This window comes from Lithobates pipiens, unplaced genomic scaffold (assembly GCF_037356315.1).
Source record: "Lithobates pipiens isolate NorthernLeopardFrog02 unplaced genomic scaffold, aLitPip1_a1.2 Scaffold_18, whole genome shotgun sequence".
Lineage (NCBI taxonomy): Eukaryota > Metazoa > Chordata > Amphibia > Anura > Ranidae > Lithobates > Lithobates pipiens.
This window is the reverse complement of record NW_027507758.1, coordinates 18,028,806-18,100,894: the sequence shown is the minus strand read 5'-3', so window position 1 is coordinate 18,100,894 and position 72,089 is coordinate 18,028,806. Positions and strand designations below refer to the sequence as shown.

The window sequence follows — 72,089 nt, the reverse complement described above, 5'->3', positions numbered from 1 at the left end:
CGTGCAAGGGGTCGATCCCGACCCCTTATCACGTGATCAGCTGTCAGCCAATGACAGCTGATCATGTGATACAATCATGTGATACGATCATGTGATACAATGGAGCCGGTAATCGGCTATTATTCCTCCTCGCGCTGTTAGCGCGAGGAGAAAAAAAAAAGCCGATCACCGGCGGCCGTGATCGGGACATCAGTCCCGATCACGGCCAGCCCTGCCAGTGCCCACCTGCCCCCTGCCAGTGCCCACCTTCCCCTCATAACTATACATAATAAAAAATTAGTGCCCCCTGTCAGTGCACCCAGCAGTGCCCACAGTGCCACCCAGCAGTGCCCACAGTGCCACCCAGCAGTGCCCACAATCTGCCTCAACAAAGGTGCTGCACCCCAGTGCCACATATCCGTGCCCATCAGTGTCATCTACCAGTGCCCATCAGTGCCCAGCAGTGCCGCCCATCAATGCCCAGCAGTGCCACCTATCAGTGCCACCTATCAGTGCCCATCAGTCCCATTTATCAGTGGTACCTATCAGTGTCCATTCGTGCCACCCATCCGTGCCACCCATCTGTGCCACCCATCCGTGCCCATCTTTGCCCATCAGTGCTGCCTTATCTGTGCCCATCGGTGCCGCCTTATCTGTGCCTATTAGTGCCGCCTTAACTATGCCTATCAGTGCCCACCAGTGCAGCCTATCAGTGCCCACCAATGCAGCCCATCAGTGCCCACCAGGAAAGGAAAATTACGGTAAGTTTTTGATACAATTTTCCTTTTTCCTTACCCCACTAAACACTGCAGGCCACACCACCATTCCAACAGCTGATACCAGAGACATATTGGATTGATTCTCAGTCTGACTTCCTTGTTGGTCTCTTCCACCAACATCACTCTCCAACTCTGTACATGCGTGGCAATGAATAGCTTCACAAGTGAAACATGGTAGACTGGGAGCAGCAAGGGCATCACCAGAACACAATCCCAGATAGGTGCTCCAAAGGATTCAAGCACTGGTGAGATTTCGACAATGTGGCAGACCGTATGTATGTACTAGTGACAACATAAAGTGAAAACAAAGAAGGGATACATTTTAATGACCTGACATCTATCCATGGATACCATTATATAGTATTTTATGTCCATTTTCAGATGGAACACGGTTTTATTGGTAAGTTTAATTCTATTGTTGCATCCTTCCTAGAAACGGTTCAAGCAAATTTCGTTTCTGGCTCCTCTGTAAACAGTGGAGCAGTGTTTGATTCGTTTTGGCTGCTCTGGGTCTTAGGCTGCAGGCTCAGCTACTTCCCCCTGTATTATAGTAGGTTCCAGAATATGGTGGGCTGGAAGAGGCTTAACCTGGGCTTGAATATTTATGACTTCCCAGCCAGTCCCTGGGGGGGAAGTGCTTAGTAGGTAGCTGAGAGGGAATCAATAGAATGAGCCAGAGAACGGCAGGGTTCTTATCCTGCAGGAGGACATCCCAGCCTGAAGGGCTGCTGCCCCTATGGGCAAGTCAGCTGAATCCTGCAGAGAATTCATTGAGGTCCCAGCTATACTAGAGTTGGGGAGACGTATTTTCTTAGAAGCAGCTTAGAGCCAAGTAAAAGGGTGAACTGAGGATCTGACCCGGAGATTCATGGTACAGTGTCTAGCTAGTATTGGACAGGAGGTACCTAAGTGTCTACAGCGAGTAGAGGCCTGGAAGTGGGATCCTAGTGACTATTTGCTGTTAACCCATTGTGTCACTGCGTCAGTGCTGCCCGAGTGGGATTTGTCCAGCTGGGAGTCCCAGAAGTGCTTGTGTCTCTAGTCTCTAGGCTGCCTGGGGACCCAGAATGGAATAGAACCTGGGACAGATCAGCAGGACCAGTCAGAGGGTTTTCTCTACACCATTTTAGATAGGAAATCACTCGAGCTGTCCATGAAACCATTCCTGGCATGGCATGCACAGTGGCTTAGTGATTAGCACTTCTGCATTGCAGCACTGGGGTCCTCCTCAGTCCAAATCCTGGTCAGGATTCTAGCTACATGGGGTTTGCATGTTCCCCATGTGCTTGGGTGGGTTTCCTCCTACATTCCAAAGACATGCTGGTAGACTAATTGGCCTCAGGTGACCTGACATGGTTAAATTTGCCTGTCTCAAAGTGGGACATTCTGTAAAACCACCAGCAGTGAGCCTGTTTCCCCTCTAGTACTCAGCCTGGACACTGTGTCACTGAATGCAGAGCAGGCAGAGACCAAAGCTGAGAGCAAGGGATCAAGGGATATGTTGTCCGAGGAGCCAGGATTTGCATTGGAACCAGACTCCTGCAGACTACATGTTCCAGCCGACTGGGAGAGAGAGAAGAATGTTGGATTTTGGACATAAATAGCCCAGTCCGGGAAGAGTCTTTCTCTTGAGACTACGGCCTTCAGCTGAAAGCAGGGGACCGGCCGCTCCGGGGGATGCGAGGAGGCTCCACGGCCTAGGCTGTGTGGAGAGTCTCCAGCAAGTGAGCGATCAGATCCACCATTGCCAGCTTCCCACTCCTGGGAAATGATGACAGACATCTCCCAGGAGCACTAGCGAGCAGAAGGAAATGACGTCAGGCGCCTTGCAGAGGAAGAGGCAGATTAGGAGGGACCCCCTAGCAACAGACCTGAAAATTTGAGTAAAAAATTTTTTTTTCCCAAAGGTTATTTACATTTAAAGTGTTTGTAAACCCATTACAACCACTTTAACCTACAGGTAAGCCTTAAGGCTTACCTGTAGGTGCAAGAAATATCTCCCAAACCTACACGGTTTAGGAGATATTTGCAGAAATAGCGGCACCGATGTCTACGGAGCATATGCCGTAGACATCGGGCGCAAGCGCAGAGCGTGCCGTTTCTAACGGCGATCATGCTGTTAGTGGCGGCACCAGCTTGCATGCGCGGGAGTGACATCATCGCGGCTCCGGTCAGTCACAGCGCCGGAGCCACCATACCCGGAAGTCACTCCGGGATAGATGGCGGCTTCTGAGGAGGCAAATGAGGGCCGATACGGGGGCTTCGATATCAGGTAAGTAATTCATAATGAGCTAGTTTGCTATGCATACTAGCTCATTATGGCTTTGTCTTGCAGGGTGTATTTTTTTTTTTTTCAGAGGCTTTATTTCCTCTTTAATGCAGCTTAATAATGTAAAAAAAAAAATAATTATGACTGGAACTCCGCTTTAAGTAAAATACAGTGGAACCTTGGTTTACGAGTAACGGGGTTAATGAGCATTTTGAAAGACGAGCAACTTTTTAAAGAAAATACTGACTCGGTTTACGAGTGTTGTCTCCCAAAGCGAGCAGGATTCAAGCCAATGGGGTGTGCAGTACCGCATTTGGCCAGAGGTGCGGGGGCGCCAGTGACACTCGGAATGGTTCAGGGCCGTTCTGAGCCGATTGGAAATACTTGGATATACTCCATTCCCGAGTGTTTCCGAGCCTTTCCGAAGGGTTTCCGAGTTCAGCTGAGCTGTCCCCAAGTATTTCCAAGGCTCTCTGGTGCCCCCCCCCCACCTCTGGCCACATGCGGTATTGCATGCAATAAAAGTCAATGCGGAACAAATTATCTTCGTTTCCATTGACTTCTATGGGGAAACTCGCTTTGATATGCGAGTGCTTTGGATTAAAAGCATTCTCCTGGAACGGAATATACTCGTAATCCAAGGTTCCGCTGTACTTGTTTACTTTGCTATAGTCTGGTGTCTCTGTAATTGAATTATCACTTTGAAACATGTCCAAACCCAGGGTGTCAGAGGTGTCGGAAGGCTTGGGTCAGGGCAACTCTCTAGGTCGGTCATCTTCCAGCGACCCTCACGGGGGGCGGCGCTACATATAGATGTGAGATAGTGACTTTAGTCTGTCTGTAAGCTCCTCGAGGGCGGAGCCTGATGAAAACGTACAGCCTGCCTCTGCGCTATATAAATACCTGTAATAAATAATAATCAATAAAGAGTTCAGAGTCCGGCTGTGTTTGTGAACCGTCTGTGACTTTATTACACAGATGTCATTTACAATCTTCAATATTGCAACCAAAAGGCAACATTGTGGTAAAAGCTATATATATATATATATATATATATATATATATATATATATATATATATATATATATATATATATATATAATAAGAGAAGTAAAGAAAACACATAAAAAAATTGTCACAAAACATTGTAAATCTGGATGTGCAGTGCAGAGACTACGGTGCCAACCCTCGCTGAATGGTTTAAGTCACATGATACTGAGAATGACGGAGGTGGGGGTGATATGTAATGATGGTACTGGCCTTCTGAAGGCATGGTATGGTGGTCACCATTACTGGGTCCCTCAATCCAAATACATACAGGAGAAGGTCAGCTCAGGGTGTCAACTCCCAACTGCCAGAGGAAGGTGTCATGGGGATGCTCGGTAAGTCCTCATTCGCCCTGGAATCATCTGAATGAAGAAGCCTGTGAATGAGCCCGGCACTCAGATTCTTGTGTACAGCACATAATCCCCCTATTAAAGAGTCACTCCCCCCCCCCCCCCCCAACCTGATATGTTATTGTTAGTTATATCTATGATCGATAATCCTCCTATCTTTCAGGGTCTCTATTGGTGAGTTCCTTGCTCTGTACACCTGCTGTGCCCATTTTGAGGGGTTCCCATCATCCCTGTGCTGAGTTCCCAGGTCTGTATACCTGCTGTGCCCATTATGAAAGATTCCCGCCATGCCTTACCTAATTCCTGGGTCTGTACACCCGCTGTGCCCAATATGAGGGGTTCCCACCATCCCTGTACTGAGTTCCCAGGTCTGTTCACCTGCTGTGCCCATTTTGAAGGATTCCCACCATCCCTATGCTGAGTTATTGGGTCTGCACACCTGCTGTGGCCATTATGAGGCATATCCATCATCCTGTGCTGAGTTCCCATGTTTGCCATGCCATTATGTGGGATTTTCTCCGTTCCCACCATCCCTGTGCTGAGTTCCCAGATCTGTACATCTGTTGTGCCCATTATGAAGGGTTCCCACTATCCCTATGCTGAGTTCCCAGGTCTGTACACCTGCTGTGCCCATTATGAGGGGTTCTCACCATCCCTATGCTGAGTTCCTATATCTCAACATCTGCTGTGCCCATTATGAGGGGTTCCCACCATCTCTGTGCTGAGTTCCTGGGTCTGTATACCCATTGTGCCCATTATGAGGGGTTCCCACCATGCCTGTGCTGAGTTCCTGGGTCTGTATACCCACTGTGCCCATTATGAGGGGTTCCCACCATCCCTGTGCTGAGTTCCCAGATCTGTACATCTGCTGTGCCCATTATGAAGGGTTCCCACCATCCCTGTGCTGAGTTCCTGGGTCTGTACACCTGCTGTGCCCATTATGAGGGGTTCCCACCATCCTTGCCAGAAGAAAGATGTAAACAGAAGAGTAGGAACACCTCAAGCTGGCCAGAAACCAAACCAGGAACTGGGCTGGGGAGATCTCACCTCTCGCAAAAAAAAAAACAGCTAGGGAGTGATTGGACCCATTAGGCTTTGCTTGCAACTGAAATATCAGTCAGTGAACTGGCCCTTTAATACAGTTTTATGGCGGCACTCCTCCCTGGATCGGGAGTGGCGCGGCTCCTGTTGGATCGTAGAGGTTTTCGCTCAGACATCACTTTATTACCATCTGCAATACGTTTTGTAAAGAAATTCAGTGGCGCTCCGAAGTCATGGCGGTGATGCCATTTCCCACCAGTGACCTGAAACTTCAGTTCGCGCTCCACCCGACGGACGCACCGTTCCCCATTCACACACTGCTCAGCTCTAAGCGATAAGTCACAGCGCTCGTTCCCCATCCATAAATACTACAACGGGGTCACCAGGACCGTCTACAGCAGACTCGACTTTCTGGGACAGAACCTTTTCCATATACATCTGGAACTGTGGGGAAAAAAAATCCATTAACGCTTCCTTCACGCCTCAGCGCTCTGGTTCATGGCGGTAATGACAACATGCATTATCCTGCATTGGATTAAGGAAGCTCATTCATCTTGAATGGGCCGCCAACAGACCACAAAGCAGGAATAAGAATCACAGCTTATGTTTATTACAAGGCTTGGTATGAGCAATGCAGCGTCAGCTCCTACAGAGTGGTGTGCGCTGCCATGGGATTGGTAGATGTGCAGTACAATGCCTTGTATACGGTGCCTTAAAGCGGAGGTCCACCCTAAAGTGGACCTTCCACTCATCGGAACCCTCCCCCCCTCCGGTGCCACAATTGGCACCTTTCAGGGGGGAGGGGGGTGCAGATACCTGTACAGTACAGGTATTCTGCACCCACTTCCGGGATAGCTCTCTGCGGAAAGGGGCGTAGATTACGCCCCTTTCCGCAAGTGCCCGCCCCTTTCCGCAAGTGCCCCGCTGCCTGCTGGGAAACACACAGATCCCAGAGGCAGCAGGGACCGTCCTTATTGAAATGTCCGTGAAATGAAGCCGAAAGGCTCCATTTCCTGATTCCCATACCCAAGATGGCGGCGGCAGCACCCGACAAGACGATCTAGAGATCGGCTTCGGGTGCCGACATCGCGGGCGCGCTGGACAGGTAAGTGTCACTATTTTAAAAGTCAGCAGCTGCAGTATTTGTAGCTGCTGGCTTTTAAAAAAAAAAAAAAAAACGCGGAGTCCCGGCGGACTCCCGCTTTAAAGTGGTGGCAAACCCTTCCATATACCCAGTGAAGTGAGCGCGGCCCACAGGTGATACACAGAGATTAAACAAATCCTCCTACATACGTTGTACCTGTTTATCTACAGCTTTATTTCTGCTACATCTGGTGGTACATTTTGGGGGGGGGGTTGGCAAACAATCCACCCCCCCCAGTCAGTCACAGGTAGCAACCCCCCCCCCTCGGTCAGTCACCAGCTCTGCACTAAGGGCCGGTTCACACAGCGAGGCGCGGCGAGGCGTCTCCGACTTACCTCGCCGCGACCTGCGGGGAGCTCAGCGGCGACTTGCAGAGGACTTCTGTATAGAAGTCAATGCAAGTCGCCCCCGAAGTCGCCCCGAAGTAGTACAGGAACCTTTTTTCTGAGTCGGAGCGACTCGAGTCGCTCCTCTCAGAACGGTTCCATTGTACAGAACGGGGGCGACTTGCGGGAGCGAGGCGAGGCGAGCCGTGTCGCCTCGCCTCGCCTCGCTGTGTGAACCGGCCCTTACCCATCTGGGTCGCAGGGCACTTCCTCTGTTCTGCGAGCGGCGTCTCCTCCTCCAGGTGTTTCACGGCTGCTTCCCCTGCGTCTCCTCCCTCCTTGGTGGCCAATAGACTCGCTTCTCCTCTTGGCCAATCGGGTGATGGGTCTCAGGACCCGCTTCCTGATTGGCCGGCAGGCGAATCAGGAAGTCAATAGGGAATATTAAATGCTATTTGCTATTGTCACACAAGTGGGTGGGCTCGGAGCGCAGTGCTCTGCCCACCCTTTTTGGAAGCCTATTGGAGCCTCTGGCTCAAATCACGTGCTTAAAAAAAAAAAAAAACATTGGAATCCATGCGTCCGGCGCCCTGTATGTAGATTAGGGGCCGAACGCATGGATTAGGGGGGTGGTCGCCACTGATCTCTTAGCTCTGAAAAGCAGGGGGCGGAGAGTTACATCAGTGAGGAGAGCTCTGAGCATTGATTGGAGGGAGCTGATCCCCCCTCCCCCCTTTCCACACAGCTCACAGGAACAGAGTTGAGGCTGTCAATCGGCTGGAGGTCCCTCCCCTGTCACCATGTTTTTCTTGGTGTCAGGAAAACTTGTGAGAAGTGACTCGTTTTGATAGCAGAGGAAGAAAGCAGCAGACAGAATTGACGCTTAGTGCTCTGGACTGAGACAAGTACAAACTATAGAGGGATATGCTTTGTTCATTTTTCATGCCTGAGGTTTACAATGCGTAGGTAGGTAGGTAGGTAGGAAGGCAGCTTAAAGGAAACCTTCCCGGAGAGACACTTGGGAGCTGCCACTGTGCACCCCTTTTTGAAGATGCTGCATGCCTGGCTACTACACTGACCAGCTACGTTTAAACCTCAACCATCCTTATCTGCATGCTTATTACAGGTAAGGGACACAAAGTATTGAAGGCAGTAGGTAAGACTGGTAGGAAACCAGCATTGCAGCGTAGCAATGGCTACCTTCCATGTCTTTCTTGTATGTATAGCCAAAACTTTTATTTTTTATTTTTGCATTAAAGCTGAAATCCGGGTACAAAAACCTTTCGCTTAACTATATGCCACAAAAAATGTTAATCCACTGTGTTATCAAATGCCTTTGCAAACCCAGCTATTGCCTTGTAAAAGTAACAGTGACATCATCCGTGGGCTGCGCATAGCCTGTGCAGAGAAAAGAGTTGTGGGAGGGGCCCAGTAGGCTCCTTAATGGCGTCTTGCACCAGGGCCCTGAAGGTTCTAGCTATGCCTCTTCGTCTGGTAAAATGCACAAACCACATCAAGATTCAAAGAAGAATACACATGGCTCTTGTGTTTGGAGAATATTTTCTTAAACTGGAGTTCAGCTCTAAGTAGCGGAGGGCTATAAAACCTCTCTGTTTAAATTTTGTGTCCCATTGGGGAGATTTTGCTTTACTTCCTGTACCAGAGACGCAACAGGAAGTGAGAGGGAATTTTTACAAAATGAGAAGAGTTCCCCTCTCTGGCACAGGTGTCCACACTGAAAGATTTACCATCACCTTCCGTTCTGGTAAAATTTTGTATTCCTTAACCTTTTTTTTTTTTTATGTCCCGAAATCAATGGTTTTTCAGGACAAAAGGAGGGGGTGAATCTCCCCAACAGGGGCACAGACAGCAATAAAAAATATACAGTTTGAAGAATATTTTGGGATTTAAGGGTGCACAATTACAACAAAGTCATTTTTAGAAAAATAGAAATTTATTAAAGCGGGGTTCCACCCTAAAGTGGAACTTCCGCTGATCGGAACCCTCCCCCCCCCTCCGGTGTCACAATTGGCATCGCTGGACCCCGGGACAGGTGAGTGTCCATTTATTAAAAGTCAGCAGCTGTAGTATTTATAGCTGCTGGCTTTTAATATTTTTTTCCCCAGTACAGTCCCGCTTTAAGAAGGTATTGAAAACAAACATCCAAAGATGATTATTGATATTACAGTACTTTTACAAGTGCAAACTGATTTCATCTCTACATGTTTCGCCTTGATTATTGGCTTCTTCAGGAGATTTTATTGATATCAGACACAGTAAACACTGGAAATAGAAAGAGTTTTTAAGAAAAAAAATGACATGATAAACAATCACAATACATCATAAGTATATAACAAACAAAAGCTCCAATAGGTCATGTGAGTAACCTGTATATTGAAAGCTCATATAAATAGCTTTTTGAATATACAGGTAACCCACGTGACCTATTGGAGCTTTGGCGCCATGCATTTTGCCAATTCATTAATGTTTATATCTGTATTTGTTTGTTATATACTTATGATGTATTGTGATTGTTTATCGTGTCATTTTTTCTTAAAAACTCTTTCTATTTTCAGTGTTTACTGTGCCTGATATCAATAAATTCCCCTGAAGAAGCCAATAACCAAGGCGAAACATGTAGAGATGAAATCAGTTTGCACTTGTAAAAGTACTGTAATATCAATACTCATCTTTGGATGTTTGTTTTTAATACCTTCCTAATACATTTCTATTTTTGTAAAAATGTCTTTGTCGTAAATGTGCACCCTAAAAATCCCCAAATATTCTTCGAACTGTATACTTATCTATTAAGGGATGTGGTGTAGAATCTATGCTAGATGATAAGCAAAAATCTTTTCTCCTTAGCAATAAAAATATGACAACAGTTCTAATCTTCCAAAACGTTAACCAAAATTACAATAAAAGCTTTGGCTGTACATATACTTTAATGACCTTTGGTCCATATTTCCCTCATGCTCACTTCTATCCCATACAGTGAAATGACCATCAGATCTCTCGTTTTGCTCCAGAGCCCCTAAAATTAGTTAGCTTCAGGATATCAGGCCAGTATTGGGGGACCATCAGAATCCATGCTAGAGCACCCCAACATCCCTCTTTCCAGGCTCCATTACTTCTTTGGTACTGAATGTTTAAATGTTGGTCCCCATGCCATGACATCAGATCACGAGGGACCCCAATCTGAGCACTCCAACACTACTACGGTGGCACACCTCCTGACATATCATACTCAATACATTGTCTAATAAAAGCACGTAATAACAGATAATCCCTCTGTGTCGGGACAGGGATTTTATAAAACATTCAGTAGTAATCTCACATACTACGTGATATATAATAACCAGAATTCCCAATAATCTACAGGGATCCAAGGTCACATAAATGATAAACTGGAACACATTACTGCATCAGTCTGTATACCCTATCCATCGCCTGACCTGGATCCTGGTATCCACCAAAATGCCCATACCCAGAGTGCTTTGCTGTGTCACCATATAGAGTTCCTTTAGGAGGATAAACTATGGAGCTATACTCACTGCGACCGATGTGTTGTATCCTTAATTCCCTTATACTGGTTGATATTGTGGCATACGTTTCTGGGTACTGACCCCCGGAGGCCCCCACAGGTAGCCCTCCTATGGGTCATATATGGGTCATGGAGACTGCGTAGAAGTAATAAGGACACCTTCACCTTGAGACTCCCAACTCACTGACCAGCCAACGCAAGACTCCCACTCCAATGACCAGCAAACTCAAGATTTCTAATCCAATGACTGGCAAACTCAAGACTCCTAATCCACAGACCTGCCACCTTAAATTCTTAGTTTATTGATCTGCCAATTTAAGACTCCCAACCTGCTGACCTGACACATTAAAACTTCCTACATGAGGATGCGCCACCTTGAGACAACCAGGTCACTGATCTGTCACCTCGAGACTCCCAACCCACCGGCTTGCTACTTTAAGATTCCTAACTTACTGATTTGCCATCTCACAAATTCCCACCCACTGAGTTACTAGTTCGAGACTCCCAACCTGATGACCTGCCACTTCAAGACATCAAACCCATTGAATCACCACCTCAAGACTCTCAAGTCAATAACCTGCCATCTCAAGATTTCTAACCCGCTGCCACCAGCTCAAATTCCTGGTCCGCTGATCTAACACTTTAAGACTCCCAGCCTGCTTTCTCCCAACTTGCAACCTGCTGACCTGACACTTTGAGATTTCCTACCTGATGACCAAACACGTCGAATCACCAAACTCACTGATGTGCCACCTCGAGACTTCCAACCCACTGACCCACCACCTCAAGTTTCCTAGTTTGCTGATTTGCCATCTTGAGAATCCCATCCAGCTGAGTTCCCATTTTGAGACTCCCAACTTGATGACCCACCACTTCAAGACATCCAATCCACTGACCCACCACCTCAAGACTCTCAACTCGATAACCTGCCACCTCAATATTCCTAACCTACTGAGCTGCCACCTCAAGACTCCCAGCCCACAGACTGGCCACCTTGAGCCTCCAAACGCACTGACCTGCCACCTAAAGACTGTCAAGCTGCTGACCCACCACCTCTATATTCCCAGCCACTGGCATGCTTCCTTGAGACTCCCAACATGATGACCCAACACTTCGAGACTCCAAAGCTACTGATCTGCTACCTCGATATTCCCAGTCACTGACCTGCTACCCCAAGACACCCAACCCACTGGCCCCCCAGAAAGTTAGCCCCCATTTGGTTGGCATACACAGAAACTTCTGTGTTTGTTTTAATACACTTTCTGTAACTGTTACATGTTGTAGAACTAGAGGAAGGGTCTCCCAGTCTGACCACCAATGACCAATCTGCAAATCATGTTCTAGATAACCAGGCAGGGACCACATTCATACATATCACTCCTCTGCAATACAAACTGAAAGGACGTAGTTTTTGGGCACGCAGTTGCAGTCAATGTGTACATTGGTCGCTGGCCAGACTTAAAGGGTGACTATTGACTTTTTTATTTTTGGATACACATCGGAATTTAATAAGCCTAAATGTCCATAATCCTATCCATCTGTGTTAATGTACCAAGAACTGTGCTTCTGTGCCTACAGTGCCATTCATATTGTTTTTCTTTTTATATATATGCAGCATTTGCTTCCTGCCTATTGCACAGAGATTGCGCTTTACTGTTCCTCCCTGTGATCTAATTATATGAATACAATTTCTCAGCACTGATTGATCAGGGAGGATGATTTCAGAGAAATACCAGCTGGATCATCTCCATATCTGAGTTTATAGTACAGTAATGGAAATGTGGCATAGTAAATGTAAAGATTTAGCTTAGAAATTATATAGTATGTTCTCACTGAAAATATTGTTTCCCTTGAAACACTGAGTATAATATGCAAGGTTGGGGGTCCCAGAGAGACGCCGCCCGGCGGCGGGGCCGTGCCGGGCGTAGGACTCCGGTTCTAATTTGGTTGGTTTTTTGAACTGCTGTACATCGGGCAGTGCAGTCTGCATTATGCTAGACCCAAGGGGACAAGAATGAGAGATAGGGTACAACACAGAAAGATCTTAATACTAAGTGAAATATTTCTGCAGGCAGTGATAGGGATCCATATAAAATGGCTACACCTCCCATAGTAAATAAATGGAGATGGTATCTAAATGGGATTGCTGAGTCCTCCAGCACGAGGGACCTCTATATGGTGTGATTAAGTCATCTACAATGTCGTATTTCAAGGGCCCATTCCATCAACCATCCCCATATTCCTATTACATCTACTATATATACACACACAGGAAAAAAATATAAATTTCCCAACAAAAACATTCATTTGAGTCTTTATTGACATTTCATTATCTGTCTACTCAGGAGGGAAGTGAGCCACCTGCACGAGAGGCCAGTAGGGCCTGGGTGGAGGCCACTGGAGGGGCTGATGGAACTTGAGCAGAGGCCACTGGATGGGCTAATGGGACCTGTGAAGAGGCCACTGAGGGGGGATGTAAGACCTGTTAGGAAGCTGCTGGATGGGGGTGATGGGACTGAGTCAAAGGCCATCAGAGGGGGTGATGGGACCCAGTAAGAGTTTATGAAGGGGCTGTAGGACCAGTAAAGAAGCTGCTGGACGGAGCTGATCAGACCCGGACAGAGAACACTGGAGGGGCTGATGGGACCTAGGGAAAATTGATGGGGCGGCTGTAGGACCAGTGAAGTAAGTCTTTATTGACATTTTATTATCTCTCCACACAGGAGTGAAGTGCGCCACCTGCACCTCTAGAGGCCAATGGCGGGGGGGGGGGGGCTGTAAGACTTGTGAGGAAGCTGCTGGATGGAGGTGATGGGACCAGGGTGGAGGTAGCTGATGGGACTGACTGGACCTGGGTGGAGGTCACTAGAGGGGCTGATGGGACCTGGGCAAAGGCCACTGGAAGGGCTGGTGGGACCTGGGTGGAGGTTGCAGATGGAACTGAATGAATCTAGGTGGAGGCCACTGGAGGAGCTGATAGGACCAGGACGGAAGCCACTGGAGGAGCTAGTGGAGCCTAGGACAAAGTTGATGGAGGGGCTGTAGGACCAGTGAAAAAGCTGCTGGATGGAGCTGATCAGACTTGGACAGAGGTCATTGGAGGCGCTAATAGGATCTAGGTGGAAGTTGGGAAATGTAAATTATACTGTATGTGTATGGTGGGGGTTCCAACTCAGAATCTGTAAAGTGAATCAGCCATGACAGAATTATGAGCTACTGCCACTGCGGACTTCTTTTGAGAAGTGCAAGCTTTGGAGCTGTCATCCTCATCCTTCTTTCATTACTTGATAGTTACAGCAACAGCATGTCAGACGTCCCGACAATTCACTGGCCGCATGCTTGTTCCAGGTGATCCACTCACTGACTAATTAGGCGAGGATGACAGACCTGGACCTCATGTCCCTGACTGTTGGAGGCAAGGATGAAGACAACAGACCTGGACCGCACGTTACTGACTAGTGCAGCAAGGATGATGATGACAGACCTGCAGTTGCAGCAATGACAACCCCCATTTTCTAGCCTGATAAAATATGTGGACCCGAAAATTACTATAGAAGGTCCTTGCCTTCTATAGTAGGATGTATAAAATGTCTAATCAGCATTTTCTAGGTCTGAGATGTCGCCAAGGGTAGATCTCAGTGTAGAAGAGGTAAGGGATCCCCTTACAGGTTAGGGTTGGTCTTAGCCCTTGTACACACGGTCGGAGAATCCGTCGGAATGTGTCCTATCGGACCGTGTCGTCGGATAATCCGACTGTGTGTGGTATGCATCGGACTGATTCCGTCGGAATATCCGTCGGACCCAATTTTCCAACTTGTTGGAAATATTTTCCGACCAACTGGTCCGATCGGACATACTCCGATCATGTGTAGAGAATTTTGATCGGACCAAGTGCCACGCATGCTCAGATCAAATTCCTACATCAAAGCTATTGGCTACTAGCCTGAATGTAGTCCCATCGTAACGAAATTACGTCATCATGTTCTGAACGATCGGATTTTTCGACAACTCTGTCCGACCGTGTGTATGCAACAGTTTCGGACAAGATCCGACGGACAAAATCCGACGGATTTGGTTGTCGAAATCTCCGACCGTGTGTACAGGGGCTTAGGTGTCCTAGTTGGGGTTACAAGGGGAAAAAGTTAGGGTTAAAGCTCAACCCCAGGCAAAGATTAAAAACAAAACAAACAAAAAACAACACAATTTATTCCAGTTATGTATTCATTGAATACACACTACTGGAATTTGTAGCTGAATCCGTCTTGACATCAGCCTGCTGTAATCCTCTGCACAGCTGAGATCGGGAGAGAGCGGGTACTCTCAGCCAATCAGAGCTTTGTTGCTTTGCATAGTAATGTCAGTCTAACTCTTATAGGAGGGGTGAGCACTTGGTTGACCCCATCAGGCATGTTGCTGCTTCTTCCTTGTCCAATAATAGGCTGTGGGTGGAGGGCAGACTATGGAAGTAGCAGTGAAGCAACCAATTTTTTCCTGTAGTCACCCATAGGTTTTCGGTGTGGGGGGGGAGGGGGTATTGAAGTGTGCACACAGAGGATAGTCGCAGCTATAAAAGTGAGGTAGGGCATATAACTGAGAACCTGAGATTATGTTTTTGCCTGGAGTTGATAGGGGAAGTATTGGGGGTTAGGTTGGGGTGAAGCCTTACTTTTAGGGTTTCAGGTTTGGTTATTTTTTTTTACACATGATCACCAAAAATCACCAACCTACAGCTGTATTCTTTTTTTTTTATAGGTCATCAATAAACATGTAATCGTCCCATTGATCTTATAGGTTGTGATTGGATGGACAGACACTTGGAGTGGTCACATGGTGGTGGTGGGGGGGTCTCGGTGTTAGAGACTTGGAGTGTGCACGGGGCTTGACATGTGCAATTAGTTTTGTTCCCAATTTGTTTTTTTTTACGAATTTCGACAAATTCGTTAGTTCGAAAATATTAGAATTTTGGGAATTTTTCTGAATATTTTAAATTTCAGAAATTCGAAAATTCGAAATTCGAAATTTGGAAAATTTGAAAACTTGGAAATTCTAAAAAAAAAATAAGAATGAAAATCTGAAAATTCAAAAGAACAAAAATCCGAAAATAAGAACAAAAACCTGAAAATTCGAAAACCCAAAAATCTGAAATAATTTGGCTGTTAGTGAACGTAAAGAATACAGATTTATCAGAAAGTTACGAATTAGCCCAAATAATGAATGCCGTATCTAAACGAATGGAACGTAACAAATTAATGATAAAAAATAATAATAATAATAATAATATTAGTAAAAACTTTTTATTATTACTATTATTTATTATTATTATTTTGATTCCATTTGTTTAGATGCACCATTTGTTATTTTGGATAATTCGTAACTTCAGATAAGTTCGTATTTGTTACGTTCACTAACAGCCAAATTTGAAAGGAAATTCCAATACCTATAATTTAATAGTTAGTTATTATTAGTTAGATAGCTATTATTTGGCATTTTTGGATTTTCGTCATTTCAAATCTTCGGATTTTCTTTCTTATTTTCGGATTTTATCATTTCTGAACTTTTAAATTTTCAGATTTTTCAAATTTTCAGATTTTCGGATTTTAGAATTTACGAATGTTTGAATTTCCGAATCTTCGAATTCAGAATTTTCGGATTTACGAATTTTTTGATTTTTTCATTTATGGAATTTCAGATTTACGAATTTTAGAATTTCCGAATTCTGAATTTGTGAATTTATGAATTCCGAATTTTAGAATTTACCGTAAAAAATGAAAAAACAAATGAAACTAATACAAACAAATTTTTCGGCAGTGTACATGTCTACACAAGCCTCCTTCTGTTCACTCCTCTTAAAGCTGAACTCTGGGCACAACAAACTTTATTTAAATACATTCCTCAACTGCCGCACAGGCTATATATATATATATATATATATATATATATATATATATATATATATATATATATATATATATATATATATATATATATATATATATATATATATATATGTCCACTTTCTGTGCACTAATTGCCTTAGGGAACCCAGTTATAACCTTGTAAAAGTAGCAATGACATCACTGTTCTGTAAAATCAGCCTGTGCAGGAAGCAGAACCATGGGAGGGGCCCAGCAGGCTCCACCCACTACAGAAAACGACAGGAGGGGGGCGGCGACAAGACCAGTCTCCCTGCACAAGGAGAGAGAGAGAGCAGAGCAGTGGGAGGGGCCCAGCAGGCCCCACCCACTAAAGGCTGACTGCAGTAAATGACATGAGGGGGCGGAGACAAGACCAGTCCCCCTGCCCAAGGAGAGAGAGCAGCAGTGGGCGGTCTTTATTACAGGAAGTCTCACACTGGATTACTGCACAGATCTGGAAAAAATTCACAAAAGTTCACAGAGATCCAAGGGAGGATACACAGGACTCTTGTATTTAGACAATATCTAATAATCCCCTAGTTCAGTTTTAGGCTGGGTTCACAGTGTGTGCGGACGCGGCAGGGGTTCTCTGTTTCAGGGATGAATCAGGCCTGAATTTTTCCAGTCTATTTTTATTTATTTTTTTATTCGGACCTGAAACAGAGCCAAAAACGCACAGGACCCCTGTGCAACGTGCTCCGCGGCCACCCCCGGAGATGTGTGAACTGGCTCTACTGACAGCCAATCACAGTCTCCCGTCATGGGAATTGGGGGAAACCCACATTCAATTTGCATCATTGTGAACCCAGCCTTAAGGCGGGTCCTACCCGCTGCGGGCGCCGCCATTAAGGTGAACTTGTTGCTTTACTCATCACTTTAGTTTAAGGACACGACCACCATGATTTTTTTTAGCTAAATATCACAGCAGATATGGATATGGAGCTGATGATCCTAAGTCATATTGATGGGACTGCAGGAATGACCCCAGCAAGTCCCTTTAATAGCTGCACAGGTCAGTCGTAAAGATGGTGGAGGTCAGTGGCAGGTAATTACAAAACAACACTGAATTGCATCATTGGGACAGAAGTTAGAACGGAGCACAGGGTCACTCAGCACTCCTGCATGTCAGAAATTGACCAGAAGAGCCAGTATGGTCAATGCAGAACCATGACCAATGCAGAACCATGGGCAATGCAGAACCATGGTCAATGCAGAACCATGGTCAATGCAGAACCATTACCAATGCAGAACCATGGCAAATGTAGAACCATGACCAATGCAGAACCATGGGCAATGCAGAACCATGGTCAATGCAGAACCATGACCAATGCAGAACCATGGTCAATGCAGAACCATGACCAATGCAGAACCATGGTCAATGCAGTACCATGGCAAATGCAGAACCATGGTCAATGCAGAACCAAGGCCAATGCAGAACCATGGGCGATGCAGAACCAAGGCCAATGCAGAACCTTGGTCAATGCAGAACCATGGTCAATGCAGAACCAAGGCCAATGCAGAACCATGAGCAATGCAGAACCAAGGCCAATGCAGAACCTTGGTCAATGCAGAACCATGGCCAATGCAGAACCTTGGTCAATGCAGAACCATGGCCAATGCAGAACCATGGCCAATGCAGACAAACTGCAAGAACCAGTGTGGCCAATGCTGGGAGACTACAAGACCTAAAGCAGGGTTAGGCAACCTGGGGCCCTCCAGCTGATGTGGAACTACATTTCCCATGAGGCACTGCAAGGCTAGCAGTTATAATTACTCCCAGAGGCATGACGGGACTTGTAGTTCTGCAACAGCTGGAGGGCCCCCAGGTTGCCTACCCCTGACCTAAATGATGAAAAATTTGCTTCAAATTGCGCACACTTCTAATTCTGTCCCCTCTGGCTGTGTATGACCTCATCAGTTGAATTATTTGCTGAAATAAATCATAAGCCAGTCCCAACTTACCACCCAGAACTGCAAGAATCAGCATGTCCACTGCAGAAACACTACAGCAGCCAGTATGGTCAATGCAGGGACACTACAACAACCAGCATGTCCACCGCGGGGACACTACAAGCAGCTGGATAACATTTTATTTGTACTGGAACTCCTTACTGATTAAAGGGAATCTTTTTTAATCTTTTTTTTTTTCTTTTTTCAGATAATATGTGGAAGGATCAGCTTAAAAAAATATATTCTCACTGCTGTGTTTTTGTGGTAAAACTCACGTTTCTGTCTGCATGAAGTATAGATATAGACGTCTATGGGGGCGGCCATGTCCACTCATTAGGTATGATTGTGTTTCTTTTTGGGGGAGTTGCACGTGGGGAGGTCATAATCTGTCATTCCCCTCTCTTATCGCAAGTCAGATCTGACTGATGGAAAATAATAAAACTCTCTATAAGGCTGTCTCGGCTGTCCTTAAAGGGGACCTGTCAGCATAGGAATCTGGGGGCTGCCACGTCTGACTTGTGTTCGAGGTGCAGGCTCCTGGGCTGTCCACGTTATCCCGGTGTCTCTGACCTAGAACAAGCATGCATCCACTGAAGCGTCTGGAACGGCTGATATAACTGACGCGTTTCAACCGGCCAGTGACTCGCTAAGCAGTGGATGAAGGATGGGGATGAAAGCTCCACCAAAGCTTGAACCTTCTAAAAAACAAATCAGAAGCACCATCTTCCCATCCTGGTAGATTCCTTTTAACCAAGGCAGCCTATCACATTCCCTGATATACAAAATGCCCCATCTAAAAAAGGAAGCATTTACACATCTGGATATGAAATACAACAATTAAAAATATGAAACGGCAAAAACAAAAAAGTGTAAGTCACATCAAACCTCACAGTGATAACGCAAGAATGTGACTCACTGAAATACATTATAGTTTCCCTTTAAATTGCCAATGGTAAGGCATGCTGGGACGTGTAGTTCATAAGCCACCGTAAAGCACTCAGTGGAACTCTATCCCCGTTTATCCATCATTGATCTCCCTATATACAGAAATCCGGTATTGACAGCCATACTTGCGGTGGAACTCTAACCACACAAATGCACGCCTCCATTTTGCTGACTCCCGCGGCCTGCAGTGTATGGTGACTCTGCACTTTGTTGCAGCCCCTTTTGGAGAGCGAAAGGGTTAAGGCAGCAGAGAGACCTTTGGTAGTGATGGTAATTCCACACACTGCAGCTCGGGGGAGGGGAAGGGGGGAAACACATGACACCCAAGTAGAGGAGTGTCAGCGTTTCATGTTACATAACTGAGGGGGGGAGGGGGAATGGGTGACATGCAATAAGAAGCTCATTAACAATGGTGTAAGAGGTGAGATAATTCTTCGTAATCTGTGTATATACAACCTGAACATTCTCATGCTGAATATGCTGTGAGTGGATGAGGGAGTAATAACCACATGTGAAAATAAGAGAGAGAGAGAGAGAGAGAGAGAGAGAGAGAGAGAGAGAGAGAGAGAGAGAGAGAGAGAGGTCCGCAGTGATCCATTAATCCCAACTTTCATCTCGCTTATTGGCCTCCAGTGGCCGGTGACGCCTCCATTAACCATCGTGTAATGGAGATATTGCACATTCAGTCAGTGAGAAATGCTGAGTTTAGTGTCTCCTCTTCTCGGAAATCCAGTTCCTGGCCCACAATTCCCTGCGCTATCCCATGTACAGCTCACTGGTTGACCATCGAGGGCAGACCCGTCCCGAGAACACGACTAAACAACTTGGAAGGTGATCCAATGGATGGACAGGAAGTGCTAACTAATGGATGAACTATTGCCTAATTTTTCTGCTACTGAATATCAAATATCCAGTCCTGTAATGTCCACCTGGTGCCACATTCCACCCCTCGTCCAAAGTATAGTAGACAAGAGCCAGTGGAAGAACTTTTCCTTGGTCACCTTTGTCCTCCAATGGTCCGTGGTTTGGTTCTTGGCTTTGTACATCACTGTGGACATTGTACAGGACCGTTATGGCTCGATCCATCAAAGTCTTAGTGTATAAATGTCTTCATGTGTCTCATCCACATTCCACCCTTAGCCGCCAGTTTGGCAGCTTCCTCAAGATCTGTTTGCTTTTAGCACCTGTACTTCATTGATGCCATGATCCGTTGGCGTTTGCCGTGTGCCATTAGTATTTTTGCATGTTACTGGGCTCCTCATGACCGTCGTAACAATGAAGTCATCTCCTCTGGGTTTTGTGATGATAACACAACATTTTATTTTCAGCTTTTTTTATTTTATTTTTTAACTCTATCACAGTGAGGTTTCTACACAAGAACCGTTGCGGTGGAGGCGTCGGTGGTCGTGATTTGTGCAGCCCTCATTGCGGTGAACAATGAGGATAGGGAAATAGAGAGCATCCTGGTATGGAGGTGGCTCCTCCTCTTCCACCGTTACCTGGCTGGACAGCCTGGTCTGCTCAGTAGGAGCGCTTTGCTCGTTGAGGCTTTCGCTGCGGCTCTGCCACAGGCAGCTGCGGCGGGATCCGTACAGGCGCCCCAGGGAGAAGCGGCTGCTGCTGAACGGAATCCTGGGGCTGCCGTTACATATGCTGAGAGCACTACGGGAAAATATGGAGGAGCTGCTGATTGTACGGTGGCACCTATCGCAGTTCTGGCGATAGCCCTGGGTATATCGGCAGGCAGTGTAGTTAGAAGACATGCCCGCCAGATCCATGAGAACAGCTTCGGAGTAGCTGGGCACCAGCTGCTGGTTGGACCGTATGTGCCATTCCAACTCGGTGCTATCGATGGTGTTGACCCGGGGCATTCTCCGGCACAAGGTCCGGTCATCGGCAGGCGTGACCGGCGTAAAGTCAAAGCCAAACAGCTTCTCCACGTGATAATGGACACACGATGTTCGGTACTCGTTCAAGACTCTTAGTGGCCAGGAGAGCGTTAGAAGAGCCGCCACCCAAAATACATAGTGGGAGACGTACCACGGAAGGTTGTCTGGGTCAGAAAACGCAACCATATATTCCTTGAAGTCCACGTTTTTTAAGTGCATTCCCTCCCGAGCTTCCATGTAATCATCCAGGCCCTCGTTCTCCGTAAAGAATCTTGCCCTCTGGGTCAGATAAGAGTTCTCAGACTCCACATTTGCAAAACTAAAGCACTTTGTAAAACGCAGCCGCGTGACCGGATAGCTGTCGAGGCCTGCCAGCTCTTTCGAGACATCCTTCACTCCGCAGTTGTTATAGTCAAATTCCGATTCCGCCACGTGGGTGTTGACCCGCTCGTGGTAGACCTGGGTGGTGGTGTAGGCATCTCCATTTCTGTAACGGGTCACCTGCCGAGTCCGGCGTACGTAGTGGTAGCTGATGGCCTTCCACCAAATACACGGCGTGGCTTGCTGCATCCTCTGCACACGTTCCTGCACGCTCTCCAGGTCTACTTTATACTGCATCTCATTCCGCGTGTAGCAGTGCCAACATTCCACCAGGTAGACGACGTACAGCATGACCAGGAAGGCCAGGGGGATGTAGACGTAGCCATTGGAGCAGGGACTGTCATGATACATCATGGAGTTGCCTTTGTAGGCGGTGTCGAAGGTCAAGCGGGTGACTTTGGTAACGTGACACCAGGTCATGGCGCCCATGCAGCTGTAGATGAGAAGCGACAGAAGTAGACATTTCCAGTGGGACTCCCGGCACAGCGACTTGCTGAATGACTGCTTCACCGGCGTTTGCTGCGGAGATAAGAAACAAGAGAAGACTGTAAAAAAAAAACTGATCATTTAGAATTATCACTTTGCAAATATTGTGTGACTATGTGTTCTTCTCAGCACTATCTGTAAAATCAGTCTTTATTCATCTTCCTAAACTTGGAAATCATAAGGAGCCAGGGGCGGACTGACAACTCATGGGGCCCCCGGGCAATAGGAGATTATGGGGCCCCTTGGGCAATAGGAGATTATGGGGCCACACAGTATACACAAACACACACACACACAGTATACAATCACACAGTATGCACACACAGTATACACACACACAGTTTACAATCACACAGTATGCACACACAGTATACAATCACACAGTATACACAGACATGTTTCTATTGGCTGAGAAGGTACTGGAGAGGATGTCGGTAAGGGACATTTCAGAGACAAATGTAAAAACAACACATATTTTTACATACTGTCTCTGGTTTTACTGAGGTTGGCAACCCTGATGGCATGGGGTTGGCAATCCTAGTGGCATGGGGCCCTCGGGCAGTGCCCGAGTGGCCCAATGGTCAGTCCACCCCTGTAAGGAGCACCCACTGTTGTCTCCTGAAACATCAGTGATAGGATGTAATTGAAGCACACTGGGAGAAAGGCGAAGGGTCCAGCTCAGTGCCAGGAGCCAGTAGTTTGTCGGGAGGAGGGGAGTTCTATGTACTCAGGTTACATGCTCCCCGTTCATTCTTACTTTGGCTTTCCTATAGGATTTGCACCCCATACACACAGGTAGTTCTGTTTCTCTATTGGTGGGTGGAGCCCTGACTCTATGCAAATGTCCAGACCCCAATTCATCATCTATTATGGTCATTTAACCACTTTCAGCCCCGGAACATTTTGCTGGCTTAAGACCAGACCACTTTTTGCGATTCGGCACTGCATCGCTTTAACGGACAATTGCGCGGTCGTGCAACGTGGCTCGCAAACAAAATTGACGTCCTTTTTTCCCCACAAATAGAGCTTTCTTTTGGTGGTATTTGATCACCCCTGCGGTTTTTATTTTTTGCGCTATAAACAAAAATAGAGCGACAATTTTGAAAAAAAATGCATTATTTTTTACTTTTTGCTATAATAAATATCCCCCAAAAATATATAAAAAAACATTTTTTTCCCTCAGTTTAGGCCGATACGTATTCTTCTACATATTTTTGGTAAAAAAAAATTGCAATAAGCGATTATTGATTGGTTTGCACCAAATTTATAGCTTTTAAAAAATAGGGGATAGTTGTATGGCATTTTTATTAATATTTTTTATTTACTAGTAATGGCGGCGATCAGTGATTTTTATTGTGACTGCGACATTATGGCGGGCACACCGGACATTTTTGACACATTTTTGGGACCATTGTCATTTATACAGCAATCAGTGCTATACAAATGCACTGATTCCTATGTAAATGACACTGGCAGTGAAGGGGTTAACCAGGGGGTGGCAGCGTAGGGGTTAAGTGTGTCCTAGGGGCGTGTTACTAACTGTGGGGGGCTGGGCTGTGTGTTAGTGAACACTGATCTCTGCTCCAATCACAGGGAGCAGAGATCAGTGTCACTTGTTGCTAGGCAGAACAGGTAGATGCTGTTTACATCGGCATCTCCCAGTTCAGCCTCCCCGTGAGACGATCGCGGGTATCCCCACGACTGGACTCACGGGGATCCCGACCGGTACAGTCACGCCACCGGCATGCACGCAATGGCAGGACGGCAAATACAAATGGACGTACCTGTACGCCAGTTTGCCTGCCCGTACCATTCTGCCGACGTACATCATCGTGCGCCGGTCAGGAAGTGGATAATATGTTGGCATATGCAATGTTTAACGACTTGCCGACCAGTGCACGGCGATATACGTCGGCACAATGGCACAGCTGCGCAAATGGGCGTACCTGTACGTCTCCTTTAAGACGCGCCATTGCGGGCGTGTTTGCCCCCGCCGCTTACTCCGTGACCGTGCCCATGGGACCTGCAGACTCGATGTCCACCGGTGTCCCACGATCGTGTCACGGAGAGAGCGGCAGAACAGGGAGATGCCTATGTAAACAAGGCATTTCCCCTTTCTGCCTAGTAACATGAAAGCGATCACTGCTCCCTGTTGGGAGAAGCGATCGCTGTCATGTGAGTAGTGAGCCCACCCCACCCCCCCCCACAGTTAGAATCACTCCCAAGGACACACTTAACCCCTTGATTGGCCCCAAGTGTTTAACCCCTTCCCTGCCAGTGTCATTTATACAGTAATCAGTGGCTATTTGTAGCTCTGATCATTGTATAAATGTCAAGGGTCCCAAAATAGTGTCAAAAGTGTCTGACATGTCCGCCATAATTCCGCAGTTCCGATAAAAATCGCAGATCGCCGCCATTACTAATAAAAAAAATATTAAAAAATAATAATAATAAACATGCCATAAATCTATCCCCTATTTTGTAGACGCTATAACTTTTGGGCAAACCAATCAATATACGCTTATTGCGATTTTTTTTTACCAAAAATACGTAGAAGAATACATATTGGCCTAAACTGAGAAATACTTTTTTTTTTATATATATATAGTTTTTGGGGATATTTATTATAGCAAAAAGTAAAAAAAATAGTTTTTTTTTTCAAAATGGTTGCTCTTTTTTTGTTTATAGCGCAAAAAAAACCCCAAAAAAACTCAGAGGTGATCAAATACCACCAAAAGAAAGCTCCATTTGTGGAAAAAAAAAGGACGTCAATTTTGTTTGGGTACAACGTTGCATGACCGCGCAATTGTCAGTTAAAGCGACACAATGCCGTATCGCAAAAAAATGGCCTGGTCATTAAGGGGGTAAATCCTTCCGGGGCTGAAGTGGTTAAAGGTCAAAATAAAAATTTCTTACTGAGCCTTAATATGCATCTTACAGGAACAATACAAGAACTCACAATGAAGATAGAATGAAGTTACATAAAAAAAAAAAAAAGGGGGGGGGCAGTCATTTTTTCAACTTTCCATCTATTGAATCTTCCTCCCTTGTTATTGTTATAACTTTGGATAGTAAACCATTTTTTTTCTGACAGTAAATCCCTTATACAGCCCACTTCCTGTTTCTTGTCTGGTCATTAGCCTAAGATTATGACATCATACACAGCTCTCTCCCTCTCTCACACTCATCCTCTCTCTGGAGAGGGGGGGGGGGGTGAGTCATAAGACGACCAATGAGAGCTGCAGAGCTGGAGGTGTTCCTTTGCGTGTCTGCGTAAATCCAGGAAGTGAACAGGCAGCAGCTTCAGCTGCCCACAGTTAAAATGGCTGCAGCCATACTAAATGGAGGGAGATTTCTGCAGCATATTTTGCAAGTACAGAATCACAGTATATATAAAATAATATGCAAAGTGGTTGGAGGGAAGCTTCGGAATGGCAAAGATGTTTTTTATTACAAATTAAGTGAGCAGACTGCAGTTCCTCTTTAAAGTGTTACTAAACCCAGGACCCTGCATTCAATATATCTGGTCTCCCACAGTACACAGTACACGGAAATGCAATCATTTCAGTAAATATAAACCGCTAAATACCTTTTTCTCATCAGCAGTCTTGTGACTTCTATCAGTGTCTGGTTAAAGCTTGTAGGAGAAGTTTTCATAGTGCACTGAGCTGTCCTATCAGGGTCCAGGACCTCTGACCCTCTGTCTGGCCCTGTGCTGATCATATGCACTCTTCCCAAGAAAAAAAAAACAACTCTCTAGCAATACCCACCAAACTGAGCATGTGCAGAGTGACTCCATAGACTCTGTCTTATCGGGACCTGTTTTGTAGTCAGTGAAAGAAGAGGAGGATCTGTGCGTACAGGATCAAACAGCCTTTTTACACAATGCGAAGGATTAACCCTTAGGTTCCACAGTGAGTATAACAAGCATGTTTTACTGCATATACAGACTGATTTTACTGTTGTTGGGTTAGTAAAAATTTAATACAGTAACCACAAGGTGGCAGCATAACCAGAAACAATCAATTATTGAAAGGGCATAAGCTATCATGCTTATCAATATTATCAAAATGCAAAAAAAGAGAGCCTCCATTTAATCGACAATTTGGTGAGAATTGGGAGATTTTTTTGGCAATATTTTGGCAACATGCATTGGAATCAATGGAGAAGAGAAAATTTGATATTTTTTTGGTTGCTTTGGAGGGCCCATCGACACTCCCAAATTGCAGTAATATACCTAACCTACCTGTAATGCGACATGCTGCAGAGCACAGCAGTGCATAGAGTTTAATGAAAGGGTCATGTGCTTTCTTATGCCGCGTACACACGTTTGGAATTCCGGGTAGAAAAAGACCGATGAGAGCTTTTCATCGGAAAATGCGACCGTGTGTACGCTCTATCGGAATTTAGCTGTCCGAAATCCCGCCAGCCAAAAATTTATAGCATGTTTTCAATTTTCCTGACGGAAAAACTTTCTATCGGTAATTCCGATCGTGTGTATGCAATTCTGACACGCCAAAAATCACGCATGCTCAGATTCAACTACGAGACGGAAGCTATTGGCTACTGGCTATTGAACTTCTTTTTTCTAGTCCCGTTGTACGTGTTGTACGTCACCGCGTTCTAAACTATCGGAATTTGATGTGACCGTGTGTAGGCAAGACAGCTTGAGCCGAATTACGTTGGGAAAACCATCAGAGCTTTTTCCGACGAGAATTCCGATCATGTGTATGCGGCATCATACATGTTAGGGTGTGTTGGCAGCCCCTCGACTGCTTTAACGCAACATACAATAATATGCAGCATAAGGCACATTGACGCACATGGGCTAATCCACCGCAAAGAAGTAAATGGGCCCTAAGAAAGGAGTTCTCTGTTCCCAGGTTACAGGTTCATTCTCTCTTTGGCTTTCCTATAGCTTTTGTACTCCATACACACCAAGGTGAATGTGCTGCCTCCAGCAGTTATGTGGGCAATGCAACTGCATCTATGTTTACAGCTTATGCTTTTTCACTAGTTGATTGCTTTTGGTTATGCTGCCACCTTCTGGTCATTGCATTGACTACATGTACTTTTTTGTAACTCCTTCCCTTTTGAATGATGTAACTTCCTTCCTTCTTCATTGTGAGTTCCTGTAAGATGCATATTAAGGTAAGAAATATATTTTTTTGAACTTTAAATATTGCAGATGCCAACATCTAGTGCATTAAATTGTTTTCTTTCGACTCCTTTGCATGCAATAAAGATATTTATGGATACCAAGTGTCTGGTACGTTCAGGCCAGGCATGGAGGACTCAGGAAGGCATATGCCAATATTACAGCTGGAATCAGAATTAAAAGAGCCGACTTGGCCCAAGCTGTTGCATTCACTGAAAGCCACCTGCTACTGCTATTGGAGGTTGATGGAAAGCAGCCTTATCTAATGGAGGCTGCCTTCCGCCATTGATATTGGAGGGTGATGGAAAGCAGTCTTATCTAATGGAGGCTGCTATTGCTATTGGAGCTTGATGGAAGGTGGCCTTATCTAATTAAGTCTGCCTTCCACCATTGCTGTTGGTGGATAAGGCATACGCCAATATTTTGGCTGGAATCAAATATAAAAGAGCATACTTGGCCCAAGCTGTTGCATTCATTGAATGTCACCCGCTACTGCTATTGGAGGTTGATGGAAAGCAGTCTTATCTAATGGAGGCTGCCTTCCGCCATTGCTATTGGAGGGTGATGGAAAGCAGCATTATCTAATGGAGACTGCCTTCCGCCATTGCTACTGGAGGGTGATGGAAAGCAGTCTTATCTAATGGAGGCTGCCTTCCGCCATTGTTATTAGAGGGTTATGGAAGGTAGCCATATCTAATGGAGGCTGCCTTTCGCCATTGCTATTGGAGGGTGATGGAAGGCAGCCTTATCTAATGGAGGCTGCCTTCCGCCATTGCTATTGGACGGTGATGGAAAGCAGCCTTATCTAATGGAGACTGCCTTCCGCCATTGCTATTGGAGGGTGATGGAAAGCAGCATTATCTAATGCAGGCTGCCTTCCGCCATTGTTATTAGAGGGTGATGGAAGGCAGCCTTATCTAATGGAGGCTGCTATTGCTATTGGAGCTTGATGGAAGGTGGCCTTATCTAATTAAGTCTGCCTTCCACCATTGCTGTTGGTGGATAAGGCATACGCCAATATTTTGGCTGGAATCAAATATAAAAGAGCATACTTGGCCCAAGCTGTTGCATTCATTGAATGTCACCCGCTACTGCTATTGGAGGTTGATGGAAAGCAGTCTTATCTAATGGAGGCTGCCTTCCGCCATTGCTATTGGAGGGTAATGCAAAGCAGCATTATCTAATGGAGACTGCCTTCCGCCATTGCTATTGGAGGGTGATGGAAAGCAGTCTTATCTAATGGAGGCTGCCTTCCGCCATTGCTATTGGAGGGTAATGCAAAGCAGCATTATCTAATGGAGACTGCCTTCCGCCATTGCTATTGGAGGGTGATGGAAGGCAGCCTTATCTAATGGAGACTGTCTTCCGCCATTGCTATTGGAGGGTGATGGAAGTCAACCTTATTTAATGGAGGCTGCCTTCTGCCATTGTTATTGGAGGGTGATGGAAGGTGGCTGTCATAAACTAGATGTGACCAGAACCGTGTGACTGCGACATAGGGAACCAGACATAAATAAGTGAAGGTAAATTTATTAAAGTAAACGCATATAAATGTGAACACACCAACAACACAAACTGAGTGAACAAACCAAACAACCAAACAGTGAAGATAAACAAATAACCAGTATATGTAACAAAAGGGAGTACCAGAATCGTAGTCAAGCCAGGCCAGGGTCATAAATGGGAGGTCAGCAGATGGGGGGACAAGGAGAAAGGGAACAGGTACAGGAGGCAGGATGCAGGAATCAGGGAATCAGGGAAGAGGGATCAGGTATCAGGTCAGGGCTCAAGGACAATACCAAGGCAAGGTGTATATGAACTTGCCGGGTATTTATAATGGCTGCTGTCAGTCATGTGACGCTTGACTGCAGAAGGCAATACCTGCTCCATACTGCCAGGATCCCTCCGCTGGTGGACACCAGTACTGCGGACCAAAGATTACATAATTCCAGCAGGAGACACCTGCTGGTGGATCGCAGTACTGCATGCCAAATGAATGATATTACCAGCGGAGGGAACCTTTCCTGACAGTACCCCCCCTCAAAGGAGCGACCTCCGCACGCTCCAACTAGCAGTTGCTGGGGAAAGTCCATTGCGTCAAGCTGGGCTATGGGCAAAGTCACATTAGGTTGGGTAACGGACACTTCAAGCAGGGCAGCAGACAGAACCACATCGGACCGGGAAGCTGGCACATCGGGCTGGAAGGCAGGCAGCGGCACGTCAGGCTGGAAGGCGGGCAGCGGCACGTCAGGCTGGAGGGCGGGCAGCGACACGTCAGGCTGGAGGGCGGGCAGCGACACGTCAGGCTGGAGGGCGGGCAGCGACACGTCAGGCTGGAGGGCGGGCAGCGACACGTCAGGCTGGAGGGCGGGCAGCGACACGTCAGGCTGGAGGGCGGGCAGCGACACGTCAGGCTGGAGGGCGGGCAGCGACACGTCAGGCTGGAGGGCGGGCAGCGACACGTCAGGCTGGAGGGCGGGCAGCGACACGTCAGGCAGGAAGGCGGGCACTGGGACGTCAGGCTGGAAGGCGGGCAGCGACACGTCAGGCTGGAAGGCGGGCACTGGGACGTCAGGCTGGAAGGCAGGCACATCAGGCTGGACAGCAGGCACATCAGACTGGAAGGCATCGGACTCCAAGGCCGGGACATCAGACTGCGAGGCCGGGACATCAGACTGCGAGGCCGGGACATCAGACTGCGAGGCCGGGACATCAGACTGCAAGGCATCAGACTGCAAGGCCGGGACTTCAGACTGCAAGACATCAGACTGCAAGGCCGGGACTTCAGACTGCAAGGCCGGGACTTCAGACTGCAAGGCATCAGACTGCAAGGCCGGGACTTCAGACTGCAAGGCATCAGACTGCAAGGCCGGGACTTCAGACTGCAAGGCATCAGACTGCAAGGCCGGGACTTCAGACTGCAAGACATCAGACTGCAAGGCCGGGACTTCAGACTGCAAGGCCGGGACTTCAGACTGCAAGGCATCAGACTGCAAGGCCGGGACTTCAGACTGCAAGGCATCAGACTGCAAGGCCGGGACTTCAGACTGCAAGGCATCAGACTGCAAGGCCGGGACATCAGACTGCAAGGCATCAGACTGCAAGGCCGGGACATCAGACTGGAAGGCATCAGACTGCAAGGCCGGGACATCAGACTGGAAGGCATCAGACTGCAAGGCCGGGACATCAGACTGGAAGGCATCAGACTGCAAGGCCGGGACATCAGACTGGAAGGCTTTAGACTGCAAGGACGGAACATCAGACTGGAAGGCCAGGACATCAGACTGGAAGGCATCAGACTGGAAGGCCGAGGCATCGGACTGGAAGGCATCAGACTGGAAGGCCGGGGCATCGGACTGGAAGGCATCAGACTGGAAGGCCGGGGCATCAGACTGGAAGGCATCAGGCTGGAAGGCCGGGGCATCAGACTGGAAGGCATCAGGCTGGAAGGCCGGGGCATCAGACTGGAAGGCATCAGACTGGAAGGCCGGGGCATCAGACTGGAAGGCATCAGGCTGGAAGGCCGGGGCATCAGACTGGAAGGCATCAGGCTGGAAGGCCGGGGCATCAGACTGGAAGGCATCAGGCTGGAAGGCCGGGGCATCAGACTGGAAGGCATCAGGCTGGAAGGCCGGGGCATCAGACTGGAAGGCATCAGGCTGGAAGGCCGGGGCATCAGACTGGAAGGCATCAGGCTGGAAGGCCGGGGCATCAGACTGGAAGGCATCAGGCTGGAAGGCCGGGGCATCAGACTGGAAGGCATCAGGCTGGAAGGCCGGGGCATCAGACTGGAAGGCATCAGGCTGGAAGGCCGGGGCATCAGACTGGAAGGCATCAGGCTGGAAGGCCGGGGCATCAGACTGGAAGGCATCAGGCTGGAAGGCCGGGGCATCAGACTGGAAGGCATCAGGCTGGAAGGCCGGGGCATCAGACTGGAAGGCATCAGGCTGGAAGGCCGGGGCATCAGACTGGAAGGCATCAGACTGGAAGGCCGGGGCATCAGACTGGAAGGCATCAGACTGGAAGGCCTTGACATCAGACTGCAAGACGTCAGGCTGGAAGGCCGAGACATCAGGCTGGAAGGCCGGGACATCAGACTGGAAGGCGTCAGGCTGGAAGGCCGGGACATCAGACTGGAAGGCGTCAGGCTGGAAGGCCGGGACATCAGACTGGAAGGCGTCAGGCTGGAAGGCCGGGACATCAGACTGGAAGGCGTCAGGCTGGAAGGCCGGGACATCAGACTGGAAGGCGTCAGGCTGGAAGGCCGGGACATCAGGCTGGAAGGCGTCAGGCTGGAAGGCCGGGACATCAGGCTGGAAGGCGTCAGGCTGGAAGGCCGGGACATCAGGCTGGAACTCTGGCTCTGGCACTCTGGGCTGGAGCTCTGGCTCTGGCACTCTGGGCTGGAGCTCTGGCACTCTGGGCTGGAGCTCTGGCACTCTGGGCTGGAGCTCTGGCACTCTGGGCTGGAGCTCTGGCACTCTGGGCTGGAGCTCTGGCACTCTGGGCTGGAGCTCTGGCACTCTGGGCTGGAGCTCTGGCACTCTGGGCTGGAGCTCTGGCTCTGGCACTCTGGGCTGGAGCTCTGGCTCTGGCACTCTGGGCTGGAGCTCTGGCTCTGGCACTCTGGGCTGGAGCTCTGGCTCTGGCACTCCGGGCTGGAGCTCTGGCTCTGGCACTCCGGGCTGGGACAGATTGGTAGGTGTGGAGGCAGGTTGGGTTAATGGTAAGACCATTTTGGTTGGGAAAAACTTTCGTTTTTTCTTTGGCTTAGCTACTGAAGCTCTGTAGGTGACTGCAGGACTGTAAATAAGGGGTGCAGCAGACTGGAAAGGAGGATTGTGATATGGCAGAGAAGAGGTACCAGTAGTTGGGGGAAGAACTTGTGGGTTTGTAGGCAGCGGAGAGGAGGCAGGTGGGTTGAATGCAGGATAAGTACAGGGAGTAGAGACTGGATATGTGTATTTGGTTGGGAGCAGCGTGTACTGGGCTGCAACTGAGGTTGACATGGCTGGTGGGGAAACATACTTTTGGGTAGGCTCATACCTGATGGCAGAGGTGGATTGTTTGGCTGGGGCTGATTGCACCATGTCAGACCATGCTGAAAGTATGGGTTGTACAAACTGAAGTTTTAAGTTTCCCTGTCCAACAAAAGACTGAGCAGATACAATGCACTCAGCAATCACCTGTGGGGAACAGGCTGAGTAGTGTTCACAAAAATCAGCAGGATCATCTTCAAAAAGCCATACTAAAGATACAACCTGATTCATATTAAAAGGAGGAGTGAAATCATCACGGCCATCTGGGATACAGGGCAGGGCTAGCTCAGTACAGATCTTTATCAAAGGCTGCACCTCCTCAAACAACATATAACCCTGATCAACCAGGGAGTGAGCCAAACGCATAGCTGCAAACAACTGGTCACTAGACCATTCTTTCAAAGCCAGGCGGCAATAATCACCACTCTCAGACGCCAGCAGAGAAAAATAAATGATCTCATCAGCATTCATGTTTGCAACCAAACTGAAGCAAATGGTTCCCCTGTGCAGCCACTTCTGGTCAGGAATGGCCTTGGTATTCTGTCATAAACTAGATGTGACCAGAACCGTGTGACTGCGACATAGGGAACCAGACATAAATAAGTGAAGGTAAATTTATTAAAGTAAACGCATATAAATGTGAACACACCAACAACACAAACTGAGTGAACAAACCAAACAACCAAACAGTGAAGATAAACAAATAACCAGTATATGTAACAAAAGGGAGTACCAGAATCGTAGTCAAGCCAGGCCAGGGTCATAAATGGGAGGTCAGCAGATGGGGGGACAAGGAGAAAGGGAACAGGTACAGGAGGCAGGATGCAGGAATCAGGGAAGAGGGATCAGGTATCAGGTATCAGGTATCAGGTATCAGGTATCAGGTATCAGGTATCAGGTATCAGGTATCAGGTATCAGGTATCAGGTATCAGGTATCAGGTATCAGGTATCAGGTATCAGGTATCAGGGCTCAAGGACAATACCAAGGCAAGGTGTATATGAACTTGCCGGGTATTTATAATGGCTGCTGTCAGTCATGTGACGCCTGACTGCAGAAGGCAATACCTGCTCCATACTGCCAGGATCCCTCCGCTGGTGGACACCAGTACTGCGGACCAAAGATTACATAATTCCAGCAGGAGACACCTGCTGGTGGATCGCAGTAATGCATGCCAAATGAATGATATTACCAGCGGAGGGAACCTTTCCTGACAGTGGCCTTATCTAATTAAGGTTGCCTTCCACCATTGCTATTGGTGGATAAGGCATACACCGATATTTCGGCTGTAATCAGAAATAAAAGAGCATACTTGACCCAAGCTGTTGCATTAATTGAAAGTCACCTGCTACTGCTATTGGAAGGTGATGGAAGGCAGCATTATCTAATGGAGACTGCCTTCTGCCATTGCTATTGGAGGGTGATGGAAGGTGGCCTTATCTCATGGAGGCTGCCTTCCGCCATTGTTATTGGAGGGTGATGGAAGGCAGCCTTATCTCATGGAGGCTGCCTTCCGCCATTGTTATTGGAGGGTGATGGAAGGCAGCCTTATCTCATGGAGGCTGCCTTCCGCCATTGTTATTGGAGGGTGATGGAAAGCAGCCTTATCTAATGGAGACTGCCTTCCGCCATTGCTATAGAAGGGTGATGGAAAACAGCCTTATCTAATGGAGGCTGCCCTCCACCACTGTTATTGGAGGGTGATAGAAGGCAGCCTTTTCTTAGCCCGGGGTGAAGATCAGGACATGCTTAAAGTTTCAGTAAACCTGGAGTGGAAATCCCATCCAGAGAGAACTGCTCCGCATGCCGTAGTGTCGGGAATATCTCGGGGATCTTTGCTTTCGCTTCCACAGCTCTCGGGCCCCACTTACAATACAATCAGTAGCTGGCAGGACTGGATCACTATCATGTGACCACTGTGACAGCCATTTACAGTGGTCACATGATGACCGATTCTTCCCGCCCCTGGGGGTTCAGAACTTTTAAAAGGGACACCTGGGTGGGCGGGGATTAAACTGTCACTTTTTATGGGTTGTTATGCAGGTGAAGCTTTACGGAGTTACCTCTTGAACTGCACAACCAGGAACCTATTGTTCTTGTTATCCGCAGCCTTGAAACTATCCAGTTCTTTGCTGGCATGAGCCACTTTACAGCTTTTTTTTAAAGCCACTCACAAAACCATTAAATTCATATTTATTGCTGGTATGTGAGCAATAACATAACAATTACGAGGTGTTTAGAAGTTTAAACTATCAGGAATGAAAGAAGAGGGAAGCTTGTTTGGCCTGAGCTGCCTGCCTACCAACATGCAGGGAAAACACAAATCTTTTATCTGTCATTTATGAAGAGGTTCAACGGAGGCTGAATAAATATACAGGAGAGCTAAAACCTTACCCGTATAATACTAGAGACTCATCTCCACATACAGTCACCCCGGGTCCTGATATGATACTGCTGTGAAAATATGATGAGCGCCGGGAGAATCGCTGTGCATTCAATGCCTTAATTACTCTGCTTAGTCCCGGGCTGTAATCCAGCCTGTAATCCATTAAAATGGTTTAGGATTAACGAGCAGATTGAGTGGATGTGTAAAACAGGCAGATGTGACGCCTTTCTCTCACATGCATCAAGATGTGTGGTTATATGAACCCAACAGGTGCCCGCAGGGGAGACAGCCACATCTGATTGGATATAGCAATGCCACCAGGTGGCCAGAGAGAAGATGGCCTTATCTGATTGGATACAGAAACACCAGCAGGCAATGGAAGAGGAGACGGCCACATCTGATTGGATATAGCAATGGCAGCAGGTGACCAGAGAGAAGATGGCCACATCTGATTTGATATAGCAATGGCAGCAGGTGACCAGAGAGGAGACGGCCACATCTGATTTGATATAGCAATGGCAGCAGGTGACCAGAGAGAAGATGGCCACATCTGATTTGATATAGCAATGGCAGCAAGTGACCAGAGAGGAGACAGCCACATCTGATTGGATATAGCAATGGCAGCAAGTGACCAGAGAGGAGACGGCCACATCTGATTGGACATAGCAATGCAGCAAATGACCAGAGAGGAGGTGGCCATATTTGATTTGATACAGCAACACCAGCAGGCGATTGAAGAGGAGACGGCCACATCTGATAGGCTATTGCAATGCCAGCAGGTGACCAGAGAGGAGACGGCCACACCTGATTGGATACATGAATGCCAGCAGACACTCTGGAGAGGAGAGGGCCACATCTGATTGGCTGTGTAACCTTCTACTTTCCTCTCTCCAGCAGTTCTGTTTCCCACCATCTGTGCCGGGTGGTGAAGCCTGGATTCTGCGCCAATGTCCAGGCCCTGATCCTTCAAGCGGAGACATTCCTTATGCCCAAAGGCTTGTATACACCTGATGCAGTTGAACGCATTTGCAAGAACAATTAATTTTGTTTTCACTATTGTGATGCTTTTAAGAAAAATACAGCATGCTATATTTTTTCCACATGAATGCACTGCCAATGCAAATTAGGAAAAATAAATAAATAATGCCAAAAAAAGCCGCAAAACCGCACCACAAACACATCAATGTGCATGTGGAAGCACACGCTGAACTTGGGGAATATGTTATATAGGGGCCAAAAAAGGCGTCTCTCTCTCTATACTATCATTAGGGATAAACAAAGTTGGGTGTTTCCATTCATTGCAATTTTTTTGAAAATCAGGAGATTTTTGGCAAAATGGTTTGGAGTTATCGGGTGAGGGGAAAATTGGAAGTTTTTTTTTGTGGTCCTTTTGACACTTCTGTATTGCAGGAAGGCCATATGCACATTCTGCAGTGCTGCGTTCACACCCACATGCCTGTCAGATTGGGAAAACAGGCTGTGTGTCATGGCAGTGATGTCATCCCACACCTGCCAATCATGACACCAAAGACCGGCACCCAAAAGAAAAAGCCAGGGAGAAGATGCTGCCTCTGGCGAGTGACTTTGCAGGCATCAGACTGTTGGAACTAAGGTAAGTGTTTTTGCCTTTAGTTACGCTCAACCACAGAAGTTCCTTCCATCAATTAGGAATCCTGCTGGTGTCATCCCTGTGCTGAGTTCTCAGGTCTGTACATCTGCTGTGCCCATTATGAGGGGTTCCCACCATCCCTGAGCTGAGTTCCCGGGTCTGTAAACCTGCTGTGCTCATTATGTGGGGTTCTCACCATCCCTGTGCTGAGTTCCCAGGTCTGTACACCCGCTGTGCCCATTATGGGGGGTTTCCACCATCCCTGAGATGAGTTCCTAGGTCTGTAAACCTGCTGTGCCCATTATGTGGGGTTCCCACCATCCCTGTGCTGAGTTCCCAGGTCTGTACACCTGCTGTGCCTAATATGAGGGATTCCCACCATCCCTGTGCTGAGTTCACCTGCTGTGCCCATTATGAGGGGTTTCCACCGTCCCTTTGCTTAGTTCCTGTGTCTGTACACCCTTTGTGCTCATTACGAGGGGTTCCCACCATCCCTGTGTTGAAACCCCCACTCCAGGGGAATCACTGGCCCCCCGTTTCCAGCAGGGAAACTTTTTTCAAATATTCTGAAGGAATGAATGAATTCTGCTCTGCTGTAAGTGCGTTCTCCGGGGACTCAGCACGCCGTATGCCCACTTACAAAATGCATTAAAGTAGCCCGTACATCTCTTCCTGCATTGTAATGGTGCCCATTAATCTCTATACATAATGTATAACAGGCCGTACATCTGGCTGGTATTATTCCGGGACTCTGCTGGTGAGGATGGACATAGATGGACATTTCCAGGGACAACACTTCCCAAATAAAGGGGCACCATGTTTTATCTATAGGGAGCCGTGAGTGGCTGAATGTTTATTGCCCCCGTCATCCCAGGATCTTCCCTACCTTCCCCTATAATATCTGAGATATGACAGACAACCTCCTACCTAGTGATGGACGAATTTCCGACGGGACGTTTCGCGAACGTGCCCAAATGTTCGCGAACCTCCAGGCCATATTTTCAGCCACAAAATACTTACTAGCTGTGCACACATAGTCCCACCACATGGACACTGACATAACAAAAGTATGAAGTGAATCTGGGATCGACAACGACAAGCATTCTTTTTTTATCTGTGAAATTTTGACAATTCAGGAGCGCATGAAGGCCATGGAGGAGAGGCAAGGTCAGGCCAGGCTATGAAGGGGGTGCAGGAGATGATCAGTGCCACAGTCAGGGCAGCGCAGTCCTGTGCCAGTGTCCCAGTGTGCCAACCTGTGCTTGAGCCCCTCCCTCTGCCCGGCCCTTACCCCCACCTATGCAGGGCTCCACTGCGGTGGTCCGGAGATGCCAGTCCAGTGTTGATCCTCAGCCATGGTGCTGGCAATGCCTGCTGATTGGCTTCTCTGCTGCTATCTCCCTCACTGTCTGAAACCAGCATCGCTATAGAGACTGAGCACTGACACCAGCACCGTGATAGAGAGCACTGACACCAGCACCGTGATAGAGAGCACTGACACCAGCACCGTGATAGAGAGCACTGACACCAGCACCGAGATAGAGAGCACTGACACCAGCACCGAGATAGAGAGCACTGACACCAGCACTGTGATAGAGAGCACTAACACCACACCGGCACCGTGATAGAGAGCACTGACACCACACCAGCACCGAGACAGAGAGCACTGACACCACATCAGCACCGTGATAGAGAGCACTGACACCAGCACCGAGATAGAAAGCACTGACACCAGCACCAAGATAGAGAGCACTGACACCTGCACCGTGATAGAGAGCACTGACACCACACCAGCACCGTGATAGAGAGCACTGACACCAGCACCGTGATCTGTAGTTTTGGGGGGTCACTGGTCTATCACACCAGTTATAATACTTTTTTCAAATTGCGTTTGTCACTCTTTGTAGTATCGCTGCACAACCGCTCAGCAGTCACAATGCTGCACAGTGGAAATGCACTATACTATGCTTTATATATTTGAAAGAAAGTGTATTATACGTGTATTACAACCCTTATATACTGTACACATATACCAATCCTTAAAAGGAGCTTTGTGGACCTAGTAGTAGCTAGCTAGTAGCTAGTGCATTGCAGACTGTCCTTGCTCCAAACACCAAACTGTCCCTACACTGAGAAACGACAGCTGCAGAATCAGTCAGCAGCACTGCAGTGCACTATACTATGCTTTCTATATTTGAAATAAAGTATATTATACGTGTATTACAACCCTGTATACTGTACACCTATACCAGTCCTTAACCACTTACAGACCAGACCATTTTGCTGGTCAAAGACCAGACCACTTTTTGCGATTCGGCACTGCGTCGCTTTAACTGACAATTGCGCGGTCATGCGACGTGGCTCCCAAACAAAATTTACGTCCTTTTTTTCACACAAATAGAGCTTTCTTTTGGTGGTATTTGATCACCCCTGCGGTTTTTATTTTTTGCGCTATAAACAAAAATAGAGCGACAATTTTGAAAAAAACACATTATTTTTTACTTTTTGTTATAATAAATATTCCCCAAAAATATATAAAAAAACATTTTTTTCCCTCAGTTTAGGCCGATACGTATTCTTCTACATATTTTTGGTAAAAAAAATCGCAATAAGCGATTATTGATTGCTTTGCGTAAAAGTTATAGCGTTTACAAAATAGGGATAGTTTTATGGCATTTTTATTAATAATTTTTTGTTATTTTTTTTTTTACTAGTAATGGCGGAGATCAGCGATTTTTATTGTGACTGCGACATTGTGGCGGACACATCGGACATTTTTGACACATTTTTGGGACCATTGTCAATTATACAGCAATCAGTGCTATATAAATGCATTGATTCCTGTGTAAATGACACTGGCAGTGAAAGGGTTAACCAGTGGGTGGCAGTGTAGGGGTTAAGTGTTCATAGGGGTGTGTTACTAACTGTGGGGGGGGGGGGGTTGGGCTTTAATTTAGTGAACACTGATCTCTGCTCCAATCACATGGAGCAGAGATCAGCGTCACTAGTTGCTAGACAGAATGGAGAAATGCTGTTTACAACGGCCGCTCCGTGAGACGATCGCGGGTATGCCCGCGGCGATTGAGTCCGTGGGTCCCGCGACCGGACTCACGGGGGTCCCGACCAGCGTGGGAGCGCGCCACCGGCGGCGCGCTCCCGATGGCAGGGCTGCAAATTTAAAGGGACGTACAGGTACGCCCATTTGCCTGCCCGTGCCATTCTGCCGACGTACATCGGCGTGCGCTGGTCGGCAAGTGGTTAAAAGGACTTTTGTGGACCTAATAGTAATAGTTAGTAGTGATTACAGACTGACTGTCCCTGCTCCACACAGCGTCCTTTCCCTACACTGACAAAAGACAGAATGTAAAATGACCGCCAGATCAGATCTATTTATAAGGTAGGGGGAATGTCCAAGTGTCCATGTGCTGAAATGTCTCAATTGGCTGTCCTGTACCCCATGATGGATGTGTCATCATAGGTCAAAGTTCTTTCACAATGTAAACAAATATGTCCACCGCGAACAGCGCCAGAAGTCCGCCGGTTTGGCGAATCACGAACGAGGAAAGTTCACCGCGAACCGACCGCCGGGTGAACCGCAAGGCCATCTCTACTCCTACCCCAATGTCTGACATTAAAGCGGGAGTCCGCCGGGACTCCGCGTTTTTTTTTTTTTTTTAAAAGCCAGCAGCTACAAATATTGCAGCTGCTGACTTTTAAAATAGTGACACTTACCTGTCCAGCGCGCCCGCGATGTCGGCACCCGAAGCCGATCTCTAGATCGTCTCTCGGGTGCTGCCGTCGCCATCTTTGGTATGGGAATCAGGAAGTGGAGCCTTTCGGCTTCATTTCCCGGTTCCCTACTGCGCATGCGCGAGTCGCGCTGCGCAATAAGGACGGTCCCCGCTGCCTCTGGGATCTGTGTGTTTCCCAGCAGGCAGCGGGGCACTTGCGGAAAGGGGCGTAATCTACGCCCCTTTCCGCAGAGAGCTATCCCGGAAGTGGGTGCAGATACCTGTACTGTACAGGTATCTGCACCCCCCTCCCCCCTGAAAGGTGCCAATTGTGGCGCCGGAGGGGGGGAGGGTTCCGATGAGCGGAAGGTCCACTTTAGGGTGGACCTCCGCTTTAACTGCAGGCATCCTATAATATCAGATACCAGGCTGGAGGATCACATTATTATATGACAGCCCAGTACCTCTTTATATACCAGTATACAGCATTATATAGACACTCAGTCCACCATTTAATCATATAACACCTGATAGTGGCCACACGCTGGGGTTGATTTTATATACGAGCACATTAACTATCGATCTTTAGAAAACATTTATTAAGCAAATGTCACAAACATTCGCCCAGGCTGCTCGAAATATTCCTCTTAATTTCTTTAATATTTTCACTCCCTTTGTACGTCGGCTCCATGTAGTGGCCAAAATGTGGTTACATCTTCTGATGCAAACTGTTCAGAAAAATATACAGCATTTTGACCAACTGGATGCAGCTGACGATCATAGGAGGTCATAGTAATAGGGAAGACACAGGGAAATGGACAAATGCTTGTGACATTCGTCCAACAAATGTTTTAAAAAAAATTAGACCCCTAACTGCCTGGGGGAAAAAAATGCAATCGGAACGTCAATCAGGCACCGGTAATTTGTACCATACGATCATACCTTATACTCAAAATCAATTAAAAATATGTTTGTAATGGTATACAAAGGGGGTGTATACACTTAGGGGTGTACTCACTTTTGTTGCCAGCGGTTTAGACATTAATGGCTGTGTGTTGAGTTATTTTTAGGGGACAGCAAATTGACACTGTTATACAAGCTGTACACTCACTACTTTACATTGTAGACAAGAGTCATTTCTTCAGTGTTGAAAAGATAGAAGAAAAGATTTATAAAAATCTGAGGGGTGTACTCACTTTTGTGAGATACTGTATATACCATATATGACCACTAGATGGAGCTGATGGCCATAGGGAATAAATACTTATTTATTCTCTTATCTTCACTTAGCGGTCATAATGCAGTATTTTCCTTATTCAATCTGTTCTTTTGAATGGGGTGTGCCTTCAGAGGTAAACAAAGCCTATAATTGGCTACCTCGTTGACAACGAAGTCACTGATTGGTCAAACAAAGGTGCTTTGCAGGGATGGACTTTGTGTCGGAAGCTTTGCTGCATCCCTTGCCAGGCACACCCCCCCCCCCCCATTCTTAAGTAGCATGTGGACTGGTATGTTACAGGAATAGGGATGGGGGATGGGGAGGGTACATGCTCACTGGTCATGTTGGAATATTAAGGGGAACCCCGTGAACCCCTTTTTTAAATCTTTCAATCACACTAGACCAGGGGTCTCCAAACTTTCTAAACAAATGGCCAGTTTACTATCCTTCAGACTTTAGGGGGGTCCGGACTATGGCCATCGGGAGTAGAAAATGTCCCAGCATCAGTGGGAGTAAACAATCCCCCATCATTGGTGTCATTGGGAAGAATAGTGCCCCATCATTGGTATAAGTGGAAGGAATAGTGCCCGTCATTGGTGTCAGTGGGAGGAATATTGCCCCATCATAGGTATCAGTGGGAGGAATAGTGCCTCATCATTGGTGTCAGTGGGAGGAATACTGCCCCATCATTGGTGTCAGTGGGAGGAATAGTGCCCCATCATTGGTGTCAGTGGGAGGAATAGTGCCCCGTCATTGGTGTCAGTGGGAGGAATAGTGCCCCATCATTGGTGTCAGTGGGAGGAATAGTGCCCCATCATTGGTGTCAGTGGGAGGAATAGTGCCCCATCATTGGTGTCAGTGGGAGGAATAGTGCCCCGTCATTGGTGTCAGTGGGAGGAATAGTGCCCCATCATTGGTGTCAGTGGGAGGAATAGTGCCCCATCATTGGTGTCAGTGGGAGGAATAGTGCCCCATCATTGGTGTCAGTGGGAGGAATAGTGCCCCGTCATTGGTATCAGTGGGAGGAATAGTGCCCCATCATTGGTGTCATTGGGAGGAATAGTGCCCCATTATTGGTGTCAGTTGGAGCAATAGCGCCCCCCATCATTGGTGTCATTGGGAGGAATAGTGGTCCATCATTGGGAGGAATAGTGCCCCATCATTGGTGTCAGTGGGAAGAATAGTGCCCCATCATTGGTGTCAGTTGGAGGACTAATGCCCATCATTGGTCACTGGGAGGAATAGTGCCCCACCATTGGTGTCATTGGGAGGCATAGTGACCCATTATTGGTGTCATTCGGAAGAATAGTGCCCTATCTTTGGTGTTATTGGGAGGCTTAGTGCCCCATTATTGGTGTCATTAGGAAGAATAATGCCCTTCATTGGTGTCATTGGGAAGAATAATGCCCTTCATTGGTGTCATTGGGAAGAATTGTGCCCCATCATTGGTGTCATTGAATAAAATAGTGCCCCAAGCAATGGCCCCCGGGCCTCAGGTTGGAGACCTCTGTCCTATACCCTCCACATCTGTGGGGCAATGTCTTGTTGGTGATTGTGTATTGCCGAATTCTGTACCAGAATTATATTGTACAATGTAAATACCCCCCCGCTGAGTTTAAAGCGGGAGTCCGCCGGGACTCTGTGTTTTTTTTTTTTTTTAAAAGCCAGCAGCTACAAATACTGCAGCTGCTGACTTTTAAAATAGTGACACTTACCTGTCCAGCGCGCCCGCGATGTCGGCACCCGAAGCCAATCTCTAGATCGTCACTCGGGTCCTGCCGCCGCCATCTTGGGTATGGGAAGCAAGAAATGGAGCCTTTCGGCTTCATTTCCCGGTTCCCTACTGCGCATGCGCGAGCCGCGCTGCGCAATAAGGATGGTCCCCGCTGCCTCTGGGATCTGTGTGTTTCCCAGCAGGCAGCGGGGCACTTGCGGAAGGGGGCATAATCTACGCCCCTTTCCGCAGAGAGCTATCCCGGAAGTGGGTGCAGTTACCTGGATTATCCAGGTAACTGCACCCCCCTCCCCCCTGAAAGGTGCCAATTGTGGCGCCGGAGGGGGGGAGGATTCCGATGAGCGGAAGGTCCACTTTAGGGTGGACCTCCGCTTTAAAGAGCCACACACATAATTATATGCGCATTATTATATGGGACATGGAACAGAAACATCTCTCCTCAAGATATGGGACGACGCCCTCGAAGCAGCAGATGACGGAGAATCATGTCTCCTGGTACTGTTGGACCTCAGCGCAGCGTTTGATACAGCGGACCACAATACTCTACTCATCCGCCTCCCAGAAGTAGCCGGAGTCACAGGCTCAGATCTCCAATGGTTCGCGTCCTTCCTAGGAAATCGTTCACAGACAGTGAAACTAGGAGAATTCTCCTCTGAAACCCGGGCAGTCTCCCGCGGAGTCCCCCAAGGATCGCTCCTTGTCGCTCTTTAACATATACATCCGCCCACTCCTCGATATCATCAGATCATCGGACCTCTGCTTCCACTCGTACGCTGACGACACGCAACTTTACTTTCGTATCACCGGACAAAAAGACCATCATCAGCAACTAGAAAAAATGCTTCGCTTTGATAGAAGACTGGATGACCACCAACTCCCTCAAACTCAACGAATCGAAAACAGAGCTTCTCATCCTCCACGCAAACCATAAGTCCCGAACCAAGATCCCCTGGACACCACCCGCCATCTTTGGGCAGACTATCTCCCCAAAGACCAAGGCAAAGAGTCTCGGGGTCATCTTTGACACTCAAATGTCAATGGATGCCCAAATAGGAGCAGTAGTCAGTGGCGCTCACCATCTGCTCCGCCAGCTACGTAGACTCATCCCGTTCCTCCCACAGAAGGACAAAGCAGTGGTAGTTGGAACAGTCATTAATTCACGACTTGATTACGCAAACTCCCTTTATACAGGATTACCCCAATATCAACTTGCACGCTTACAACTTATCCAAAACACGGCGGCAAGGCTGATAACAGGAAAAAACCTGGGAATCCATCTCCCCTTCCCTGAGGAGCTAACCGTAAAGAATCGGATCACATTCAAGACCCTTTGCCTCACCCACAAATGTGTGCATAGAGACGCACCTCAATACCTATTAGCCCTTGTACACGCGGTCGGAGATTCCGACGGGATGTGTCCGATCAGACTGTTTTGTCGGATATTCCGACTGTGTGTGGTCTACATCGGACTGTTTCCGTCAGAGTATCCGACGGACCAAGTTTTCCAACTTGTTGGTAAAATTTTCCGACAAAATGCTCCGATCGGACATACTCCGATCATGTGTAGGGAATTCCGATCGGACAAAGTGCCACGCATGCTCAGATTAGGCTTGTGCAATTCGTTTCGTAACGAATCGAAATTCGGCCGAATTTTGTATCTTTCGGACATTCGGATGCATCCGAATGTCCGAATAAAAAAATAACAAATTACAACGAATACGAAAGAAATATAACAAATGAATTCGAATGAATTTGACATGATTCAAAATTATTTCAACCACATTCGAAATGATTTCAACATGATTCGACATTATTTCAACCGCATTCGAAAATATTTTGTGACCCGACTTTAGGGCCATGTATCTCAGGGTCACTTGGTGCTAGAAACTCCAAATTTGGATATGTTGTAGTGCTAGTATTATTGTGTTTGCATACCAAATTTGGGTTTTCTAGCTATAAGTGACCCCGAGATATGTGGCCCTAAAATCGGGTCGCAAAATGTTATTAGTTATTAGAGCAGAGAATAACATTTCGCGACCCGATTTTGGGGCCACATATCTCGGGGTCACTTATAGCTAGAAATTTGATCTGAGCTAGACATGTGCAAAAGGAAAAAATTTGTTTAGTTTCGTTTCGTTTTAATTCGTTAATTCATTAATTTCGTTTAGTTATATTTGTTAACTTCCTTAAATTCGTTTTCGGAATTTCGTTTAGTTTTCTACTGAATTCGAAAAATCGGCCACATTCGAAAATATTTCAACAAAATTCGAAAATGTTTCTACCGGATTCGAAATGATTTCAACCACATTTGAAAATATTTTGTGACCCGAATTTAGGTCCATGTATCTCGGGGTCACTTGGAGCTAGACACTTCAAATTTGGATATGTTGTAGTGCTGGTACTATTGTGTTTGCATACCAAATTTGGGGTTTCTAGCTATAAGTGACCCCGAGATATGTGGCCCCAAAATCGGGTCGCAAAATGTTATTAGTTATTAGAGCAGAGAATAACATTTCGCGACCCGATTTTGGGGCCACATATCTTGGGGTCACTTATAGCTAGAAACCCCAAATTTGGTATGCAAACACAATAGTACTAGCACTACAACATATCCAAATTTGGAGTTTCTAGCACCAAGTGACCCCGAGATACATGGCCCTAAAGTCGGGTCACAAAATATTTTCGAATGTGGTTGAAATAATGGCGAATCATGTTGAAATCATTTCCAATCCGGTTGAAATATTTTCGAATTTGGTTGAAATATTTTCGAATGTGGCCGATTTTTCGAATTCGGTAGAAAACTAAACGAAATTCCGAAAACGAATTTAAGGAAGTTAACGAATATAACTAAACAAAATTAATGAATTAACGAATTAAAACGAAACAAAACGAAACAAATTTTTTCCTTTTGCACATGTCTAGCTCAGATCAAATTCCTACACCAAAGCTATTGGCTACTAGCGTGAACGTAGTCCCGTCGTAACGAAATAACGCCATCACGTCGGATTTTCCGTCAACTTTGTCCGACCGTGTGTATGCAACAGTTTTGGACAAAATGCGTCGGATTTGGTTGTCGGAATGTCCGACCGTGTGTACAAGGGCTAAGAGAATATAAAACACCACACACCCAACCGCAGTCTTCGATCCTCTAACCAAAACCTCCTCCTCGTTCCCGAATCTCGGTACAAATCTAAGGGGGAACGGAGATTCGTTGTCCGAGGACCACGGCTATGGAACGCTCTACCAACCAACATCCGCTTGGAAGAAAACCACCAGGTCTTCAGGAAAAAAAACTCAAGACCTTCCTCTTCTAGAAGCTGGACAACAAAGCTCCGCACAGCGCCTTGATGCTATTCAGTTCGCGTTGTGCGCTATACAAATTATTCATTCATTCATTCTTCCCGTCATATACATAGAATTTGCACGCTGTGTGGCTTTTGTATCCGCCGCCCTCCAATATCTCAGATATTCCCGGATTGGCTTTTCAAAACTGAATTTGCGATTGAACACAAAACAGCAACCCAATTACCTTCCATGGCCGGTCTATAGTACCCGCCCCGCCCCCCCAACATTCCAAAATGAGAATATTAAGGGACAAGGAGGCAGCCCCGCCCCCAGCCGGTCTCATCGACCACGACGCATCGCGGGGAAAGAATCATCAAACTGCAAATTTCTTCATCGGCTTCAAAGCGGAAATCAACCCAAAAGCTAAAATTTCTTCTATATTGCAGCCGACCAATTCCTAGCTGGGGTGGCTGCATTCGTTTTCTTTTTTTTTTCTTTTCATCTAGCGATCCAGCCAGTAAGTCTGTTTTTTGTTTTTCTCAAAAACTCAAGCTCTCCAGCAGAATGTATCAGTATACATGAGACAAACCATTAACCGCTGCGTACAATGATCAGCTTTTATTTATTTATGTAAAACGAAAGGAAAATAAAAAAAAATATTTGCTGTAACTGATTATAAAGTGTGAGTTGAAGTTTGGCTTCAATTTGTTAGTGTATCTAAGTCTGCTAGTCCATTTAACACTCCCTTCCGCACCCCCCCCCCCCCCCCCCAAGCTGACATTGCTGCTTGCTGTGCCTCCTGTTTTCATTCTTCCAGAGTCGTGTCCAAGTAATACATTAGGTGTGTTACTGGCCAGATCACCAGGTGAAAACAGCCTATAAAAAGAAAAGTAATGCAGCTGCCACATCTAATGATTGGTAAACTGCAGTATTTTCCATTTTTTGTTTTGGGATTATTACTACTTTATAGTGAAAAAAATGAATTCCTTTCTTTATTCCTAAAGCAGAATTCCCCTCCCTCTATCGAATATTTCTAATTCTTATGCTATTCGCATTAATAGATAGTAAGATCATTTATATTTCCTTTCAAACTATTTTCTTTTTTTCACATTGCTTCAGTTGCTTTCTGATTTCTTGCCTGGGCCAATGACGTCATTCATCCCAGGAGTTTTCTGGAGAGAAGAGTTTCTCATTTTCAGCTAAGCACACCTACCTGCTTGTATGCCTGTGCTAGGGGCAGGTGGATTCCAGGAAGTAAATGCTACATGAATCATTTGTAGACATGTGCACTGACAAAAAATATTTTTTTTTACATTTTCGTTTCTTTCGTTTTTTTTTTTTTTGCTTTTTTTGGAAATTCGGAAAAACAAAAATTTGGATTTTCACATTTCTTGAATTTCAAATTTCGGAATTTTTGGATCTCCGAATTTCGGAATTTTCGGATTTCCACATTTCCGAATTTTTAGATTTCCGAATTTCCGGAAAATCAGTAAAATTCAAAATAACTAACTATTAAATTATAGGTATTGGAATTTGCATTCAAAATTGGCTGTTCGGCATTCGTTATTTTGGATAATTCGTAACTTCGGATAAATTCGTACTCGTTACGTTCACTAACAGACAAATTTGAAAGGAAATTCCAATACCTATGATTTAATATTTATTATTAGTTTGTTATTATTTTGGGTTTTTCTAATTTTCAGATTTTCATTCTTATTCTTGGATTTTCAGAATTCTTAAATTTCCTAAATTCCAAAATTTCAAATTTTCCGGAAATCTGAAAATTCGAAATTTGTAATTTCGGAAATTCTAATTTTCAAATTTCAGAAAATCCAGAAATTGGTAATTTTTGAAATTTGGAAATTGGTAATTTTGTAATTTTGGTAAATTCGTAATTTTGGAAATTCAAAATTCAGAAATTCGTCATTTTGGAAATTTGGAATTTTGAAAATTTGGAAATTTGGAATTTTGAAAATTTGGAAATTTGGAATTTTGAAAATTCGGAAATTTGGAATTTTGAAAATTCGGAAATTCACAATTTTGAAAATGTGAAAATTCGGAAATTCAAAATTCAGAAATTTGTAATTTTGGAAATTTGGAATTTAAGAAATTTCAGAAAAAAACGAATTCGGACTAAACTAATTGCACATGTCTAATCATTTGCCCTTACTCAAGATGGCCTTGGCCAGACATACTAGGGGTGATGTTTTTCAGAAGTGATTTCTCAGCAAAACAAAGCATGGACACATGGATGGATGGATGGATGGATGGGGAGATTGCTTTGAATATTACCCTCTTCTCGTCCACAATATAGTCATATGACGTCCTCACAGGATCACACCTCTTGTGCGCCCCCCACGGGCTGCGCTTCGAGAGCGATCTGTCAACCCACCATGTCCCCCCGGACACGGCCAATGACGGATCACTGTACTGGCCCACTGCCTGTACCATGTGATCACTGTGGCCAATCACAGTAAATCACATGACAGTTGTACGCAATGAAAGTCTTTGTTACATGCCATTTATTATGTACTATTGTGACGAGCTCTGTGATTGGTCACAGTCGTCACATGGTACAAGATAGGGCCAGTCACAGCCTATCTATACCATGTGATATAGTTACGGCCAATCACAGCTAACCACAATAGTAAACAATGAATAGTTTTCATTCAGAAAAAATGGTTGCTTATACAGTGCCTTGAAAAAGTATTCATACCCCATGAAATGTTCCACATTTTGTCATGTTACAGTCAAAAAACGTAAATGTATTTTATTGGGATTTTATGTGATAGACCAACACAAAGTGGCACATAATTGTGAAGTGGAAGGAAAATGAAAAATGGTTTTCAACATTTTTTACAATTAAGTATGTGAAAAGTGTGGGGGGCATTTGTATTCAGCTCCCTTTACTCTGATACCCCTAACTAAAATCTAATAGAACCAATTGCGTTCAGAAGTCACCTAATTAGTAAATAGAATCCACCTGTGTGTAATTTAATCTCAGTATAAATACAGCTGTTCTGTGAAGCCCTCAGAGGTTTGTTAGAGCAATGTTTCTCAACCCCAGTCCTCAAGTACCCCCAACAGGTCATGTTTTCAGGATTTCCCTAAGAGGAAACGGCTGTGGTGTAAATACAGTATAAAAAAGCTGCTCTGTGCAGCCGTCAGAGGTTTGTTAGAGAACCTTAGTGAACAAACAGCATCATGAAGGCCAAGGAACACACCAGACAGGTCAGGGATAAAGTTGTGGAGAAGTATAAAGCAGGGTTAGGTTATAAAAAAATCTCCAAAGCTTTGAACATCTCACGGAGCTCTGTTCCATCCATCATCGGAAAATGGAAAGAGTATGGCACAACAAACCTACCAAGACATGGCCGTCCACCTAAACTGACCGGCAAGGAGAACATTCATCAGAGAAGAGCCAAGAGGTCCATGGTAACTCTGGAGGAGCTGCAGAGATCCACAGCTCAGGGGGGAGAATCTGTCCACAGGACAACTATTAGTCGTCTCTCCACAAATCTGACCTTTATGGAAGAGTGACAAGAAGAAAGACATTAGGAATTTATTTTTCAGTTTATGAGAAGTCATGTGGGGGACACAGCAAACATGTGGAAGAAGGTGATCTGGTCAGATGAGACCAAAATTGAACTTTTTGGCCTAAAAGCAAAACGCTATGTGTGGGGGAAACTAACACTGCACATCACCCTGAACACACCATCCCCACCGTGAAACATGGTGATGGCAGCATCATGTGGTGGGGATGCTTTTCTTCAGCAGGGACAGGGAAGCTGGGCCGAGTTGATGGGAAGATGGATGGAGACAAATACAAGACAATCTTAGAAGAAAACCTGTTAGAGTCTGCAAAAGCCTTGAGACCGGGGCGGAGGTTCACCTTCCAGCAGGACAACGACCCGAAAACATCCAGCCAGAGCTACAATGGAATGGTTTAGATCAAAGCATATTCATGTGTTAGAATGGCCCAGTCACAGTCCAGACCTAAATCACATTGAGAATCTGTGGCAAGACATGAAAATTGCTGATCACTGACGCTCTCCATCCAATCTGACAGAGCTTGAGATATTTTACAAAGAAGAAGAATGGGCAGAAATGTCCTCTCTAGATGTGCAAAGCTGGTAGAGACATCCCCAAAAAGACTTGCAGCTGTAATTGCAGAGAAAGGCGGTTCTACAAAGTATTGACTCCGGGGGGCGCCATACAAATGCCCCCCCCACACTTTTCACATATTTATTTGTAAAAAATGTTGAAAACCATTTATCATTTTCCTTCCACTTCACAATTATGTGTTACTTTGTGTTGGTCTATCACATAAAATCCCAATAAAATACATTTACGTTTTGTGGTTGTAACATGACAAAAATGTGGAAAATTTCAAAGGGGTATGAATACTTTTTCAAGGCTCTGTAACTGTAAAATTCACAGTTATAACCAAAGTGTGCAAAAACAGTGTTACTATAGTAACACTGTATTGCTCTGGTTACTGTACGTAATTCTTTTTTTTTTTTTTTAAAGTAATAAAAAAGAAAAAAAAGTTAAAATAATAATAACATTTTTTTTTTTTCGTTTTTTACATTCAATGACCAGTCAGAGTCCCTGATCATCGCCAAACCAGTTACATGATGAGGCTGTAGTGCGCTGGTGACTCGCCATGACTCTGGACAGTGAATGGGAAGTTCTCTGGGCTGAGCGGCTTCCTGTTCATTCACAAACTGAAGCATAGTAAACACGTGCCCCCTTGCACACGCCCCCTTGCACACACCCCCTTGCACACGCCCCTTGCACACGCCCCCTTGCACACGCCCCCTTGCACACGCCCATGTAGTTCTAGTTCTATATAAAATGAACTTTTTTTTTTGTTTCCCAGCGCTAAACCTTTCATCCAAATTCTAGATTGCTGCATTTGTAAATTTCAAAAACCAACATAAAGGAATAGTAGTGGTAAAAAATTAATATTTTTTGTATAATTTTCCTTCAGTGTTGGCCAATACATAGCAGATAAAGGGTGTCAACTCCTGTAGTAGGCGAGCAATCCGCGCTGAAATCCGCAACTCAATCCTGAACACAACACGTGCGGTTCAGAAGCGTTCCTGTAGAGCGCAATGAGCCCAGAATTCGCACCTGAACCGCACTGCAGTGCTTAGAAAACGCAAAGGACTCTTTTTTTTAAAATCGCACTGCAGATGCACCGCATATATGTGAACAGCTTCAATGGAAATGAAGTGCAAGGACCCCTGGACAGTCACCTATTCACTAGTATGCTGGCCAGCTTGGCTCGGTGGCTGAACAATCATTTTTATGGAGGGGCCACTCTATTCTGTTCCAGTACTGGGACACTCCGCTGGCATATGGGACACTTAGGGGGTGGTGATGGGTGAGATGTTATCCTTATGCCACAGGGTTCCAGTGTTTATTGCCTGGGGCCCTGCTCACACCAACAGCATGCACTACTGCCCTACCACCCGGGTGTAATGTGAAGGCAGCAGTGCCCATGATGTGCATCACAGACGCCTGTGCCTCCAGCTCCCCCTGTATTCCTGTGGCTGCAATGCCCCCCGCACTCCTCTACCTCCAGAGACTGTTACACCTGTGATTTGGGGGACCCCGGTGTCTCCAGGGACCCCTGTGCTTCTGTGTTCCTGGCGATCTCTGCGACTGCAGTGACCCTAGGGTCTCCAGGGACCTTTGTGTCTCTAGGAAACTTGGTATCTCTATTGATTCCAGGGTCTCCAGGGACCTTTGGGGTCAAAGTCTCCAGTGACTTCTGTGACTCCCAGGACTAGGACTAGGGACCTCTGTGTCTCCAATGACCTAAATTTCTCCAGCGACCTCTATGGCTCCAGTATTCTCCAGTGACCCTGTGGATCCCAGAGTATCCCGTGTCACCCGGTGATCCCAGAGTATCCCGTGTCACCCGGTGATCCCAGAGTATCCCGTGTCACGTGGTGATCCCAGAGTATCCCGTGTCACTCGTGATCCCAGAGTATCCCGTGTCACCCGGTGATCCCAGAGTATCCCGTGTCACCCGGTGATCCCAGAGTATCTCGTGTCACCTGGTGATCCCAGAGTATCTCGTGTCACCTGGTGATCCCAGAGTATCCCGTGTCACCTGGTGATCCCATGTCACTCTGTGATCCCAGAGTATCTCGTGTCACTCGGTGATCCCAGAGTATCCCGTGTCACCTGGTGATCCCAGAGTATCCCGTGTCACCTGGTGATCCCAGAGTATCCCGTGTCACCTGGTGATCCCATGTCACTCGGTGATCCCAGAGTATCTCGTGTCACCTGGTGATCCCAGAGTATCCCGTGTCACCTGGTGATCCCAGAGTATCCCGTGTCACTCGGTGATCCCAGAGTATCCCGTGTCACCTGGTGATCCCAGAGTATCCCGTGTCACCCGGTGATCCCAGAGATTTTTCCGTGTCACCTGGTGATCCCAGAGTATCCCGTGTCACTCGGTGATCCCAGAGTATCCCGTGTCACTCGGTGATCCCAGAGAATCCTGTGTCACTCAGTGATCCCAGAGTATCCCGTGTCACCCGGTGTTCCCAGAGTATCCCGTGTCACTCGGTGATCCCAGAGTATCCCGTGTCACTCAGTGATCCCAGAGTATCCCGTGTCACCCGGTGTTCCCAGAGTATCCCGTGTCACCCGGTGTTCCCAGAGTATCCCGTGTCACCCGGTGTTCCCAGAGTATCCCGTGTCACCCGGTGATCCTAGAGTATGTCTCCCAGAGATCCCAGAGTATCCCGTGTCACCCGGTGATCCCAGAGTATCCCGTGTCACTCGGTGATCCCAGAGTATCCCGTGTTACCCGGTGATCCCAGAGTATCCCATGTCACCCGGTGATCCCAGAGTATCCCGTGTCACTCGGTGATCCCAGAGTATCTCGTGTCATTCGGTGATCCCAGAGTATCCCGTGTCACCCCGTGATCCCAGAGTATCCTGTGTCACCCCGTGATCCCAGAGTATCCCGTGTCACGTGGTGATCCCAGAGTATCCCCTGTCACCCGGTGATCCCAGAGTATCCCGTGTCACCCGTGATCCCAGAGTATCCCGTGTCACCCATGATCCCAGAGTATCCCGTGTCACCCGGTGATCCCAGAGTATCCTGTGTCACCCGTGATCCCAGAGTATCCCGTGTCACCCGGTAATCCCAGAGTATCCCATGTCACTTGGTGATCCCAGAGTATCCCGTGTCACCCATGATCCCAGAGTATCCCGTGTCACCCGGTGATCCCAGAGTATCCCGTGTCACCCGGTGATCCCAGAGTATCCCGTGTCACCCATGATCCCAGAGTATCCCGTGTCACCCGGTGATCCAAGAGTATCCCATGTCACTTGGTGATCCCAGAGTATTTTCCGTGTCACCCGGTGATCCCAGAGTATCCCGTGTCACTTGGTGATCCCAGAGTATCCCGTGTCACCCGGTGATTTCCATGCACACTGTTCACCTCCATGAGGCCTGTTCTCTATTTCCTGGACTGTCTCTCCCTGTGGAATCGAATTCCCGTCCATAATAATCATGTTGTATTCAGGAAGATGTTTTTTTAGTAAATATTCTTTAGTCTGCATTAGGATTTGAGCGTCTTGGTCACTTTTGAGTCTCCCCCATTTCCAGTTCTTGGGGGACCCCTGAGAAAAGTTTTCTGACCCTCGGCTCACACAATATACAATGTAACAATCCAAAAACAATACTTTGTGGTTTTATTTGGGGATTAGACTGAGCTCAGCTGAGTCAGCAGAAGTCGCCTCTCTGGGAGGTCGTCTGTAAGACGACTCCGGAGAAATTTGGGGGAAGATTGTCCGCATTACCGCGTCACCTTAGCCGTGCGCAAAGGACGCGTCTGCCCGAGATTCCCATAAGGTCGTGAAAAGAGACGAGTAAGGTTACTTGATGTCAGGAGCCCGAGGAGGTTTGGGGCCCCTTCACAGCAGCGGCCGTGCGTTACGGTGCGCCGAATGCGTCCGTGCGTTGTGCAATGTGTTGTTGCAAAGTATTGCAGCGTTTCCTCTTTTTTTTTAACGGTAAAAAAAAAAAGTTAATTTAAACTCTATGCACAGCAGTCCGCTACGGTGCAGGCGGGCATAGTAATGCATTTTGCGTCTTCAGTGCATTTTCTACGTGTTGCTATTGACTAACTAAGCCTGGTCACATCCCCCCCCACCCTCAAACTGCCTCCCCCTCCTTCCCACCTACTTTAGGATCTTCTCCCCGGAGGGGATTGTTATTGTGAAGCCCACACAGTCCCATCATCCATTCACATGGATCTGTAAATGGAAGACTACAAGTCCCATCCGCCACCAGGGCAGCGAGATCCGTAGGGCTGGCACATGGTCCATCGTTTACTTCTATAGTCCCATAACACTCGGCCCAGTCCTTCAATGCAACTGCAACGCTCTGCAGGCTTCAGCTTTTATTTATTTTTTAATGCATTTATTATATTTTTTGCAAAAGGTGGACTGTACCTTTAAGGAAGAACTCCGGGCATCACCAGCATCTGCCTGGAATAATGGAACTCTGTATATATATCGTATTTGGACAATGCCACTGGAAGCTGGAAATTACTATAGTAGACACCGCTACTATACTGCCACTACACCACTACTACATCATCACTACTTTGCTATTACACCTAAACCACTACTACACCGCTACTACATGGCCACTATACCGCAACTACATCTAAATTACTAGTACATCACTACTACATTACTACTATACCACTACTACACCCAAACCACTACTACATTACCACTATACCACCACTACACCTAAACTACAACTACATGGCCACTATACCGCTACTAAACCTAAACCACTACTACATGGCCACTATACGGCTACTACACCTACATCACTGCTACAGTGCCACTATACCGCTATACTACAGCTAAACCAGTACTACACCACTGCTACGTGGGCACTATACCGCTACTACACCTAAACCACTACTACACCATTACTATGTGGCCACTATACCGATACTGCACCTAAACCACTACTACATCACTGCTACATGGCCACTATACCTCTACTACACCTAAACCACTACTACATGGCCACTATACTGCTACTACACCTAAAATACTACTACATCAATGCTACAGTGCCACTATGTTGCTACTACACCTAAACCACTACTACACCACTACTACATGGCCACTATTATGCTACTACATCTAAACCACTACTACCTGGCCACTATACTGCTACAACATCTAAACCACTACTTCACCACTACTACATCACTGCTACTTGGCCATTATACCACTAATACACCTAAACCACTACCACACCACTACTACATGGCCACTATTATGCTACTACACCTAAACCACTACTACATGGCCACTATACTGCTACAACATCTAAACCACTACTTCACCACTACTACATCACTGCTACTTGGCCATTATACCACTACTACACCTAAACCACACCACTACTACATGGCCACTATACCGCTACTACACCTAAACCACTACTACTTCACTTCTACATTACCACTATACCACCACTACACTTAAATCACTACTACATTGCTACCATATCACTACTACACCTAAACTACTACTGCATGGCCACTATACCGCTACTACATCTAAACCACTACTACATGGCCACTATACCAGTACTACACCTGAGACTGGGTTCACAGTGATACGACACAACTGTTGTACGACTATCATCCTATTTTGCCCTGCTACATCAGTCCTACTTTGGTCCTACTTCCATCCGACTTGAATGAACAAGATAAGATTTTGCTCCGACTTTAAGATAGTCTGACTTGTCTTTTGACCAATCAAAACAATCCCAGTGTGAGATAAATTCATTTTACTGCTGCTATAGACTTTGCCCTGCTACTTGAAGTCCGACATCCGTCCGACTTCAATGAACGGGGATCCGACTTTGATCCCGACAATACCAGCCAATGTGTCTGGTATGAATCTTTCGGGGGAACTCCACGCACAATGTAAAAAAAAAACAAATAACCCGGCATGGGTTCCCCCTCCAAGAGCGTGCCAGGCCCTTCGGTCTGGTATGGATTTTCGGGGGGGGGACCCCCACGGTGAAAAAACGGCGCTGGGGTTCCCCCCAAAATCCATACCAGACCCTTATCCAAGCACACAGCCCAGCAGCTCAGAAAAGGGGGTGGGGATGAGCGAGCGCCCCCCCCCCCTCCTGAATCATACCAGGCCGCATTACCTCACCATGGGGGGTGGGAGCCCTGCACCCCCCACCACCCCAAAGCACCTTGACCCCATGTTGATGAGGACAAGGGCCTCTTCCCGACAACCCTGGCCGTTGGTTGTTGGGGGGCTTATCAGAATCTGGAAGCCTCCTTTAACAAGGGGGCTCACAGATTCCGGCCTCCCACCCTATGTGAATGAGTATTGGGTACATTGTACCCCAACCTATTCGCCTGTAAAAAGTGTCGAAAATAAAGTAGGGTGTTAAAGTAATTTATTAGGCAGCTCCGGGGTCTCGTCAGATCTCTTCTCCCCTCTCTCTCCAGTTCTTCTCCCTCTGTCCGCTGTCTTCTGCCTCTGCCGGGTCTTCTCCGCTGTCTTCTCCCTCTGTTCCCTCTATGTTGACTTGACGCTCTCTCCCTCTCTAATGCCGGGTATGCGGTGTGCCATTACTTATATTGGCATGGGGCGGCGTCACCGTGTGACGTCATCCGGAGGCCCCACCTTGTATGACATCACCGCTTGGGGGCATGATGGGTGGGGCCTCCGGATGACATCACACGGTGACCCCGCCCCATAATATAAGTAATGGCACACCGCATACCCGGCATTAGAGAGGGAGAGAGCGTCAAGTCAACATCGGAAGAAGAACAGGGGGAGAAGACAGCACAGAAGACCCAGCAAAAGAGAGTGAAGACAGCGGAGAAGACCCAGCAGAGGCAGATGACAGCGGCCAGAGGGAGAGGAACTGGACAGAGAGCGGAGAAGACCCAGAGAGCGGAGAAGACCCAGAGAGGGGAGAAGAACCGGAGAGAGAGCGGAGAAGACCCGGATAGGGGAAAAGAATCAGAGAGGGCTAGAAGACATCAGTGGAGAAGACCCGGAGAGGGGAGCAGAACCAGAGAGGGCTAGAAGACATCAGTGGAGAAGACCCGGAGAGGGGAGAAGAACCAGAAAGAGAGTGGAGAAGACCCGGAGAGGGGAGAAGAACCAGAAAGAGAGTGGAGAAGACCCGGAGAGGGGAGAAGAACCAGAGTAGACCCGGAGAGGGGAGAAGAACCAGAGTAGACCTGGAGAGGGGAGAAGAACCAGAGTAGACCTGGAGAGGGGAGAAGAACCAGAGTAGACCTGGAGAGGGGAGAAGAACCAGAGTAGACCCGGAGAGGGGAGAAGAACCAGAGTAGACCTGGAGAGGGGAGAAGAACCAGAGTAGACCTGGAGAGGGGAGAAGACCCCGGAGAGGGGAGAAGAACCAGAGTAGACCCGGAGAGGGGAGAAGACCCCGGAGAGGGGAGAAGAACCAGAGTAGACCCAGAGAGGGGAGAAGACCCAGAGAGGGGAGAAGAACCAGAGTAGACCCAGAGAGGGGAGAAGAACCAGAGTAGACCCGGAGAGGGGAGAAGAACCAGAGTAGACCCGGAGAGGGGAGTAGACCCGGAGAGGGGAGAAGACCCGGAGAGGGGAGAAGAACCAGAGTAGACCCAGAGAGGGGAGAAGATCCAGAGAGGGGAGAAGAACCAGAGTAGACCCGGAGAGGGGAGAAGACCCGGAGAGGGGAGAAGACCCGGAGAGGGGAGAAGAACCAGAGTAGACCCGGAGAGGGGAGAAGACCCGGAGAGGGGAGAAGAACCAGAGTAGACCCGGAGAGGGGAGAAGACCCAGAGAGGGGAGAAGAACCGGAGAGGGCTAGAAGACACCAGCGGAGAAGACCCGGAGAGGGGAGAAGAGACCCCAGAGCTGCCTAATAAATTACTTTAACACCCTGTGTAATGTTTTTTTTTTTTTAGGTGAATGAGTAGGGGTATAATGTACCCCATACTTATTCACATAGTTGAGGGGGCTAAATCTGGGGGCCCCACTTGTAAAACGGGGCTTCCAGATTCCGATAAGCCCACCGGCCTGCAGACCCCGACAACCAACGGCCAGGGTTGTCGGGAAGAGGCCCTTGTCCTCATCAACATGGGGACAAGGTGCTTTGGGGTGGGGGGGCTGCCCCAAAGAACCCCCCCCCCCCCAGGTTGAGGGCATGCTGCCTGGTACGGTTCAACGGGGGTGCTCTCTTGTCCCCACCCCCTTTCCTGACCTGCCGGGCTGTGTGCTCAGATAAGGCCTGGTCAGCAAGTGGACAGAGTGGAGAGGGATTAGACCCCCTGTCAGGTTTTTATTGTCTGTGCCCCCCCCCCCCATTAGGGAGGGTCACCCCTCTTTATTTACCCTGTTTACTGTTATCAGTGAGGGTGAAAGAAAAAAAAATCCTAACTTTTTTCGGTTGTCACCAGAATAGGAAACGGGAGAAATCTTCCAATGGGGACACCGGTTCTGGTGATTTCCTCACTTTGGAGGGATTTCCTCTCACTTCCTGTTCTGGACATGGGGACAGGAAATGAAGGAAAATCTCCCCAATGGGGACAAAGATGGCAAAAAAATAAAACCTGACAGTGGTTATAACCCTCCCTTTAGTTCTACTTTAATATAAAGGGGATGCCAAGGTGGCCCTACATGAATGTGAGAGGACTAATGCAGGGCACAGATAGGGACCACTGGGGGGTCACCCCGTCCTAATGTGACACCGCAGAGATCCAGGCCCTCTCAGGACCTGTCATCAGATATATATTAGTATGCTGAGTAATGTGTCATTGTAGCTCTTCCAGGTATTTATCACCTTTCACAGAGATCACAGCACCGCCCATGACGATGCCATCATCTGATTTTTCTCTCCAGAAGGACGGCGCCATCTTTGTTCAGGCATTGCCCAGGGTCACCATCTACTTCCAGGGCTGAGGTTTCCGGGTCACAGATGACACACGTATGTATAATCCTGGTGTCTGTACAGTTTTCGGCTGTGTTCACAAATGTCTTGATACAGATCAGCCCCTGCTGCAGCCTCTCATCTTGTGATTTGCTGCCAAGTTACAATGTACAATCTGATCACTGGGGGAGGGGAGACTGAGGAAAAGACTCCTCCCCCTTCTACAAAGTTACAATGTACAGTCTGATCAATTGGGGAGGGGAGACTGAGAAAATGCCTCCTCCCCCTTCTACAAAGTTACAATGTACAGTCTGATCACTGGGGGAGGGGAGACTGAGAAAATGATCCCTCCCCTTTTACAAAGTTACAATGTACAGTCTGATCACTGGGGGAGGGGAGGGGAGACTGAGAAAATGCCTTCTCCTCCTTCTACAAAGTTACAATGTACAGTCTGATCACTGGGGGAGGGGAGGGGAGACTGAGGAAATGCTTCTTCTTCCTTCTACAAAGTTACAATGTACAGTCTGATCACTGGGGGAGGGGAGACTGAGGAAATGACTCCTCCTCCTACTACAAAGTTACAATGTACAGTCTGATCACTGGGGGAGGGGAGTCTGAGGAAATGATCCCTCCTCCTTCTACAAAGTTACAATGTACGGTCTGATCACTGGGGGAGGGGAGTCTGAGGAAATGATCCCTCCTCCTTCTACAAAGTTACAATGTACAGTCTGATCACTGGGGGAGGGGAGACTGAGGAAATGACTCCCCCTCCTACTACAAAGTTACAATGTATAGTCTGATCATTGGGGGAGGGGAGACTGAGAAAATGCTTCTTCCTCCTTCTACAAAGTTACAATGTGCAGTCTGATCACTGGGGGAGGGGAGACTGAGGAAATGCCTCCTCCCCTTTTACAAAGTTACAATATATAGTCTGATCACTGGGGGAGGGGAAACTGAGGAAATACTTCCTCCTCCTTCTACAAAGTTACAATGTGCAGTCTGATCACTGGGGGAGGGGAGACTGAGGAAATGACTCCTCCTCCTTCTACAAAGTTACAATGTATAGTCTGATCACTGGGGGAGGGGAGACTGAGGAAATGACTCCTCCTTCTACAAAGTTACAATGTACAGTCTGATCATTGGGGGAGGGGAGACTGAGGAAATGACTCCTCCTCCTTCTACAAAGTTACAATGTACAGTCTGATCATTGGGGGAGGGGAGACTGAGGAAATGACTCCTCCTCCTTCTACAAAGTTACAATGTACAGTCTGATCACTGGGGGAGGGGAGACTGAGGAAATGACTCCTCCTCCTTCTACAAAGTTACAATGTACGGTCTGATCACTGGGGGAGGGGAGTCTGAGGAAATGATCCCTCCTCCTTCTACAAAGTTACAATGTACAGTCTGATCACTGGGGGAGGGGAGACTGAGGAAATGACTCCCCCTCCTACTACAAAGTTACAATGTATAGTCTGATCATTGGGGGAGGGGAGACTGAGAAAATGCTTCTTCCTCCTTCTACAAAGTTACAATGTGCAGTCTGATCACTGGGGGAGGGGAGACTGAGGAAATGCCTCCTCCCCTTTTACAAAGTTACAATATATAGTCTGATCACTGGGGGAGGGGAAACTGAGGAAATACTTCCTCCTCCTTCTACAAAGTTACAATGTGCAGTCTGATCACTGGGGGAGGGGAGACTGAGGAAATGACTCCTCCTCCTTCTACAAAGTTACAATGTATAGTCTGATCACTGGGGGAGGGGAGACTGAGGAAATGACTCCTCCTTCTACAAAGTTACAATGTACAGTCTGATCATTGGGGGAGGGGAGACTGAGGAAATGACCCCTCCTCCTTCTACAAAGTTACAATGTGCAGTCTGATCACTGGGGGAGGGGAGATTGAGGAAATGACTCCTCCTCCTTCTACAAAGTTACAATGTACAGTCTGATCATTGGGGGAGGGGAGACTGAGGAAATGCTCCTCCTGCGTGCAGCAGACTGATGACATCATCTCGGCCTAGGCAGAGTCAGCAGCTGGAGATGAAGTCAGGTTCTCTTCACTGTATTTTTGTACTGATATCAGATTGCCCCTCCCACCAGCACCTCGCCCTCTGGGGACGATCTGATTGGTTGTCCTGGCGCTGTGCTGGCGGTGTGATCCTCACCTGGTGAGTTAATAATAAAAATGACGCTGAATGTATTTACAGCTCTATAAATAGTCAGCACTGTGTATAGTGAGGGTGTGCCGCCGCCCACAGAACACGCACAGCGCCACGTCCCGTGCCCCACAGACAGCGCGGGGGGAGGGGGCAGGATAGGGGTGATGTATGGGCACCTGGGTGCAGAGTGTGCGTTGGAAGCTGTATCTGATACTTTTTCTTTTTTTTTCTGTGTGGGAGTAAAATTCCATTTCTTCTTTTTATAGAAAAATCTCCCTAAACAGAGTGGTAAGCCTCGAAATCTGCCCTAACAGGTCCAGCCGCCAGGGGGCGCCACAAGACCATGTTATGTTCTGAGGAGCGAATGGTAAACTCTGAACAGCCTGAGGATCCTGATAATAATACAATGTAACAATATACAATATAATGTATAGATCTACAGGAACTCTACAAAGGTAGGTGGGGGGGGGGGGGATACTGGGAGGAATGGCCTACAGAGATACAGCGCCTTGAAAAAGTATTCATACCCCTTGACATCTCCCACATTCTGTCATGTTACAACCAAAAACGTAAATGTATTTTATTGGGATTTTATGATAGACCAACACAAAGTGGCACATAATTGTGAAGTGGAAGGAAAATGATTAACGGATTTCTAAATTTTTTTAGCAAATAAATATGTGAAAAGTGTGTGGGGGGGGGGGGGGGAGGGCATTTGTATTCAGCCCCCCTTTACTCTGATACCCCCAACTAAAATCTAGTGGAACCAATTGCCTTCAGAAGTCACCTAATTAGTAAATAGAGTCCACCTGTGTGTCATTTAATCTCAGTATAAATACAGCTGTTCTGTGAAGCCCTCTAAGGTTTGTTAGAGCAATGTTTTTCAACCCCAGTCCTCAAGTACCCCCAGCAGGTCATGATTTCAGGATTTCCCTAAGGTGGAACAGCTGTGGTATAAATACAGAATAAATAAAGCTGTTCTGTGAAGCCCTCGGAGGTTTGTTAGAGAACCTTAGTGAACAAACAGCATCATGAAGGCCAAGGAACGCACCAGACAGGTCAGGGATAAAGTTGTGGAGAAGTATAAAGCAGGGTTGGGTTATTAAGAAATCTCCCAAGCTTAGAACATCTCACGGAGCTCAGTTCAATCCATCATCGGAAAATGGAAAGAGTATGGGCACAACTGCAAACCTACCAAGACATGGCCGTCCACCTAAACTGACCGGCCGGGCAAGGAGAACATTCATCAGAGAAGAGCCAAGAGGTCCATGGTAACTCTGGAGGAGCTGCAGAGATCCACAGCTCAGGGGGGAGAATCTGTCCACAGGACAACTATTAGTCGTCTCTCCACAAATCTGCCCTTTATGGAAGAGTGACAAGAAGAAAGACATTGGTGACAGAAAGTCATAAGAAGTCCTGTTTGTAGTTTGTGAGAAGTCATGTGGGGGACACAGCAAACATGTGGAAGAAGGTGATCTGGTCAAATGAGAGCAAAATTGAACTTTTTGGCCTAAAAGAAAAACGCTATGTGTGGTGGAAAACTAACACTGCACATCACCCTGAACACACCATCCCCACCGTGAAACATGGTGGTGGCAGCATCATGTGGTGGGAATGCTTTTCTTCAGCAGGGACAGGGAAGCTGGTCAGAGTTGATGGGAAGATGGATGGAGACAAATACAGGACAATCTTAGAAGAAAACCTGTTAGAGTCTGCAAAAGACTTGAGACCGGGGCGGAGGTTCACCTTCCAGCAGGACAACGACCCGAAACATCCAGCCAGAGCTACAATGGAATGGTTTAGATCAAAGCATATTCATGTGTTAGAATGGGCCAGTCACAGTCCAGACCTAAATCACATTGAGAATCTGTTCACAGACGCTCTCCATCCAATCTGACAGAACTTGAGATATTTAGCAAAGAAGAAGAATGGGCAGAAATGTCCTCTCTAGATGTGCAAAGCTGGTGGAGACATCCCCAAAAAGACTTGCAGCTGTAATTGCAATGAAAGGCGGTTCTACAAAGTATTGACTCCGGGGGGCGCCATACAAATGCCCCCCCCACACTTTTCACATATTTATTTGTAAAAAATTTTGAAAACCATTTATCATTTTCCTTCCACTTCACAATTATGAGCCACTTTGTGTTGGTCTATCACATAAAATCCCAATAAAATACATTTACGTTTTTGGTTGTGACAAAATGTGGAAAATTCCATGGGGTGTGAATACTTTTTTCAAGGCGCTGTATGATGGTTTACAGAGGTAGGTGTGTAGTTGGTATACACAGATAGGTAGAAGATGTGCATAGATAGATAAATATCTCTGCACCTATAGTATACAGAGGTAGGTAGGAGGTATATAGTGATAGGTGTAGATTTAGCCATAGCTCCCGACTGTCCCTGATTTGGAGCAATGTCCCTCATTTGTCCCTCATTTGTCCCTCATTCTTCCTCATTTGTCCCTCATTTGTCCCTCATTTGTCCCTCATTCCTCCTCATTTGTCCCTCATTCCTCCTCATTTGTCCCTCATTTGTCCCTCATTCCTCCTCATTTGTCCCTCATTTGTCCCTCATTCCTCCTCATTTGTCCCTCATTCCTCCTCATTTGTCCCTCATTCCTCCTCATTTGTCCCTCATTTGTCCCTCTTTCCTCCTCATTTGTCCCTCTTTCCTCCTCATTTGTCCCTCATTTTGCTCTGATCCATATAATTGTATATAAAATGCACTTTTTATCTTTCAAAAAATGTTTCCCAACCTTTCATCCAATTTATAAATTGCTGCATTTGTACACTTTAAAAGCCAATATAAAGGAATAGCAGTGGTAAAAAAAAGCCCTTGTGGATTTAATTAATCTTTTCTTTTGGTTATTTCTCCTTTAAGGGGGTGTGGCAGGGGGCGTGTCCTATGCCTACATACGTTTGTTAGTAGGTGTCCCTAATTTCCATCTCAGAATGTTGGGAGGTATGGATTTAGCTAATCTTCCGAAAGAGTTAAAGGTAGACAGTATACAGGGGGAAGTTGATGATATACAAAGGTAGGTAGTATACAGAGCTAGGTAGGTAGGTGGTATACAGAGGAAGGTTGGTGGTATACAGAGCTAGGTGGGTAGATGGTATACAGAGGTATGTAGGTGGTATACAGAGGAAGGTAAATGGTATACAGAGGTAGGTAGGTGGTATACAGAGGAAAGTAGATGGTATACAGAGGTAGGTAGGTGGTATACAGAGGAAGGTAGGTGGTATACAGAGGAAGATAGGTGGTATACAGAGCTAGGTGGATAGATGTTATACAGAGGTAGGTAGGTAGTATACAGAGGTAGGATGGTAGGTGGAATACAGAGCTAGGTGGGTAAGTGGTATACAGAGGTAGGTAGGTAGTATACAGAGGTAGGATGGTAAGTGGTATACAGAGCTAGGTAAACGATACACAGAGCAAGGTAGGTAAATGGAATACAGAGATACGTAGCTGATATACAAAGCTAAGTAGGTGGTATACAGATCTAGATAGGTAGATAGTAGATGGTATACAGAGCTAGGTGATCTTCAGAAGTAAATGAAGGTAGACATGAAACAGGGGGAGGTAGGTGGTATTTAGTGATAGGCACAAAGGTGGTATATAGAGGTAATTAGTAAACAAAAGTAGGTGGTATTGGGAAGTAGGTAGGTGGTATAGATAGGCAGCTGGCATATACAGATAGGTGATGTACAGAGGTTGGTGGGGGTTAAAGGAAGTTAGATGATATACAAAGTAAGTTGGTGGTGTATGGTGATGGGGCGGGGGAGGGGGGGTATATAAAGAGGTAGGTAGGTGGTATATAGAGATGGTACATTGTATACAGAGGTAAATGGTGTACAGGGATAAATGATTTACAGTGTTAGCTGGGTGGTATATGGAGGTAGGTAGGTAGTGTACAGAGGCTGATATTTGGTATATAGTACTAGGTAGGTAGTGTACATAGGCTGATATGTAGTATATAGAGGTAGGTAGGTAGTGTACATAGGCTGATATGTGGTATATGGAGGAAGGCAGTGTACATAGGCTGATATGTGGTATATAGCGGTAGGTAGTGTACATAAGCTGATATATGGTATATAGAGGTAGGTAGGTAGTGTACATAGGCTGATATGTGGTATATAGCGGTAGGTAGGTAGTGTACATAGGCTGATATGTGGTATATAGCGGTAGGTAGTGTACATAGGCTGATATGTGGTATATAGAGGTAGGTAGGTAGTGTACATAGGCTGATATGTGGTATATAGCGGTAGGTAGTGTACATAGGCTGATATGTGGTATATAGAGGTAGGTAGGTAGGTAGTGTACATAGGCTGATATGTGGTATATAGAGGTAGGTAGGTAGGTAGTGTACATAGGCTGATATGTGGTATATAGAGGTAGGTGAGGGATATACAGAGGTTGATAGATGTTATACAGACAATGTACAAATGAAGGGAGTATGTAGAGAAAGATAGGTGACATATGGCGGTAGGTAGGTGCGTGGTATACATATGTAAGTAGTGGTATACAGATGTAGGTAGGTGACATAAATAGGTATTACGGGAGTACACAGAGGTAGGTAGGTGGTATATATAGCAAACAGGTAAGTAGTCAGTATATATACAGAGAGGTAGGTAGCTCACCAGTTCCCGCACGGCCTCGGGCTCCTCTCGCGGTACGGATCCGGTGCTGCTCTCGCTGGCTGCAGACGCCGGAGGGGACATGACCGAAGTCGGGAGCAATCTGCCCAATCCAGGGGCAAATCCAAGCTGTGAGAGGCAGAACCCAGCAGAGACTCATACCCCTGCCTGGGGCCCGGGGCCCTCACACACCTGAGGCCTGCGCCCCGCGCTGCGCTCCATGGATGTGCGGTCACACGTGTGTGCCGGTGTGCGTGACATGAAGGGGGGGACAGACACACACGCCTGTCACACGCACCAACACACATGCAGCATGCGACACCGCCTGACACCGACGGGGAATGTAAACACACCGCGCTCATATACACACACACCACACACACGTATTGTATGTACAGATAAACACCCCATATACACCCCGTATACACCCCGTATACACACTGTATACACGCACAGTATATCACATCGCACACACTGACATCGTACACACAGGTAAACAAACACACAGACTGACAATGGCACACCGCGGTGTCACACCGTCCTCACACACACACACACACACACACATACATACATACATACATACATACAGACACAGACGGATGGATGGACGGACGGAGCGGGGGCAGGAGGGAGGGGGACGGGGTAAGGAGGGAGTGGAGGGAAGGATGCTGCAGGAGCCGGAGGATGGAGAAATTCCCGGGGAAGATGGGAGGGAGAGCGAGGACCAGAGGAGGAGGAGGAAGAGGAGGAGACCAACCTGACCTTCACTCATCCCAACACTGCCTGCCTCATCCCACAGCATCTGTCTCATCAGCATCTCTGCCTCTCTCATCTGTCTTCTATCATCTCTGCCTGTCTCATCTGTCTTCTATCATCTCTGCCTGTCTCATCTGTCTTCTATCATCTCTGCCTGTCTCATCTGTCTTCTATCATCTCTCCCTGTCTCATCTGTCTTCCATCATCTCTGCCTGTCTCATCTGTCTTCCATCATCTCTGCCTGTCTCATCTGTCTTCCATCATCTCTGCCTGTCTCATCTGTCTTCTATCATCTCTGCCTGTCTCATCTGTCTTCTATCATCTCTCCCTGTCTCATCTGTCTTCCATCATCTCTGCCTGTCTCATCTGTCTTCCATCATCTCTGCCTGTCTCATCTGTCTTCCATCATCTCTGCCTGTCTCATCTGTCTTCCATCATCTCTGCCTGTCTCATCTGTCTTCTATCATCTCTGCCTGTCTCATCTGTCTTCTATCATCTCTGCCTGTCTCATCTGTCTTCCATCATCTCTGCCTGTCTCATCTGTCTTCTATCATCTCTCCCTGTCTCATCTGTCTTCCATCATCTCTGCCTGTCTCATCTGTCTTCCATCATCTCTGCCTGTCTCATCTGTCTTCCATCATCTCTGCCTGTCTCATCTGTCTTCTATCATCTCTCCCTGTCTCATCTGTCTTCTATCATCTCTGCCTGTCTCATCTGTCTTCCATCATCTCTCCCTGTCTTATCTGTCTTCCATCATCTCTGCCTGTCTCATCTGTCTTCTATCATCTCTGACTCTCGTCTGTCTTCCATCATCTTTGCCTGTCTCATCTGTCTTCCATCATCTCTGCCTGTCTCATCTGTCTTCCATCATCTCTCCCTGTCTCATCTGTCTTCCATCATCTCTGCCTGTCTCATCTGTCTTCTATCATCTCTCCCTGTCTCATCTGTCTTCTATCATCTCTGCCTGTCTCATCTGTCTTCCATCATCTCTCCCTGTCTTATCTGTCTTCCATCATCTCTGCCTGTCTCATCTGTCTTCCATCATCTCTGCTTGTCTCATCTGTCTTCCATCATCTCTGCCTGTCTCATCTGTCTTCCATCATCTCTGCCTGTCTCATCTGTCTTCTATCATCTCTGCCTGTCTCATCTGTCTTCTATCATCTCTGCCTGTCTCATCTGTCTTCCATCATCTCTGCCTGTCTCATCTGTCTTCCATCATCTCTGCCTGTCTCATCTGTCTTTTATCATCTCTGCCTGTCTCATCTGTCTTCTATCATCTCTCCCTGTCTCATCTGTCTTCCATCATCTATGCCTGTCTCATCTGTCTTCCATCATCTCTGCCTGTCTCGTCTGTCTTCCATCATCTCTTCCTGTGTCATCTGTCTTCCATCATCTCTGCCTGTCTCATCTGTCTTCCATCATCTCTGCCTGTCTCATCTGTCTTTTATCATCTCTGCCTGTCTCATCTGTCTTCTATCATCTCTCCCTGTCTCATCTGTCTTCCATCATCTCTGCCTGTCTCGTCTGTCTTCCATCATCTCTTCCTGTGTCATCTGTCTTCCATCATCTCTTCCTGTCTCGTCTGTCTTCCATCATCTCTCCCTGTCTCATCTGTCTTCCATCATCTCTCCCTGTCTCGTCTGTCTTCCATCATCTCTGCCTGTCTCATCTGTCTTCCATCATCTCTGCCTGTCTCATCTGTCTTCTATCATCTCTTCCTGTCTCGTCTGTCTTCCATCATCTCTGCCTGTCTCATCTGTCTTCTATCATCTATGCCTGTCTCATCTGTCTTCGATCATCTCTTCCTGTCTCCTCTGTCTTCCATCATCTCTCCCTGTCTCATCTGTCTTCCATCATCTTTGCCTGTCTCATCTGTCTTCCATCATCTTTGCCTGTCTCATCTGTCTTCCATCATCTTTGCCTGTCTCATCTGTCTTCCATCATCTCTTCCTGTCTCGTCTGTCTTCCATCATCTCTCCCTGTCTCATCTGTCTTCCATCATCTCTGCCTGTCTCATCTGTCTTCCATCATCTCTCCCTGTCTCGTCTGTCTTCCATCATCTCTGCCTGTCTCATCTGTCTTCCATCATCTCTGCCTGTCACATCTGTCTTCTATCATCTCTTCCTGTCTCGTCTGTCTTCCATCATCTCTGCCTGTCTCATCTGTCTTCGATCATCTCTTCCTGTCTCCTCTGTCTTCCATCATCTCTCCCTGTCTCATCTGTCTTCCATCATCTATGCCTGTCTCATCTGTCTTCCATCATCTTTGCCTGTCTCATCTGTCTTCCATCATCTCTTCCTGTCTCATCTGTCTTCCATCATCTATGCCTGTCTCATCTGTCTTTTATCATCTCTCCCTGTCTCATCTGTCTTCCATCATCTCTCCCTGTCTCATCTGTCTTCCATCATCTATGCCTGTCTCATCTGTCTTCCATCATCTTTGCCTGTCTCATCTGTCTTCCATCATCTCTTCCTGTCTCATCTGTCTTCCATCATCTATGCCTGTCTCATCTGTCTTTTATCATCTCTGCCTGTCTCATCTGTCTTCGATCATCTCTTCCTGTCTCCTCTGTCTTCCATCATCTCTTCCTGTCTCATCTGTCTTCTATCATCTCTACCTGTCTCATCTGTTTTCCATCATCTTTGCCTGTCTCATCTGTCTTCCATCATCTCTTCCTGTCTCATCTGTCTTCTATCATCTATGCCTGTCTCATCTGTCTTCGATCATCTCTTCCTGTCTCCTCTGTCTTCCATCATCTCTCCCTGTCTCATCTGTCTTCCATCATCTATGCCTGTCTCATCTGTCTTCCATCATCTTTGCCTGTCTCATCTGTCTTCCATCATCTCTTCCTGTCTCGTCTGTCTTCCATCATCTCTCCCTGTCTCATCTGTCTTCCATCATCTCTGCCTGTCTCATCTGTCTTCCATCATCTCTGCCTGTCTCATCTGTCTTCCATCATCTCTGCCTGTCTCGTCTGTCTTCCATCATCTCTTCCTGTCTCATCTGTCTTCCATCATCTCTGCCTGTCTCATCTGTCTTCCATCATCTCTGCCTGTCTCGTCTGTCTTCCATCATCTCTTCCTGTCTCATCTGTCTTCCATCATCTCTGCCTGTCTCATCTGTCTTCCATCATCTCTCCCTGTCTCATCTGTCTTCTATCATCTCTACCTGTCTCATCTGTTTTCCATCATCTCTTCCTGTCTCGTCTGTCTTCCATCATCTATGCCTGTCTCATCTGTCTTCGATCATCTCTCCCTGTCTCATCTGTCTTCCATCATCTCTCCCTGTCTCATCTGTCTTCTATCATCTCTTCCTGTCTTGTCTGTCTTCCATCATCTCTGCCTGTCTCATCTGTCTTTCATCATCTCTCCCTGTCTCATCTGTCTTCCATCATCTCTACCTGTCTCATCTGTTTTCCATCATCTCTTCCTGTCTCGTCTGTCTTCCATCATCTCTGCCTGTCTCATCTGTCTTCCATCATCTCTGCCTGTCTCATCTGTCTTCCATCATCTCTTCCTGTCTCGTCTGTCTTCCATCATCTCTCCCTGTCTCATCTGTCTTCCATCATCTCTGCCTGTCTCATCTGTCTTCCATCATCTCTGCCTGTCTCATCTGTCTTCCATCATCTCTGCCTGTCTCGTCTGTCTTCCATCATCTCTGCCTGTCTCATCTGTCTTCCATCATCTCTCCCTGTCTCGTCTGTCTTCCATCATCTCTCCCTGTCTCATCTGTCTTCCATCATCTTTCTCTACCTCGTCTGTCTTCCATCATCTCTGCCTGTCTCATCTGTCTTCCATCATCTCTGCCTGTCTCATCTGTCTTCTATCATCTCTTCCTGTGTCATCTGTCTTCCATCATCTCTGCCTGTCTCATCTGTCTTCTATCATCTCTGCCTGTCTCATCTGTCTTCTATCATCTCTTCCTGTCTCGTCTATCTTCCATCATCTCTGCCTGTCTCATCTATCTTCCATCATCTCTGCCTGTCTCATCTGTCTTCCATCATCTCTGCCTGTCTCATCTGTCTTCCATCATCTCTGCCTGTCTCATCTATCTTCCATCATCTCTGCCTGTCTCATCTATCTTCCATCATCTCTCCCTGTGTCATCTGTCTTCCATCATCTCTACCTGTCTCATCTGTCTTCCATCATCTCTGCCTGTCTCATCTGTCTTCCATCATCTCTGCCTGTCTCATCTGTCTTCCATCATCTCTCCCTGTCTCATCTGTCTTCCATCATCTCTGCCTGTCTCATCTGTCTTCCATCATCTCTGCCTGTCTCATCTGTCTTCCATCATCTCTGCCTGTCTCATCTGTCTTCTATCATCTCTGACTGTCTCATCTGTCTTCCATCATCTCTGCCTGTCTCATCTGTCTTCTATCATCTCTGCCTGTCTCATCTGTCTTCCATCATCTCTGCCTGTCTCATCTGTCTTCCATCATCTCTCCCTGTCTCATCTGTCTTCCATCATCTCTGCCTGTCTCATCTGTCTTCCATCATCTCTGCCTGTCTCATCTGTCTTCCATCATCTCTGCCTGTCTCATCTGTCTTCCATCATCTCTGCCTGTCTCATCTGTCTTCCATCATCTCTGCCTGTCTCATCTGTCTTCTATCATCTCTGCCTGTCTCATCTGTCTTCCATCATCTCTGCCTGTCTCATCTGTCTTCCATCATCTCTGCCTGTCTCATCTGTCTTCCATCATCTCTCCCTGTCTCATCTGTCTTCCATCATCTCTGCCTGTCTCATCTGTCTTCCATCATCTCTGCCTGTCTCATCTGTCTTCCATCATCTCTGCCTGTCTCATCTGTCTTCCATCATCTCTCCCTGTCTCATCTGTCTTCCATCATCTCTGCCTGTCTCATCTGTCTTCCATCATCTCTGCCTGTCTCATCTGTCTTCCATCATCTCTGCCTGTGTCACCTGTCTTCTATCATCTCTGCCTGTCTCATCTGTCTTTCATCGTCTCTGCCTGTCTCATCTGTCTTCCATCATCTCTGCCTGTCTTCTATCATCTCTGCCTGTCTCATCTGTCTTCCATCTTCTCTGCCTGTCTCATCTGTCTTCCATCATCTCTGCCTGTCTTCCATCATCTCTGCCTGTCTCATCTGTCTTCCATCATCTCTCCCTGTCTCATCTGTCTTCCATCATCTCTGCCTGTCTCATCTGTCTTCCATCATCTCTGCCTGTCTCATCTGTCTTCCATCATCTCTGCCTGTCTCATCTGTCTTCTATCATCTCTGCCTGTCTCATCTGTCTTTCATCGTCTCTGCCTGTCTCATCTGTCTTCTATCATCTATGCCTGTCTCATCTGTCTTCCATCATCTCTGCCTGTCTTCTATCATCTCTGCCTGTCTCATCTGTCTTCCATCTTCTCTG

The 72,089-nt window shown here is 46.9% G+C and overlaps 1 protein-coding gene across 1 annotated transcript; it reads right to left on the bottom strand.

Annotated features, from left to right (window-relative positions):
• Window positions 1-19,705: 19,705 nt before the first annotated feature.
• TMEM151B (transmembrane protein 151B) lies at window positions 19,706-66,833 on the bottom strand. Its single transcript, XM_077485411.1, has 2 exons — window positions 65,961-66,833; window positions 19,706-22,079 (listed from the first exon to the last, which is right to left on the bottom strand). Exons 1-2 carry the CDS (start codon window positions 66,039-66,041, stop codon window positions 20,646-20,648), a joined length of 1,515 nt encoding a protein of 504 aa, XP_077341537.1. The 5' UTR covers window positions 66,042-66,833; the 3' UTR covers window positions 19,706-20,645.
• Window positions 66,834-72,089: the final 5,256 nt, after the last annotated feature.

Coding starts and splice junctions, on each gene's coding strand:
- TMEM151B (XM_077485411.1), bottom strand. CDS start 66,041: ATGTCCCCTCCGGCGTCTGCAGCCAGCGAGAGCAGCACCGGATCCGTA. Junction 22,080..65,960: donor CCGAGGCCGTGCGGGAACTG/GTGAGCTACCTA, acceptor TTATCTCCGCAG/CAAACGCCGGTGAAGCAGTC.